We start from the raw sequence: 72,089 nt of genomic DNA on the forward strand, positions 1-72,089 counted from the left end.
AACATGATGCTTAACAGGACGTTTTACATGTTTACACCTATATGCACAGTTACTCGTCTTCTATATTGAGGAACAGAGGTGTCAGGATAGATTTTTTCGGACGTTTGACTGGCCCGATTCTTCTTCTTCTTCTTCTGTACGTGACCGGGTTATATCGGCACCTGTTGGTGTGGCATTCTCATGACAGCGTTTCTGTTGTGTTTTTTCGTTTGGACGGGATTTTTTATAACCGTGCTTGTGTGGACGGAATTTTTTTTGGAAACGAAGGAGGCAAAAACTCAGTTTTCAGTAATACCCGTGTAGACATGGCATGACTCCCTGATCTCTCTGCAGGAACTCTGTGTGCTTTCTGGTATTCTCTGTGCAACAAATCTTGCAAAAAGCACACAATTTTGAACAATTTGTTGCCAGAGGCATTCAAGGTGAGGGGGTGCACACATCACAAGTGATGAAGTGAAGGTAAAAAAACAATAGAAGAGATTGTCAGAGAAGTAAACCTGCAAACAAAAGCAATGATGATTGTCAGACTGTGTTAGGAAGGTTACAATTCAGCAGAGGTGGAAGTAACGAATTACAAGTCATCATGTTACTGTAATTGAGCTTGTGCTTTTTCGTGTACTTTTTTGAGTATTTTTCAAAGTCAGTCATTTTTACTTAAGTATGTTTCAAATGAAGTTAAGTCACTTGCTACATTTGTACGTCCTTTCCGTTACAGTGTAAAATATTTATCTACGGCCACAGCGAGCTAGAAAGAAAAACTGACTTAGATCAGATACCAATCAAATGCATCGCATCAAAAACAGGCCAATCACATCAAAGTCATATGATGCATCGCGTCAAAGCAGCGATGCCGGTTGATTTTCATTGAGTCTGAAGGGAAGAAGGAGAGCTGGGCTGCAACAAATGACACGATGCGTAACCTGAGTGAATCGTGATTGGGACAGCAGAGAGTTCAGAGGAGAGATCGCTCTCTTATTTTACCTCGCAGAACGCGGGATTTGCTGGCCTACCGCTGCCTCGCTACAAGTCGTAACACATGTTAGCTCGGAACTACAGCAACTCCCGACTGGATACATTTGTTTATTATAAAACTCAGCAGGGTGGGAAAGTAACTAAGTAAATTTTACTTTGAGTACTTTTTAAGTGAGCTTATTTTGACTTTTACTTAAGTAAAAGTAAAAAGTAGAGATTGGGAAAGAAAGCTTTAATGTTCTCTGCTCCCCTCACTTGGGATAGCCTTCAAAATGACTGGCAGCTAAGAGGATTGGTCCCGCTGCCTGATTTTAAAGCTCGTAAATGGTGAACAAGTCGATTGGCTCTTGAAATTATGCGTAGGCATTATAATGTTTTAATTTTGTGACACATGTATGTATGGCCTATCTTCTGTGTTCTCATTATTGCTGATGTGTTGTGTCTGTTACTTTTATGTTGCTGTCTTGGTCAGGTCTCCCTCATTGATCTCAGTGGGACTTAACTGGTAAAATAAGGGTTAAATTAAAACAAACAAACAATTTCAGTCAAGTAATAGTACTTCTATTTGAGTCAAATATTTCAATACTCTTACACCTCTACAATTCAGAGGTACAACAGGTGTGGAGGAACAGGAGGTTATAATATCAGTCTGTTAAAAAGATATGGTATGGGACGAGGACAATGTTCCCAACCTGAGGATTGTGACCTCCACAAGGAGCTGAGATGTAAATGTTAACACATTTATAAACAGCAGATGAAAGCATACATTACACAGCGTTACACAATACTTTAATTTGTTTAGGCCACCTGAAATTATTAACGTAAAGGACAGATGAAACACTTTATGGTCAGCCTTGCAACAGTTTGTTGACATTTTTAGTCTCTATTCTTCAAACCTCCTGCTGTACAATTTACTTGTCTTCTATAGATAAGGCTGTCTTGTACGCTGAGCTTGAAAGGTGTAGTGAAAAACACTATTCTGTTGTATAAAGGGAAGTAGGATCAGATGTCTCGGGCTTGACCCACACAGAAGTCAGGATATGATGCGCTCCGTCTAATGGATTCTTACCATTCATATTTAACCTGTCCATTGTGGGGGTCTTTAACCCTCGACGCTTCACTGCTAGAGTACTTCTTTATGAGAGATGATGCCACATTCAGTGTAGCCATTTAATTCACGGTGTGTTTCTGAAAATACGAGGATTACAAACATGCAGCCTCACCTGTAGTCCTGCTCAATCAGAGGATGAAAGAACGACACAAAGACAGGAACAAATTGCTGTGAGACCCTTCAGAGACACAGAGCAGCGTGTAAACAAACCGGATCAATGGCACCACAAATGATTCTTTACCCTCAAATCCCCTGTTTAGAAAATACATTAATAATTTGTGTGAACAATGACGGGGACATCTGCTCCTTATCCTGTCCCATAGACACCAGAGCATGTCTGGAAGACAGGATATGAGGTCAAGACACCTGTTGTAGTCTGGTTTGATGCTCAGTACCTGACTTACCTGAAAACAGAGCCGCTCTGTCTCACATGAAGAGCGAGAGAATTTGATCCCGGCCAAGCCCATCTGTTAGATCCATGAATTATGGAGCACACAAGTGGCCAAGGAGATGTGAGCAATGACTAATCAGCATGCTGATTGGATAAGGTTGCAAGTGTGTGTACAGTATGTGTGTGTGTCTGAGGTTGTAGGCACACACACGTCAGTCGCTGTACAAATGTCTGGAAACAAACCGTGCAAACACACACACACGTGCACAGACAGCACGCGCCGTATGAGCGGGCCCGCCTATGCAGCTGCCTCCTGTCGCCGCCGTGAGCCCGCTCGCCTGCCGACAGAAGGGAAAACAGAATTTGTCAAATCAGAGCCGCCGCTGATGAGGAAAAACACAGATCCGTATTCCACACATCGAGCCAGCCAATCAGAAAACAGGCCGGCCCTGGGAACAAAGACGGCAACAGAGCAGCTCTGAGTACGCGCCTGCACGCAAACAGCAGAGAACAGAGCAGTCCAGGGGTGAACGCACGCCCACGCACACTCGCCGGCTGGGTCGGAGGTGTAGGGTTGCGTCTGGCTGGCGTGTGTTCACCCTGCTCAGCCCGCTCGCCATGTGTGCATCTGTGTATGAGCCCCCAGCGGGTCGGGTTCCCTTCTCACCATAAGACACAAAATACAACGACAAATAAGAGTCTGATTAGTTCCTTCCTTCCTCAACAGCACAAAGCCCGCCCTGATGCCTGAGCAAACACCCCGTCTACGGGAAGACAGGAGGAGAGGATGGAGGGAGGAGAGAGTCCAACCTGTGGAGTGTTTGTCTTTAGGAGAAGAAGAAGAAGAAGAAGAGTGACGGCTAGCTGGATGGATTGATGGAGGAAGAGGAAGGGAGGGAGGGTGGTGGATTGAGAGGGATTGATCGATGAAATGAAGGTAAGAAGAGGAGGTGAAAAGGCAGGAAAAATTAGGTTTGGAGGCAGGTGAGAGGATATCATGAACAATGCAGGTAAGAGGGGAAAGATGGAGGTGTGCAGGACGAGACAGAGGGATGAAAACAGGGTATCAAACATGCAGGAGCTTGGGTGAAACGGTAACACTCCTCCTGACCTGTGCTGAGACTCAAACCTGACGGGGAAATGAAACAGGACGGCAGCTTGATGAACGAACACTCCTGTTTGCCAAGGCTAATACTCTCTGTGCAAACACCCGGTGGTATGTACGCTGTGTGTCTTGTCGTGTGTGTGCAAGTGTTTAAGGTGTCTGTGTGCGTCTGTCGGCAAACAGAGAAGAAACTGGCCTCGTGACGTCTGTTTCCAACGTTGGAATCAATGTTTGCTTTGCACAAGTCGATCCAATGATCTCCTGATTGTTGTATGAATAAATCTGCAGTCCATATGGTCGGTAGCTTTCGCAGTAGCGCGAGGAGTCACGGCACAGGCCCTTTAAGTGGATCAACTCCCAAGTTGTCAAATACAGCAGCTCGCCTGACACGTCTTATCTCTGGACACTATTCTCTTACTTATCATATTGATGTGTCAGGTGACCCAGTATGAAAAGCGCAAATATCTCCATGTATCAACCCTGTGATTGACTGGCGACCTGTCCAGTGTGTACCCCGCCTCTCGCTCAGTGACAGCTGGGCTCCAGCCTGCCCGGGATAAGCGGTATTGATAATGAGTGGATGGATGCACGTAATGTTCCCAAGTTAATTCTGAAAAATACGGTGCATTTATTACATTACTCGCGAATGTATGTTAGCACTTATTTAAAGATAAACCATGACAATTACCCTGACCTAACCAAGTAGTTTTGGTCCCTTAAAGGGCCAGTAGCCTTTCAAGCTATAATGGGGAGCTAATGCCATCATGGTAGAGTATATTCTTGTCATATTTCAGATTCTGTACCGCTCTGAGCCGTTGCCAGCTGCAAAACGGTATTTCACTCCAGCGTCTCTCGCTGGGCTGTTCTGTTCAGAGGGAGGGGCGCAATGCATGCTGGGTGTTGTAGGAATGTAGAATGGGCGAAACCACAAGCTGTTTGAACTTTGCTACAGCTATGGCGCCAATTTCACATATTATTGCTTCTGTCGATTACAGAGAACACCAGCTTTGACTGACGGTGGCTTTTTCCAGGGGCCAATTGCTCCTTTAAAGCTCCTGTGAGAATTTTTTAGCTTTTTAGTTATGACATGGATTGAAATTAATACTGATGTCTCCATATGACCTGCAAAAGCAAACAAACCATCAGTGACAAGACTGATTATATCTTTATAGTTATTTTAAATGCATGTAACCCCTGCTGGGGGTAGGTGTCAGACAAGGCGGTTAAATTCGCACCGCCAAATCAGCCTTTTTTCTAAATTTTCCACTGCAAAGGTTAACGGCTAGTGATACGTTTTAATATAAAGAAAGCAGGATGAGATATTTGGTTGAAAAACACATCTTACACATGTCCAGGACAGGATCAGCAAAGAGATAAGAGGTACCACTTTGTCCGCAGGGGGCGCCCAAAATCAACACAAACCGAAAGTTCCTCATAGGAGCTTTAACTAACCAAACTGTGCTTTGCAACATTATCGCAATCAGCTTTATTGGCCAAGCGTGTGGGCACATACCAGGAAACTTGGGTTTTCTGTGCTCTCAAAGTACAGACACGCATACTAAACAGACATACGGAACTTAAAAACAAGGAGAGGTTAGACAAGGTAACACAGACACTAAAAAAACTAGATCTAAAACTGTGAGGTGATAAGGTAGGGCTAGTTCGTTATGGGTTTAGACCATAAGCAGGATGGTGTATCGGTCAGGATACATTAATGAGGTGAGGAGACGTAGTTATCTGATTAGTTATCTTCCAGCAGTCTTTATTCCTAATTGTCGCCAGTGTTTATCTCATCAACTCAACAACTGGAATAACACTGCACAGAGTGAGGAAGGACAGGAAAGAAGGCACTTATGCAGGTAACAGCTCAACTAACTGCAGAGCACATGAACTCTGACGCTGTCTCTCACTCCCGCTGGACATGCACTCTCACGTAACCTGTTAACAAGGTGACGTCACGTCCTATGCCCGAGTGCGCGATCTGTTGGCGCATTTCACGGAAATGTCCGAGCCTTTTATACAAAAACGACTTAATACAGACCTGTGGGGACAGATATGTTTTGTTAAATTATTGATATATATACATATATACATTTAAAACACTTATAGACAGGAGACAAGAGACAGTAGTGCAATGGTGCAATAGAGAGTGCAAAGGAGCAGAGATAAATATGGTTGTGAATCAGGTTATGTAGCAGAGGTAGATGGTTGTAGTATTTACAGTATTTACAGAGAATGTGGATTGGCCTTCGATGTAGTGATAATATATACATGATTAGAAGCTGAATTAAGCAATGAAACTCTGAGTTAGCTGTTTGTCAGAGTGACGGCCTGGGGAAAGAAACTACTACTATGCATTATTGATAGTTGCAAATGCAAAAGTCATGAAATGTGAAATGTTTGTCAACAAACTTTATTTGAAACTCCAACAGGACGTTACCTGGTTATAATTGCTAACTTGCTAATTGCTAACTTTACCGCAGAGCCCTGTAAGTGGCAAACTGACACTACAGTGGTAGCTATAGTCATAATGTGAAGCTCAAGGCCATCGATGAGTTGGTAGTGAGATATCTTGTTTGCACATCAGTGCCCTCGTTCACAGCAGCTGACACGCTCCGATATCTCATGTGTCATTGGTACGTTGACTGTTAAAGTGAAGTGAACTTTTCTTGAGCAGCTCTAGATTGGGGCAATCCAATGAGAAAGCCGCGAGGCGTGAAAATCCCTGACTATGAACGTAAAAAAAATGAACAAAGAACCATTTTTATGCAATCGCATTATCTTTGGAATCGTCTTTGATGGCGTAGGTTTTTGTTTGTGGATAAATTAGTCAGTCCTGGGGAATGAATAGTGTTTTCAACTCATACATAGCACATTTTCTTTTACCATAGTTGGACATTTTCAAATCAAATCCGACACAAAAGGACTTAAATCATGAGTGTCTTTATCCCATGTAAAGACCAATAATGTGCGTGTGTAACCAAAGCCTGCTCGTTCTTATTCCTCTGTTCCATTGCTGGATTTTCATTGTTGTCCAAAAGCTATTAAAAACTCATCAATGAGCTGCATTGTTGAGCTGTGTGACAAGCTTCTTCATTACCATGAACACACACACTGTAGTTTATTTTGACTCAATCCTACAAACATGGTCCGGCTGCTGTAAAACTCAGTAGAGCGTCAAACGTGGGCTCAACTTGGACTATCTATGGGCTTGGTTCTGAGAGCCACAGACAGTTAAGGGAGGTTGTATTATCTTTAAAGACATTAATTGTAATTTTAAAATACATCATATTTCAGCCTTTTCCTTTAAAGCTGACTTCCTCTGACTCTGAAAATCAATGAACACATCGTGAGCTGTTCCACTCAAGTGTCTTCTGTTGCTTCTTTGGAGTAACCTTGAAGGCATCATCGTGTTGGCTTGGGCATGATTTTTCTCAGAATTCTTGCACTGCGAACTGGAATGCAGCAGCCCACAGGTCTAATGAAGAGATGCTATTGAGTTTAAGAATCATTTAGTGATTGGTGAATAAAGAAAAACTGTACAAAAAATCCATCCACCCATTACTTGATCTGAGAGTTCAAGGTAAAAACACAAAATGAGTTGTTTTGTCAGCCAACAGTTTGAAAACATGCCCAAATATATTGAGTTTACAGCAATGACTGCATATATAGAAGGACGACGAGTCTCCATCTGCTCCCATTGTATGAAAGTGATGCCATCTTGCGATGGTGACGTCATTTGGAGCCATAGTCTGCGCAGTAGAGATCGGGTGGCGCCGCCGTAGCTACTTCAGCTAACCAAAACACACACTTAACTTACCGAGAAACCAGCAAGGATCCCGCACGCCGGCGTGTTTTACAGCAGAACAGTTTCTTGTGTTGGTTTGAGGTTAACGTTCACAGATATGTAAACTTCAATGACTGTAGCGATTGTTTTAGGTACGTCTCCTCTCACCGTTCCTCCTCTACTCTGCTAATCCAGAACAGATCGGCTGCAGGAGTTGTATTTGTCAACAGAGCTGTCAATCATCCTTTTTACAGCATCAAATAACTAATTAAAAATAAACTTGTCAGAAAAATGAACACTTGGACGTAAATCAGCATGATAAGAACTAACTATAATGTCAGAAACCATGTTTGAGAAACATTTATTTGATGTGTATTTTGATTTTATAGATTGACTCATGTCCCATCTGTTAACATAGAGGAGGCAGGCTTTGTGACCTATACTGCAGCCAGTCAGCAGGGGGCGATCGAGAGGGTTTGGCTTCACTTTTAAGGAGCTTTCATGTCATCCATCTTTTTATACAGTCTTTGGTTTACAGTGACATAAAAGAGACTTAAACTATCTTGTATTAATTACTTTAAAACAACTTTACACATGCTGATTCATTTGATGTCCTTCAGCCTTTTCATTGAACACGCATTGTTTCAGCAGTAGGGCTAATTGGAAGTAGAAGATCAAGTGTTGTGGGGCATAGTTCAGAAAACATTGTCAGCAAAATAGTTATTTAATTTATAACTGCATAAATGTTGAGTACATGTGGGATCGACAACCTTCTTTTGTGGGATTTTGTACACATTCTTACATAGTTTCAAAGGCTTTTATTTTGAAAAGAAAGATTTAAGACTGTTTTCATTCTCTCTTTGTAAACCATGTCATTAATTTAAGATATAAAGTGTACTTTGAGGCATGGTGTGCCCCCAGACAGCTCTTACTTTCTTAATTAACCCCTCTCTCTGGCTCTTCCTGTCTGTGTCGTCCATTAAAAAACAAATTATCATCTTGAGAAGCGTCACAGTGTGTTTAAATGTGTCCTCTGTGTTTTAACGTGTTTGTATGTGTCTGTTAGCTCATGCTATATGTGTGTCTATATTTTTATGCTCACAAGTCGTGTGTGTTTGTGTGGCAGCAGTCGTTAGCAGAGAAATGAATAGTTGCCACCATCGTTCACAGTTCCCTAATGAGGCGGCTGGGGCCTCCCCTCTCCTCATGTCTCCTTGTTTTATATGTTCTGTGTGGCCAGGTCTCCCTCTCATCTCATGTCCTCAGAACACCCAGGGGCCTCATTACCCTACCGCCATTGTTTATTTGGAAGGAAGAAGAAAAGCCGAGAAGCGAGATGAAAGAAAGGTCTGTGATCGACTGTTTCCTGTCGCACAACCTTTCACAAGGCCAGGTTTGCTCTTGGGGTCCGGATTTAAAAACACGCCAGGTGTGTGCCGGTGTGTGCATGCGTGTATGTGTGTGTGTGTTGCAGTCATTGCAAACTTTTGATGGAATTCACTTGATCTGCACCAGATTGCTTCTTGGTGTCATCTAATCCTTTCTGAAGGTTATTGTTTTTGCTGTGTCGGGGAGACCCTGCTTCCCCCACTCTGCGAAGTCTTAACAACACACACTGAAGAAAGATGATGACATGGCTCGAACCAGACCCCTCGTAAGTCGTAATTAAAAAGTGAACTGCCTCTAATCATGTTATAGGAACATATTTTTATTGATTGTGGTTGATCAAGTCCTGACAGGGAGGATGAGTGTGAGAAAGAAGGATGGAGGCGGAACCAGTGTCCTGTAAAAGTGATATTTTCTGTCCATTTAAGTAATATAAGAAAAGTCTGCTACACAAGGGGGTGACCACTTCATTCACTTAGCGCATGCACTCCTACATTAGCATTTTAATTGTGTAACGCTGTGATGTAACTTTTTACAAGTTAAGCTGAAAATAATAATTTGAATTCTTCAGGGGCAGATCAGTTTCAGGTAGCTGACTGAATATTTCCATCAAACTTACAGTCATTTATTTATTTGTCCGACGCAACAGCGACAAGTTCACAGCCAAGGGTTGATGAAGATTTAACCGTCTTTGAGTTGTTGCAGTCGCTGTACGACAGAAGCGAACAGATGACGAAACCTACATGAGAGACTCAATTAACTTCTCACATGAAAAACTGTTAGCTAGCTAGCTCGCTCGCTCATGGACTCCGGGGGATTTTTTGGCACCTGAGCCTTTTACTCAAAATGCAATGTGATGAAAAGAAGCTTGGTTCAAGATCTCTTTCCAAGCTAGCTAGCTAGTAAATTTCCCCGTTGTGGGAAAGGATTATTTTAGCTCCTGACTATAGCGAGCTATATTTTTCATTTGCCATTGGTAACCTTTCAAAGCATTATTGTTTAATCGTTACGGTCGATTGGGGGGCGCCAAAGATCGCTGGGGGTGCGTGACGCTTTGTCTGCACTGAGATTGTCAAGATTAGATTTGCACATGTTAAATATAATCATTAAAAAAGCACTTACTTGATAATCAAAAGTCTGTTCAAATATTAAAAACATTTATTCTTCCACACACACGTATGCACACAGATATATTTTTTGACATTCATACATGCATGCAGAAATGCCTACATCCAAGTATTTCAATTTAAAGGTACAATAAGTAGCCCTCCTCCTGGGCTCTTCATCACCAGAAGCTTGCTCTCGCTCTCCCACCCCGCCGAGCTTACATGAACAGCATCACGGTTACGTTTGCGCTAGCATGCTAACCGTCGGTTACCGTTGCGATAGAATGCTAACCACCGGTTACTGTTGCACTAGCATACTAACCGCCGGTGACTGTTGTGCTCGCATGCTAACCACCGGTTACTGTTGCACTAGCATACTAACCGCCGGTGACTGTTGTGCTAGCATGCTAACCGCCAGTGACTGTTGTGCTAGCATGCTAACCGCCAGTGACTGTTGTGCTAGCATGCTAACCACCGGTTAGCTTAGTTTGAGGCACCAACCTGTCCGACAGAAAGAAGGCCAACTCTGCATCAGTCTTTCGCCATGTTCGCTGGTCTGAATGGGCCCAGTTGCTAATTTGAATGAATGCAGAGGGAAGGGTCTCACAAGGGTCTGCACACACACGCACCAACACACATGTATATTTATATTATATTTGTAAAAGTCTATATTTTATTTTTCTAGGAAAATCCTACTTATTATACCTTTAACTGAAAGGGGTGTTTACAGAGCTGCCAAGCGTCACGCTTTGAGTGTGACAGTCACGCAATTTGACCCATTCTCACACCACACGCCACACTTGACATTTCTCACGCTTATATTTCCCCATTCAATACTCTATATTTATTTTTTTCATGATAATAAACTTTGGTCCTCGCGGCATGCCGTAGTTCGAGTAACTCTGATTGACTGACCGAGATGACCAATCCACCAGTCCTTTGTGCCTAAATCTAACCAACCACGGAAGGCACCACGCAATATAAACCAATCAGAAGCAACGTAAGGCGGGTCTTGGCGTCTCTAACGATCTTTCACACACAACAGCGCCGACATTTAAAACCCACTCGACGTTCTCCTGCTTGCTAGAAGACGGACGGTAGGTAACTACCCAATTTTGATCACACAAAATTATTGAAAATGGGTTCACTTTTTAAATATTTTTACTAGTTTGATGTCGACGTAGGACAAATGTTGCTCTTAGTTTTTATCTGTATTATTATTAGACCCCCCTAAAGGAACCCACAGAGTCCCTGGAATCCACTTTGGCTGTGTCAGAAATCACCCCCTACTCAAACAAAACCAAAACCCGAAACAGTTTGGCTCTTGAGGGAACTCTATCGTCCATCATGACTGTGAAGATGGCGAGCCTTGAGCCCCAGTGTTTCAAGTGGGAGCCCCCTGCCTCTGTCATCAAGGCATCAAAATCTGCCACAAACGCCTACACCATGAGACATGTCCCCAGCTAAATGATGGACAGTTGGTTGAAATGAAATATTGCAAATAAATGTATTTTGTCAAAATTCTTGTTACAATTTTCATTTCTAATTTCTGGTTAATTAAGACTAGCATTAGGAGGCCACAGTGCAGGGAGAGCAGCTGGCATGGAGGTGAGGACATCAGTCTTAAGGTATAAATCGACGTTAAAACAGGCCAAATCGACGTTAAAACAGGCCAAATCGACGTTAAAACAGGCCAACATTTTTTCGCCGCGGCCAAACACATAACACTAAAGTCTCACTCTTGTGATTTTCTGAAACTTGGCAGCCCTGGTGTTTATCATAATAATTAAAGATAATTTAAAACAACTAAAACAACAAAGAACTACAGGCTGATTGCTGTTCATTTTTGCCAATAAAGATTTGGAATGAATCATGTATTGTTCTGGTGTACGTGTGTGCGGGCTAGGGGGGCTCAGCCTTTCTCAGATACAAGCGGAGGGGGCTCCAGGGAAAAAAGGCTGGGAACCACTGATTTAGATAACAGTACTTGCACGCTCTTTATACAGCAGATTGTCCAGCTGATGTTTGGTTCAGGGCAGGAAGCCTGGTGTAAAATGTTTTTTTTTGTTAGTTTTTAAACTGAATATAACTCCCCGCTGAATATAACACTTTAGAGGGTCGTGAAGTTGTGAATATATCTGTGGAGCTGAGATCAGCCGTGTGACCTTCCCTTGTGAGGAATCAGAAATGCTGCATGGTGTGGAGTGAGAGGGGATAACAGGTGTTTCTGCTGGTTCAAGTGAAATATGTGTTCAATGTGAGACCCTCAGAGTCTCAGACCATGCAGTCATTCATGATATTAATATCAAACAGCTACGATTCTGTGGCAGATGTTACAAACACTTTCTTTTTTTAGTTTGGGCATAGTTAAATTTTTTCAGGGTGCTCCATCTTTTTCGTGTGGCTGCTTCAAGCACTTTGAGTTTAAAATGGGTCAGGGCCTATCAGAGGGCTAGCCAGTACAGCAGTATGCTACTATTTTAGCAGCATTATAATTTTTTAGCCCTAATTTAACATGATTAAAATAATGATGATGCAGGCAATTGTTCAATTTAAAAACCTTATTAAGATTGTTCTACCATGACCTGGATGACTGAGAACCTTCACAGACTTATTAGGATTGCTGCTTTTAACACTTGTGTATGTTTCCTGCAGGTGATTGGATGTTGTTTATCCTAGTTGCCGGAGGGTTGAATGTGGCATGGTTGCTGCTTGGCTTAACACTTCCTCGTTCACTGTAAATTATCGTAAATAAATGCCCACATTTTTTTTTTTATTCATCTCCTGCCTCATTGCTCCTGATCTTGAACGCTCCCTTGGTCAGTGTTATGCTCTTCTCTATTTACAGATTCTACAGAGTAATGTAGAATCTGTAGGCGGGAGCATGGATTTTTAGAACGGGAAGGGTTCTGGTTTACGTTTGTACTATGCTTGTAGTCCGAGTAATATTGACCAATCACATATCAGCAGGCTGCGGCGTATGCAGGAAAAACAGTCTGTTAGGAGAGCAAAAGCAGCCGCCGTAATGCCATCCCGGCTCCCATCAGCGTGATCTGACGACGATTTAGCTTCTTTTTAATCTCTATAAACAGACATCTGCATGCTAACAGCTAACAATCTGTTCTAGATCTAAAATTTAACTTGAGATGAATTCCCTTGACGCTGTGTCACGAAAGCCGTTGAGCGTTCAGATTTCCCAACTTCCTCAAATGCATCTGATCGATCCGACCTCCGTTCAACAAACGAGCATTTTAAAAGTTTTCTTCTCCTCTTGAGGACAGACCTGACAAAGCATGAATTTTTACTTCTTACAAATCTGCATCATGATGTTGAAATTTGGGCAAAGGTAAGACCCGTTAATAACAAGTAAATCACAAGTTTCTCTTTCTGTAACAATGTAGCATGCAGAAAAGGAAGTCTTGACAGGAAGTCGTTTATCGCTAACCGCTGGCTACACGGCCGGAATGTTCACCATTGTGATCAGAGATTGGTCTTACACTGACTTTATTGTGTACCGTCAGCCAAGGTAGCCAACATGATGGCACAGATTATGGCTCTACAGGATGGTGACGTCCTGGCCTCCAAAGACTAAACTCTTTCATTTGTCATGTTCATGATTTAGCTGTCAGAGTAGAAATCATCCATATCCGCTTCCTTTCAGTTTGTCCAGTGGGAACGGTCGTGAATAACTAACTGAGGAAGAAATCAACACTAACTCCTATAATGCACAGAATAAAATATGTATGCTGTCTGACAGTATAAAGCTTCAAAGGCTGGATCATTGTGTTTTAGATTTATTGTTATTCATGCCTCTTCTGAGAAGTTGTGACAAAGGTTTAAACGTGGCTGTCAGATTAGACGTGTTGTCATGTAAATGAAGAACATTGTCAGATAGAAAAGGAGGCACAATATAGTCCACTGTTCAGAGGTAACCTTGGAAAAACAGTGGGACTGATTATAATGATCGCTTTGAGAGAGCCGGCTGACAGGAACGGCTCGTAATGTGCTGTTTTACTGTTGTGTTGCAGAGAGACAAGAACTCAGGTAAACTCACTCACTGAGTTCTGTTGTGGCGAGATCTATTGTGTGAAGTGTAATAAATGCAAAAACCCACAGGATGCTCATAACGGGGAATGTTGACAAAGTTGGAATTGACAACGCCGACAAAAGCGACATTATCCGAGTCAGATATCGATTTTCTAGAGGCCTTTTTTCTCGGATAAAAGCCTCACGCGTCTCTGGGAAAGCAGCAACGTACTGAAGGAGTCAAATGGATTTAATAGGATGATTAGCATTTCAATAGCGAGTCGGCACACACACACACTTACACACATTTAAAACATTTCAATGGATAATGAACCATTTCCATAATCAGAGCGAGGGCGATTGAAAATATCGCACTGCCACAATCACTTCAGGAAGTAATTTGCCTGATTTAAAGAGACGGAACACTTTTTAAAACTCTAAAGTTTACAAAACGCCACGCTGGGAATACTGACGATGTTTTTAGGACAATAAAGCAAAAACCATTTCAAAATGTGTTCACACTGAGTTTTACATCCAGTGGGAGTATAGACGGCATCGCGCTGTAATACATTATGGTTTGTGTCATCATGATGAGCTTAGTCTCAGTTAATCAGAGGGCTTTAATGAGCATTATGAAATATGGAACAGAGTTTGTGCTGCGCACAGGTGCTGAGCTTTAACTGCGAGGTGATTGAATGATCCTCTAATGCAATATATAACTCATAAAGTGCACTCGTCATCAAAAACACCTTATGTACAGTTTCTTAATCAGTGTGCAGTAGTGAACTTTTAATTTCAGGGGAGTTTGTGCTGTAAAAAGACAGACAAACAGACAGAGTAGGCCTATGTGTCCTCCATTTAGCGCTGGCCCAAGCAGCTGGATTCGCTGCTTATCTGCTAAGATCACAAGAGGGCGGGAGAGCAATGTTAAAACAGAGCAACACATGAACAACAGTTCAGTTTGCACCTCCGAGGTTGATTATCTGCTCATTTGGAGATCATTCTACCATGGGTGAGTACACTACTTAATTAAGTGTTCTTTTTTCTGTACATGGTGTTTTATTTTGAAATGACCGGACTTCCTGTTTGGAACGATCTGCTCTGTTGAGCTTGACGCGTGCTTAAAGCGGCCTCCGTCAAAAACAGACTCGTCGCGTATGTTCAGCAGAGCAGAGCGGAGAGACGCTTCTGGGACGCGCCAGAGACGGACCGATCGTGTGCTGCGGAATCACGAGCATTGACTTGAATGGCTGCCATCGACTCCGGAGGTCACGGCGCACACGGAACACGCCGGAGACAGATCCTGTGGAATTTCGGCTCTAGACCCCAGTAGGGGGCTCTGGGGGATTCTTCCACAGGAGTTTTTTGAATAAAAAGCTCTATTTTGATGCAATTTTGTGCTTAATTTACATTCAAAGTAAGTAATCACTGAAAAAAATCTCAACTTCTATCATTAAACATTTATTGACTAGACCTGGAAATGTGAAATTCACGACTTAGCATTAGTTCACTGTGATTTTGTCAGGGTCTGTCTTCATTCACAACTCACAATGAACTTTTTAAGATACAGTTTCTTTGTCTCTTTCCTCACTCTCTCTCTCCATCACATGCTGCTGTCTCTCTTCCCCTCCCTTGCTATTATATTCTGTCTGTCTGTATCATGTGGGATTAGTCGAGTAGGACGAGCTAATTAAACAACAGAACGTACATTATATGTACGACAAAACCTCTTACCCTCCCCTCTATTAAAAGATCGAGTTTGAGTTTTTTCCAACTGGACATGAACGCATCTCTCCTCTCCTCTCTTGTAACTTGTGTCCGGAAGTGCGCAGTGAGTGACTGGTCGAAGAAGTTAGAGAGAGAGAGAGCGCGGCAGAGAGACGGTTAATGTGAGCGGAGCAAAGAGAAAGGTTGGGAGTGAAGGTGACAGTCTTGCAGTTGGCTTGAATTGAACATCGAGGCTTCATTAAAAATGTTTCAGGGTCGAGCCAGCGCCCCCTAGAACGTGGCGCCCTAGGCGACCGCCTATATCACCTATGTCATAAGAAGTCATAAGTGGTAAATACCATAATGTTGTAATGAGTGTTGATAGGGACTGTTTTTATTAATTTATTCGGAATAAAAGCTCATTAAAAGTAAAGTAATCACCGACATCTGCAAAGGATTACATACAATTAGACACATATGGTGGAGGCATCAACACTTGCAGCGAGACACAGAATGAAAAAAGGTTTTAAGAGCTCAATCTGCATAAAAACACATAAAATGATGCACTTCTCTGAAAAAGGGGCGGCTTACAAAGACAAAGTTACAAACGGCCTCAAAAAGACACCAGAGAACAATAACTATGCGAGACAATATGCGTGTGATTGCTGCCGCACGGCAATCACCTTAATTGGCTCAGCCTGCCTCCTGGGGTCAAAGGTCGCCTGGCAGGGAAGAGTTTCACTGGGCAAAACTTTTACACATGGAAGCACTCTGACAAACTCAGGGCTTCTGCGCATGTGTTTGTTTATTATTTAAAAACAGAGGCATGAAGTCGGATACGGCGATGCCTTCATGCCCTCCTCTCCTTTCCTCCTCCGTCTGATATTCTGTGCATGCTGCCTTTGTTGCTCTTTGCTATGTTTGACAGGAACCCGTGTGGACTCCCTGGACTGTGTTTTCATACGTGTGTGTGTGTAGACATTGTGCACATGTATCTGCTCCCATGCCTGCATAATGACAACGAGCGCCGGGCCGTTAAACAGTCATGTGTAAATCAAGCGGAGTGCCAGGTGAGTGTTGGTGCCACGCTCCTGATTTAAAGCTGCTACGTGATTCAAACGACGTGCCGTTTGTCACGCGGTGTTGGAAAGCTTCTTCCCAGTGGTCTGGCTGGAGGTGGTGCAGCTGACCCGTTGTTTAAATCTCCAAAACCAACAATCTGAAAGTCGACACCGGCTCTGTAAATTGGTTGTGCATGTGTACTTGGGTGTGAAAAAGGGGTGAGCGGTTTCAACTGGTCTGGAAAGTTAAAACATCATGCACTGTGTTCACAGGAAAGACTGTGGTAGCTCCTCTAAAACTAAGGATTCTCTGTCATTTGCAGCTTGCTTCCTCTCCTCCGTCACTCTTCTTCTTACTGTTCATCAAACTGTTTAGAAAACTCCCTGTTTCCCAGTACAGCTCCTCCTTTCTCGATGTGCGGCAGCCACAAACACGTCCGCAGCATTTCAAGCAGCTGCTGCACAGTGAAAGCTTTCCAACTATTTAAATGTCACAATCAAATCTCTGGCTGAAATCCAGTTTCAGGGAGGCATCACATGAATACACATATGGTCCATCAGCACTCTGATCAAATACTTAGTAAGGTAGAAAAACTACACTGTTCTCTGAGAACTGTATGTTTTAGATTGTTGTAAATATCTTGTTGAATTCTGTTATTCATGATTAAGTGTAAATAACAATTAAATATTGTAGCAGAGCAAGGTGGACCTTAATGTAACCTGCGTCATACTGTAAGGTGGTTTAAAGCTCCTGTGAGGAGTTTTTCACTGGTTATGAAACAGACTGAAATTAATTCTGATGCCTCTATATGAGCTACAAAAGCAAACCAGACCATCAGCGACAAGATTGATTATTTCTATATAGTTATTTTTAATGCCTGAAACTGCTGGTGGGGGGTAGGTGTCAGACGGAGTGATAAACTGCACGCTGCCTTTGTTTACATTTTCCAGCGTAGAAATTTAGAGTGAGTGATACATATGACTGTTAAAGAAAGCAGGATGAGATCATTTTTTAAAAACCACCACTTAAGCATGTACAGGACAAAATCAGCAAAGAGATAAGAGGTACGGCTTTGTCCACAGGGGGCGCCAAAATCAACACAAGCCAAAAGTTCCTCACAAGAGCTTTAATATACAGCAGTACATGCAATATGTATGTCTGACGACGATATAGCCTCTGGGGACACCAGTGAACATGCCGGGCATGTAGCCAGCGGTTAGCGATAACCACGTGCTGCATTGTTACAGAAAAAGAACCCGGTTTTTCTTGTGATTTACTTTAATAACCTTTTGCCGAAATTTCAGCATCATGATGCAGAAACTACTTTTAAAATGCTCGTTTGTTGAACGGAGGAAGTCGGGAAATCTGAACGCTCAATGGCTTTCGTGACACAGCGTCAAGGGAATTCATCTGAAGTTAAATTTTAGTTCTAGAACAGATTGTTAGCTGTTAGCATGCAGATGTCTGTTTATGGAGATTAATAAGAAGCTAAATCGTCGTCAGATCACGCTGATGGGAGCTGGGATGGCATTACGGCGGATTACATTCTGCCTGCATACGCCGCAGCCTGCTGATACGTGATTGGTCAATTTTACTCGGACTACAAGTAGTTCAAATGGAAACCAGAACACTTGCCATACGTAAAATCCACGTGCCTGCCTACAGATTCCACATTTCTCTGTAGAATCTGTAAATAGAGATTAATCCAAATGTAATTAAGTCTTAATCTGAAAGTTAACAGGTACAGCTGCAATATAAATTAAGTAGAGTAATGTGTCCAAAATAATCCCCTGGAAGTATTTCAGATGAGACCTCTATCTCTACCATTTTAAATATTGTTCTCTGTTCTACTTGCATGCACACAAGGACACACGCTGATTCACACTTGGTAACAATAATTTGCAAATAAGTGTGAGGATGCACAATTTATAATTCAATCAAAAACTCAGATTTGGAATGTTTTTGTGTGGTTGGAAATGCAATCAGCGTGTTCCTTAGAGCTAACAATAAAACTCTTGTAATTTTTTTTCACCACTACTGAAAATTACATTTCACTTTGTTTTAGTGAAATAGTTTGTCTGAGCTTTGATTCGGTGCGTGTGTTTTTTAATCATTTAAAGTAGGAGTGGAATTTATTATAGATCTGACAAAACAGAACAGACGGATCAGAAACACATTAAGTCTCCCATCTGTTAGACGAACACAAAACTGCTTTATTACACAGGTGCTACACCTTTTTATGCGCCGCTCAAGTTTATAACCCTGCCTAAGTATGTAATAGAAAACCATCATCCCTCACTTTGTTTTGGGACGGCATTAAAGGATTGGCTCTCTGATACATTTGGACAAAGTGACGTGTGAACATGTTTTTCTAAGGCCTTTATTCCCGTCCCTCTCAGGCTCAATGTGATCAATGAGGGGCATGAAAACACATATTTCCTCATTAAGTGCTTCATTCAGACAGATTAAAGCCCGGCATTGGCCTGAAATTCTTTTTGTTTCCTCTGTGAAAGCACAAAAATCTGCCCAAATCTTCCCCACACCTGAGGCTATAGCTGGCCCAGCAGGTCCTGCACCAAACCCAAGCAGGAAAAGTGGGGAATTTAGCCCAGCCTGACTCCTGCTCATCAGTTCCTGTCAGGTGCTGTCAGATTTAGGAGTGAACGTCAAACTCCAGCGTGGATGGCTGCTGAATATTTTTGTGAATGTTCCTGGAGGGACTCTGGGAATGCGCTGCCCTGCTGGAAGGGGCCGGGTGCGGAAACATGTTCTCTTTCTCTCACTGTGCTGCTTCGTATTGGGAGGAGGATGGAGGCAATTACCAGCGCCAGCAGCTGAGCGAGGGCCAAGCCTCTGCACATCAATCAGCATTACTCCGCCGCCACTGTGCACGAGGGAGAGAGTGTGAAAGAGCACCCCCTAGTGGCTGCACGCTTAACAACACACAGCTGGTTTGAATACCTTCACAACCATCAGCTCAAGGCTCTTAAATCTAAACGGATGCCCTTTTTTCCCCCTAAATTAATTTCCCCCACCTAATTGCCGCGTTCATTACCAGAGTACAATAGTGTCAAAAAACTAGTGTCCTGATTTAATTTCCGTGGCTGAATGTGAAATGAGTCGGAAAAAGAGGCAAAGCCCTGCGAGTGCTGCTTGTCATTTGGTTCATGTTGAACTGCAAAGCAGAGGCAATTTAGGTTAATGTGGAAAGAGGAGGAGGGGTGGGGGTGGGGGGGGTTAGGAAAAAAAGCAGGGGTAATTTGGTGTGGCAAATTGATGAGTCATCTTTTGTTCTGCGTCTTTGATTGACAAAAGAGCCGGGCAGCGGCAGCGTTTGAGGAGCCCCAAACAAGTCTCGCCATAAATTTGTCATTCTGTCACTCTTTTTTTCTTTTTCCACATCGCGACACACTCCGTCTCTCCGAGGCTATACGTCTCTCCTCTGTTGTGCAGCGCTCCTGTGTTTATGCTAATCATGGCTCGACTGAGCCCGAGTGTGTCAGCTGTGACATTTCCACCGTTGGCGTAGCAACATTAGTGTTGCTGACCAATTATGCCCACATTATGGACATCGCACATTAGCCAAACTCTCCTCTGGCTGCTCCGAAGAGAAAAAAGGGGATTTGTGTGCAAAAAAAAACCTGCCAAATACTTTCAAAAAATTCATTTGATCTCCTCTGAATTCTGCATTGGCACTTCATTTAATTTCCCTAAAATTGCACTGCCGAAAGGTGAGTGGGAACAATCATCCTCCCCTGATTCGTTCCCTGCTCTCGGAGCGCTGTTACCCTGAGCTCCATCACTTCATGCATACTGAGAAGCACGACAGCCAAATGTTTATGCTTTGTGTCTCTAAGGTAGGATGAGTTCAAATAAAAGCCTGTTTGTTGCGAGTTTTTTGTCTGCGGAGGATTGGAGCGAGGCGAGGGTGTGTGTGTGTGTGTGTGCGTGTGTGCATCATATTCAGGTCGTACTTCAAGGCCAAGCTGGAGCGAGATGAAAGCGGGAGACAGGGCACTCTGTCCTGTGACGAATGATTGTTAGATATAACTCAGCCCTGGAGGTAAACAAACGAGGCTGATTTTCCATGGGGTAAGAGGATTTGAGGGACTGGATGTGTTATCCATGATGAGAGACGGCAGAGTGTCGCAACATCAAGGCCAGTGCTCAAAGAGATGTGTGTGGAAGCGTGGATATTTATGTAATGCTTGATGCAGACATTGATTGAGCTTTATTATATTATTAACTCAAACTGAGAGCTGATGTAACTCTGCAAAATAGCACCTTTCAGCTCTGCACCTCCAGGATACAGGGACATCCATTTCTTCGTACTGTGGCACAGCGAGGATCCCCATCCATAACGCGACTGTCAGAGCCCTGCAGAGAGGAGCACAATGCTTTTAAAGGGAGCGAAACGACCTCTTGTTATTGGCCATAATATTCATGTTCATCCATATTCATCGGCCTCCACAGCTGCCTGTGCTCCACATTATGAATTGTGAAACACATTCAATAGCTTAGGTAAAGGATAATAATGTAGAAGTCTGCTTGTCATAATGTGTACCAAGAATTACATCATCATCTGACAGAGCAAACAGCATTAGTTCAGAATACGTTTCCTCTTAAATACATCTCACACTGTGCTGCATAACATCTGCAGAGGTTTATACACTTACAGTATGCTGCTATATAAGTCACTAGTAAACACTTACTGTTTGCACTTGTGTAATAGGAGAAGGGCCTAATGTTGGTCTTAAATGTACACAAGAAGGAGAGCCTGATATGTTGCAGTTAAAGTGATAATCTTGAAGATTTTCATGTAAATAAATGTGGTAATGAGAAACATTTATTTGTTGTGTATTTAGATTTTATAGTTTGACTCATGTCCCATCTGTTAACATGGAGGAGGCGGGCTTTATGACCTATACTTCAGCCAGTCAGCAGGGGGCGATAGAGAGGGTTTGGCTTCACTTTTAGTGAGCTGTCATGTCGTCCATCTTTTTATACAGTCTATGCTTTGGACAGTTGTTACATTTCCTGTGAATCTTAAATGGAAGAAAGTGTTACTCGATATCATTCTAGTAAAGTACATGCATGCTGTGTCTTTATAGGAAACATAGATGGGATGCACAAGGCAGAAACTGTGCAGACATATTTAGAGCCAAGTGTTTCAATTACTCGGCAGACTGTGCTTTAAGTGGGAAATATACAATGCAACATAAAACTGTAGGCGAGGGTGACTAATTCATTTGTGAGCAGCACCTTGGAAATAATGTAATTCTCTGACATGCGAGTGACTGCGTTCACTGAGGACTCGTGTACCATAAAGGCAACACCTTTTCACTGACACGCAGCTGCTTCCAAACGCTGTCCGTTTCATTTCACACCTCCTATCCACTGCTGTTACTCACTATGGCGTTCAAAAGACTTTTTTAGCGTGTTAAGTCAGTCAACATGTCGTAACTTATTTAACAATGTATGCCAGAAATCACACAGTAATTTATACGAGGAGCTTGTCGACTTTACTTTCTATTTTTAATGGCTGCCTCCCGCTGCAAACAATCAGACTGTCATTTTGTACCTTTGTGTTTATATTTTATGTTTCACATGTACATTATTTATGTCTAAATCAGTTTTACTTTGATCTTGGGATACATTTAATATTTCAAAAGGCAGAATACTGTCAGTAATATCTTTTATTCAGAGTCTAAGAACAACTTGAAAGCTAAAAGAAAGTATCGTGGATGAGGCTCTTATCTTGCCTGATCCGTCACCTTCTTTCTAAAGCTCATTTCTCAACAACTTCTAAACTATGGTCTCACCGCCTGTTTTGAATAATGCCTTTTAAGTGCTTTCTGGCCGTCCTGTCGAAGTCTGATCACAGATCTGTCCTGCTGTTTCCTTTTGGGCAGATTTCAAAGTGAGGAGAACGTGGGAGACAAGGGAACAGATCGCTGACTCAGAGGCTGGGATATGACCCGCGTCATCTTGGCAAGTTGTTCCCACTTAGCATACACGCACCTGACATCAGACGGCCATCTGGGAAATGTTCCTGGTCAGTCTCATTCTCTCAGACACCCAGAGGACGGCACTATAAATGTGCATCAGGGTGTACGAGGATTCATTCCCCAGTGAAAACAGGAGCTTTTAGAGTATCACCACAGGCAGAGGCTGTTTGAGCATCCTTTGAAGAGTGACTAGTGGCTGTACGTGATAATGAAGCTAAAAGACCACCACTGAGACCACGCAGAAGGAAAGTTTACTCCCATGGTGTTAAGCCGCAGCCTTTTTGTACTTTTAGCTAGTGTTGACAGCATCCAAAACTTCTAAAAAAGATGAAATAGCAGCGCACTTTAGCATCGTCGCACTCACAACGGGCAGTTTAAAAAAAACATTAAGGCAGCAGGAGAAGAAACATCATCCTTTTTTATTCCTCCTGGACAAAACCTGGCAACTAGATCACCCACAATGCCTCTCAACTACCAACAGTTCTTGCTGTGCTAGTAGTGGCTAATGATGCTGGTCTCAGACAGAGATGAGGGCTGCGCTAACAATATCAGTCAGGTAAACCCACATCTTTCGAATTGCTCTAACCTTTCATTTCTTTAGTCCTCAGGCCCGGCTAAGATTCACGCTCAAGTAACGTCAAATGAGGCAGACTTCACCAAGCTCCCAGTGGAGACATTTGGGTTTACACAAGCTAGCTTATTTTGCTATTAATTAAATTCCAAATTAGCTACTGCTGTTAGCTAATGGCTACACATGGATTTAAATGTAAATGCAGTGGTAAGCTTCTCAAGCAGAAGGGTTGGCTTTTAAAATTTACGAACGATAATTTAGAGATGAACTCTTTGTAGTGTCTCAAACAGCAGAGCTAAGTTGAAGTGGTTTGTCAAAGAGATTTGTAGGTGTGTATTTATGCTAAGGAAGGCCTTTGCGTTAGAAACTGTCAAGAAAGGAAGAACAGCACAGATGCTGTGGTTAGTTAGTTCTCTTCAAAAGCCCCCCCTTATTCAAATAGTTCAATATAGTTGTAATCCACGGTTAGGGTCAGGAAACAGGGGGTCAAAAATCAACACAGGTTAGGATTACCCTCAAATTCCACAGGATCCGTCTCTGGCGCGTTCCCTGTGCGCCACCTCACACGCCCCCGGGTTCCAGGCAACTGCAGTTTAACACACAGGCCTCCTTCTCTCGCCTTTCTTCTCTGAGTGCACTCCACTCACTATTTAACTTTTAACCTTTAACTTCTGTGTGTGCACATTACCTCGGGCACACAAGACACACAAACACAGAACACTTAATCTGAATCCACAATTCATTCTATTATTTTAATTCACAATTAACTTTTTTTTGTACAATTGTACAGACTATTCAGACAAAGAAACAGACAAAAACGATGACACGTAGATTCGGAGAAGTTTAATGCAGAATACCTGTACAAACAGAGACGTGCCTGCTTTTATACCTTCCTAGTGACAAAGCATCAAGATGTAGGCAGGTGCTAACCCATTTAAAGATTTAGGAACAAACAATAAAATCTTAAAATGAATCCTAAAGTGAACGGGGAGCCAGTGGAGGGAGGCCAGGATGGGGGTAATGTGTTCCCGCTTGCGAGTACCTGTTAAAAGATGAGCAGCAGCATTTTGGACTAACTGTAAAGATACAAGTGAGGCCTGGCCCGCCAACATGAAGAGCATAACAGTAGTCCATTTGCTCGAAATCATTAAAAGATAAAACGACTTAGATAAAAGCCTCAAATGGTAAAAACTACCTTTAACAACAGAGTTTATCCAATTTAAAATCACTGTCCATATTGACGCCGAGGTGTATAACTGTAGGTTTGATGTGGTTGCAGGGAGCCAGAATGTCTGGTATCCACCAGTTCTCTGAGTATCACTGTCGATACCCGGAAAGAAAACTTCAGCCGTGCATCTCTAATGGAACCTAAATGATTAAACATGTTAATTAAAATGTTATTTCTTTGACATCTGCATAGGAATACAATGCTGGTGAGATCAAGAGCATTAACATTTTGCATGTGTTCTTTTTGATGCGGACTCCCGCTGACTTTACACTACTGCACGACCTTCATAATAAGCGGCGATGCCTTTGTAATCTCCACAAACTGAGGCAATGCGGTCAGCAGGGAGCAGCTTATGATGCTTGTTCGCCTGAAAGAACCCAACAAACATCTGGGAAAAGGCGTGGACAAGTTCATATGCCAAATTTATCAGTGTGCAAATGAAGCAGGCTTCTCTGCGAGATAAGATGTGAACACATATTGCATTTTTTGACACTCTAAGCACATTTTGAATGCAGATGAATGTTCAAGTTAGAGAACGACAAAGAGGTGAATGTGTTGTATGGATTAGGTTGAATGAGGACGGGAGATAAGGGCCATTCAAAAGAGCATGTTCTCGTGTGGGTTAGCCTGCGCACACACACACACACACACGCACACAGCCATCACTTCCAACCTGATTAGCTGTACAAGCAGCAATATCCTGAGGAGAGACAGAGTGTTTTGTTCCACCCATTTGCAGCTTCACAGACAAGAAGGAAAGCAGATTAAGAGCAACGTCTCTCTGACTAAGAGAATCTTTGATGAGGACCCTTTTTATATACTTGCTATTTTCAAGCTATAGTGGATATAATGCATATCAAAGGGAGTCATTTTTCCGATTCAAACGATCAAACAAGAATTTGCCCGAGTTTATCACCAATCAGCAGCTCAGACAAGATGAGATAACTTAAAACACGTTTGACTTGAGATAGCGTCTCTGCAGAAAGGAAAGTGAAAGCGCAATGTGAAATGTCAGAACATGCATATGCATTCGTAATAAAGTCAATACTTCCTCCTCTGCCCCTCAAACATTGACTTCAGGGAATGTAGAGGAGGAACCGGACACTGAGGAGATCCATGGGGTCAAAGCAGGAATATAAATAAGTGAACTCTGTAGCTGTACATGTCACGGAATATGAGTTCATCTAATTCATTAGTTCTAACAAAAGGCCAATGGCAGGCAGGAGATAATCAAGTTCTCTCTTTATCATATCTTCAATCACATGTACAATATTTGCACCAAAGTTGATAAAGGCAGCAGGAGTTTATCTCACACGTGCAAGTTGACAGTCTCGTTATCCTCATACCACCCGTGTGCAAAGACTGGCACCTTTTTTTGGCAGAATTATTCTCAATAATTTAAAGGCCAAATCAATAATTTCTCTCCAAACTGTGTGCTTGTCACCACAAATTTGCATAACAACTCACTTTGCTGCCATAAATTTGCAAGACAAATTCTAGGTCACAGCAAATCTGCATAAAAAAAACCCCAATGTCACCATCGAAATTCCCCGTTATTCATTTGCATAATACCTTCACGTCAACCGTAAGCGTCCATAAAACTGCTCCTAATTCCCCTCCTTCACCAACATTTGCATAAAAAATTAATTTGCCCCAAGTTTGGTGCATCACCAAAACTTTTGCCTAATGTGATTATGATTGTCTCGTACTGGGTGATTTGGGCCATCTATTCTGTGTCATCTTGCATCAGCGTCATATAGATAAAAAAGGGGGCTGTCCCTTGAGGATAAACTTTCCCTTCACTGAGGGCAAAACCAGATCTTTACCGTACAGCAACCAGACGTGTTGAACCAGATGATCAGCTTCTGGTTTGCATGTTAAACTTTCTGGGTTTTTTTCAACCCCATATAATGCAAAATAACTACGACAGATCAAAGTGTTACAGTTCATATTCCCATTTTACATGCCATCATGACGGCGCACCTAGAAATTACATATAAAAAATACATATGGATGGTCTTTATTCTAGGGCCCACTCTCTAGTGTGTCATTTCTGTACATAGACTGTATAAAAAGATGGACTACATGACAGCTCTGTAAAAGTGAAGCCAAAACATCTCTATCGCCCCCTGCTGACTGGCTGCAGTATAGGTCATAAAGCCCGCCTCCTCCATGTTAACAGATGGGACATGAGTCAAACTATAAAATCTAAATACACATTGAAAAAATGTTTCTTAAACATGGTTGCTGTCATTATAGTTAGTTCTTATCATGCTGATTAACGTCCAAGTGTTCATTTTTCTGACAAGTTTATTTTTAATTAGTTATTTGATGCTGTCAAAAGGATGATTGACAGCTCTGTTGACTAACCCGGCTCCTGCAGCCGATCTGTTCAGGATTAGCAGAGTAGAGGAGGAACGGCGAGAGGAGACGTAACTAAAACAGTCACTACAGTCATTGAAGTTTACATACCTGTGGACGTTAACCTCATACCAACACAAAGAAGCTGTTCTGCTGTTAAACACGCCGGCGTGTGGGATCCTTGCTGTTTTGTCGGTAAGTTAAGTGTGTGTTTTGGTTAGCGGAAGTGGCTGCGCCACCCGCCAATCTCTACTGCGCAGACTCTGGCTCCAAATGACGTCACCATCGCAAGATGGCAGCGCCTATCATGGGGGCTATTTTGGCATCACTTTAGTACAATGGGAGCAGATGGAGACGTGTCGTCCATCTACAGTCACTGTTTCTGTAGCAAGGCTGAAGTAAGTTTGAGTAGATTGGGTGGTGCATTAGTGTTTAACATGTTTGAATGTCATATAGAGACCAGTGAACACCTCCCATCACAGACCTGCAATTTGCAGTTAGCATGTCTATCAAACACAAACTATAATATTTCCCCACCCAGTGTATTTGTTGCTTAATCTATAAGAAAACGTCATCATATTTTATTCATCATTGCTACATCCACTTACTTTGGCTAACTCTAACTGTACTCTAGCAGCCATGCGCACACTATGCTAATGCTAGCTGTGAAGCTGTACCGTTCTAACCTGATCACACGGACGGTGCTAACATGCTAATTTTTAGCAGATTTAATGTTTAGTTTTTTCACCTTCTTAGTTTATTAGCATGCTAACAATTGCTAATTAGCCAATATTCAGATACCTAGATCCATGCTGCAAGCAAATTCTCATTGAATGAGTATTTGCAGAATCATGGAGTGTGGGTTTGTTTCTTGGTACACTTACAGATTTTTATACCTGCATTTTTTAATGAATGTAAAAGTATTCCAAAATGAGATCAGTCACTTTGTAAAGCCTGCTGTGTCATTTTAAAGTCTGCTGATAAAAGAGGCAGTAATAAAGTGGGTTTATTTCTAGATTTGATCAAAACATGAGAGAATCTCAGAAATGGGACCACAGGCAGATGCTTTGAAAAGGGCAGAACAATCACGAGTCTCTGTGGAGAATCTGCAGGGTTGGAGAGTACGAAGCCAAACCCAGCCTTGTTTTTTCCCTCCTCTTGTTATTCTCTCAGATCTGTGTGGCCTCAATCCCTCTAACTCTCACTCCTCACTTTTCCCATAATTAATAGGTTGTTAATATTTCAGCAGAGCACAGAAGGACACACGCTTGCTAAAAAAAGAGGAGTCACGTTAGATTTGATTTTAGTTATTGTTTGTCGGTTCAGTGGCGGCAGAGTTTTGGAAATTGCTCTTGAGTATCTCTACTGAACTTTAAAGACACTAACTGGTTATTGAAGGTGACAGAAATAGCGGACGGATGCAGCATTGATTATTAAAGATAGAAGAGGAAATAAGAGGATGGAAATACTTCGTGGCGGGGTTCAACTCTATTACCAGCTGCATAATATGCAATAGAGCGCCCATCGATTCTAATCTACGGATCTGTATAAAAGCTCTTGATCAAGGGCAAGTATTCTGTATTCCTCGTGCGTGTGCACCGCAGAGCACTGGACGGACAAACTCATCTCAATCGGGAGTTGAGCCTCTCTCTGGGAACGTAATTAGAGGGAACATTTTTGATGATGAGAAACACTTCTAGGCGGATTTTCAGTGCAGTGTATATGGGATTAACTGTACATTACATGGGGCCTCTAATCCATAGGCACGCTAAACCAGGAATTAGCATGCATGATTAGCGTTCTAAGCCAGCTATTAGATGAGAATAATACTGTAATTCACCTAAAATGGCTCGCAGTGTTTTGACTGCTCTGTAGTCTGCATGAACTATCCTAATAACCTGAAACGGGAGACATAAACAGACTCTCAGAGAAATCCTCGTGGAGCTGTACAAGAAGAAAAAAAAAAGTACAATCTTTTCAATTGTTTATTTACTCTGGGAAGATTTTCCAGCATGACTTGCCCTTTCTCAGCAGTAACCTGATTCTCACTCTCACTTCTGGAGCCACTCGATACAACCAGGCTTCTACTTTTGGCCTCTGAACAGCTCCTGGGGTGCAAATGGGGCTTATTAATGTCAGCTGTAGAGAGAGAGGATAGAGTGCTCCTCATTTGGTTTCTCTTCACCAGCTACCAGATGGTCTTGATTTGAACTGGCTTCTTTCCGGGCGCAAATCTTCCCGTGCTATCCTTTAGGCTAATGCTACCTCCATATAGGCTTTGAGCGGGCCTGGGCCAGTTGAAGGAAAGTTCATATTAAACACTCATATTGCAGGGATAGGAAATGGCCATTCTTTAAACTGCTTTACATTGTGCGGAAATTAAAATTACATTTTTAAATCAGCCAATGTTTATGTATTTAAGAACATCTTGTCTTATGGTCAGTATTTTTTCATTTCAATAAACAAAAATGTTGTGAAGCTATATCAAGGCACAGCTGTTCTTTTAGCTAAATGCTAACATCAGCATGCTAACCTCCAATGACAACGCTAAAATGCAAATTTACCAGCACTGTTTTGCATCGAAAGGAGCCAGTTAGGGTGGTTCAGTCATCTGATTAGGATGCCTCCTGGGCGCCTCCCTGTGGAGGTTTTCCGGATACATCCAACTGGGAGGAGACCCCAGGGTCGACCCAGAGCCCGCTGGAGGGATTATATATTCCAGAGACCAGGGAATGACTCGGGATCCCCCAGAAGGAGCTTGAAAATGTTGCTCGGGAGAGGGACCACTAACTTGCTTAGGACCCGATCAGACAGAACGCGTTTTAGCAGCTGGGGGCGGCTTTTTTGTTTTTCCACTCTGTGCAAGCACCTTGAGCTTTTCCGCTCTGTGAGCCTCGTGTTTTTGAGGAAACTCTCTGCGCACCTCAAGTTGAAAAATCTTCAACTCAAAGCAGAGAAGCGCCCGACATCATTGCCATTTTTTCTCATTGTCCAGTCGGATGAAAGGAGAGGCGGGCCTTCTGTCAGTTTACAATGTAACGGTTAGGTTAATGACAGCTATGATTCGGTGGTTGCCATAGCAACAATAGAAAAAAAAGGCGCAGCGAGCTGCTCTTTTTTAAACCCTAGGCTTCAACAAAAAAGGAAGTGCGGTGCGCCTCGTGTTTTCAAACTGCAAAACACGCTCTGTCTGATCAGGCCCTTAGCCTGTTGCCACCGCGACCTCGCCATGGATAAGCGAAGGAAAATGGATGGATGGATGTTTATGCTGTTCCCATCTTAGTTTTCTGTGTGAGCTTGCTAACAGTTGTGTTAGCACAACCCACAAAGTAGCATGGCCTGGTTGGAATCTAATTTGGCCATAAACTAAAGATTTTGACTCAGGAGATCAGCAAAGTTATTACAATTCACTAGAGCCACGTTGCTGTCATTGAAGTGTCGATCTTCAGAAATGCATTTCAATGGCTTCAAAATCCACCAAGTCAAACTTGTCTTGGAGTAACAACTGTATTTCTCTTTTGGAAAATGAGTTTTTGGAAAAAGTTTTTCCAACAATAGCAACCTCAAGGTCATTCTCAATTTATTTCCCGGTTTACCTCTTCTTGTTCAGCCGCCCATGAGCTCCTCCATTTTTCTTGACGCTCACATGATTCCTCAAAGAACATTGTTAAGTCCTGCAGACTGTATCTTTAAGAATTCAATCCCTTGCCTCCACGTTTCTCCAGCCTCTCTGAGCTTGTCTTGAAGACGCCAGCATCAGTATTCCACGGATGGAGCTCGCTCTCCCTCTCGCTGTATGATTGTGTTCCTGTGCGGGGAATAAGATCTGAGTGGCTGTCCACAGGTAGACCAGCAGGTCCCTGGAGTGCAGCCACCGGAGCAAAGCTTAGCCCCTGATTCCTTTACATTGTTCAGACAGGAAAAGGAGAAGAGAGAGGTGTGTGTGTGTGTTTGGCTTTGTTGTGTGTGAGTCTGAACTGTAGTTCTGAGAGAGTCAAACTCACAGGTGGAAAGACAAACAAAGACTCAGAGATAAATATAATGCACAAAGGTCAAACAATGAGTCATCTCTGATCACACGCTCTGAAAGATGCTGCCATCACATCCTCACATTACACACAACGTCATCAGTGCCTCTTTTCATAAAGACACAAGACAAAGTAAATATGTGCACACTTCACTGATAGCAGTTTGGAAGTACAGGGAAGGCAGCCTGGTTCCCTGGTATCAGACCTATTACTGGCCACATCTTATTGTGTGTTCAGACCGAGCTTTTTTTTGCACAAGTAACTTTAAATATTATTTAGAGAGAGACCCAACATGAATCACCATGAGTAGCACTTAGCAACATTGAGCACATTGGACAGGAACAGCTTCCTTTAAACAGGCAGAAACCTCGAGCAGAACCAGACTCATGTTGAACAGCCGTCTGCCTCGACTGGATGGGCCGAAAAAATGGGATCGAGGGAGAGGCAGGATAGAGACAGTCAGACAGAGCAACAACAACAACAACAACAACAACAACAACAAAAATCAGTTAATCTTTGGTTGAAGCACACTTTAAGATTGTGTATGTGATTTGCAGAGGTGCAACAGGTCTGTCCATGTCATCTAACTCAACACATAGAAGTGTTTTCTCAACCAAAGTTTTTATCACAGGTACTAGTATCGGACGGTATCGGAGCTTAAGTACTCATACTCGTAAAACTACGACGAGTACCGCACCTGATGCCACTTTACGGCTTTATGTTAGCCTCCCGTTAGTTAAGCAGGTAGGCAGAGAAGGAGCAATGTTTTCTAAAAAAGGCTTAGTCCTCACAGACAGCACTAACATGTCCACTCACGGCCAAACTGAAGCTAACAGAGTGTAACATGAACGTTAACTTACATATTCATGGACGCACACATGATAAAAAAGAGTCAGTCTGCGATCACTGATGTCTCTGTAGTAGGTGCAGTAAACAAGTCCGGGCATGTCTCCCTCACTGCCGTGTTTCAGGGGGATGCGCTGTGTAGTGCTGCATTCAGGTGCACTCAGAAATGGGAGGGCTCATCACGTGACCTTTTAACACTATACGTGGTATGTTGTGTTATACTGAAAGTAAAGTAAAATGTGTGGCAGTGTCGGTAAAGTAAAAATAGAGTGTTAAAATGTCAGCAACATTTTCGTCATTCTGTCGATTTACTTTGTTACAGTCAGAAAGTGAGGAACATCTGATGAAAATGAAACATGCTTTTAAGTCTAATTATATTATTAAGTACTCATATCGGTACTCGGTATCGGCAAGTACCTAGTCTGAAAAAAAGTGATATCGTTGTTGAATTAATGTGACTAAAAACAGAAACTAAGTTGGGCAGGCAGTCGTCGTACAAACTAAATGTAAAACAACAGAAAATAAAGGAATAGAGAAAAGAATTAGTGACTTATTTTATGCTCACTAATGATTCCGTCACACTTAAGCAAGCAGCTAATAATATATTACCCCCAAATAACAATGTCACGGGTGCAGAGGCCATCTACAGTGCACTAGCAGGCACAGTGTTTATAACACAGCAAAATGCTGTGAAATTAACTCTCTTTCCACCTTTAGTTCCAACTGAACCAAGGCGCTGCTGGTGAAGGAAAAAAAATGCCAGTGTGAGGACGTGTTCTCTGCACGTTTGTTGTGTGTGAGCCAGCAGGACGAGAGAGACGAATGTGCTCTATGGCAGACTGTGTTTAATTACATCCGTACGAATGGAATATGAAGGCATCAATTATATCCGCTCACCTAGCCAGCGTTGTGCATTAGGTAAACAGGAGGATACTGTTTACTCTTGACAAATGTGCTCCGGAGAGCGTGAATAATTGTGAAGGGCACAACCTCTGCCTTCCACAGATTAATATTTATGAAGGCAATTTTGTCTTTTAATTTTCTCCGAGAGCGCGGCGTTAGCCCGGGTGTATAGGTGTTGATTGGATGGAATCAAACATCTGTGGATGGATAAGATGGTTTAATCAAAATGCTCAGGTTTTCACTCTTTATTTTTCTACTTTAAGCAGGCCTGTCCCTGGCCTTCGCTCGGCTGAACCCGTGGATCGATCTCAGCTTACATCACATTTTATTATCTGAGATGAGAAACTCTCGCTGCGTCTCTCTCTCTCTCACACACACATATACACTCTGCTTTGTATATTTAACCTTTATTCATCCTCATCTCATCAGCGCATCCATCCCTTTATCTAAACTTTCTGGTATAGAAATGAAGAATTTCTACCCATAGTTCTTAGGGAGCTCATGCACTATGTATGGCATCGATCAGAGAACAAACACAGCCCTTCCCTGCCTCCTCTGCTCCCCTCGCTTACCCCCGGAGACTTGGTTTATCTTGTTTATATGTTGGCCGAGTTGCCTGGTGTTGGTGAATCTGTTTGTTGTTTGCTGCCTCCCCTGGCAGAATCTGTGGACAGTGAACCATCGAATGTGTGCGTGGTCAGATCACAAGCCTTCTCACTGTTGCATTTCCCTCCATCAAAATGCCAATCAACAGTCAACCTGTCACGCGGAAACACCAAGAGGAAGAGAGGGTGAGGGACAGGAGGGCGATGCCCTTCAGTGTTCGGACAGTAAGGTGAGGTCAGGAATGAAAGAGGGAATCGACTTTTCAGGTGGAACAGGTTGTTATTGCAAGATTATCTGCAGATCACATCATCCCTCATGTCAACAGTGAAATTAAACCTTACAGGAATACCTACTCCAGCAATATGCAGTAGTAACAGCTCTCTCAGTTTCTCTCCGGTCAATAGTTTCAGAGGAATAAAACTCCCAATGGAGCCAAATGAAACCACATCTTTGCAGCTACTGTTGGTAATTGCTACAGTCGTGGCTTCATAAATAATTTCATAGACTTATGAGCGACACGCTTCTCAGTGCAGCACATTATTGCCTATAAACAAATTAAACCGGGTATTCTTAATAGACTGCGGCTTTACTGGCATCACTTCCCTCAATGCCGTGCAGCGTTCTGGTCAGTTCATTTCACACGGGGAAATAAATATGCAGCTCAACACAAACATAAATTTGACTGATCTCCTCGACTCTCCACTTTTATGGTGGTACTGAAAACCTCTATTTCACACATCATCTAAAAATCTCCCATAAACGCTCAACTGAGCACATAACCAGTTATTTAGAGTACCCGCACTGAATGTACAAACAGAGGCAGGACTACACAGGGGCCTGGTGCCAGGCCTGAGCGATGATTGGCTACCCCAAGTTAATACTGTCTGGTAAAGTAGCATAGAAACAACACTGACAAAATTGATGAGCATTCAGCCTTGTTATATATACATACATACATAGACTGCATATAGGAAGTGGATGGTGGATGGAGCTTCCTCAAGTGAGGCCGATGCAGACGTGCCTTAAACCTGCATTCTCTCTAATAACCAGCAGGGGGAGACTCTACTTGTTGCATAAACAAGTCAGACACCAGAGAGAAAAATGACCCGACTTTTCAGTTGATTTGTTAGCAATAGCAATAGTGATAGTTTCATTCCAGGTAAACTCAATGTGCTTCGAATGTGGGATTAAAACATAGGAATAGAGAAATTAACGCAACAATCATGAATGAGATGTAGTAATTAAATCAATAAAGCATGCACCCTAAATAAATCAGACACATCACACAGCAACGCATAAAAGCATAAAGAATATGCTTTATTACCTCAGTAAACATGTTCCTAATAAGTTTATGGTCTTGACTGCTAGTTTCATGTTTTCTTCAATAGCACTTGATGACATTTCTGTGAAGTCATCCAGCTCGTGGTAATTTGAAAGCTTAATCCAAAAGGCAACTGGACGACGGAAGACGTTTCACCTCTCGTCCAGAAAGGCTTCTTCCACCAGTCAGTTTAGAACTGAAGAAGCCTTTTGGATGAGAGATGAAACGTCTTCAAGAGCTTTGAATCACATCATAATGAGTTTGTCAATTATGTACCCTTCTAGGGACCTTATTATGGAGTCTTTATTTTAGCCATTAAAAGGATATCAGATGTGCAAACTGAAATTTCATCAGGGCCTACAAAAGAGGTCAGACAAAAGTGGAACATATACAGGGGTGTGGCCAAACCAAATCAAACACAAGGGGTAAACAAAATGGACACTAAGGGCGCTTTCACAAGCAAAGCATTTAGTCTGTTTTAACCAAACAATGGTGCGGTTTGGTTGGGCAGTTGTGAAAGCTGTAATCGTGTTCGGACCAAAACAACCAGTCCGAGGCCGCTTGGAGAGGTGGTCTCGGACCTTTTCCAAGCGAACCCGAGTGCGGTTCGATTGCAGTAAGAACATAAATTGACCTAATATAGGAAGCAAAACAAAACACATTGTGCATTGTGGGTTGTTAACGTTTGCTTACACTTGCAGAGACGGGCAGCAAGATGAGTAGAGGCCAGACGTGGGGGAGCGACGAGGAAATAGAAATCTGGGCTGACCAAACAATTTCACGAATGCTTGTGGGAACGCTCGAGAACACGAAGGCGTTCAAACTGTTCAGCGAGAAACTAAAGGAGAGTGGAGCTGATCGAGCTGTGGAACAATGTAAGTTAAACGTAAAGAAAGAAAAACTCAGACAACAAAACAAAGTCTGCGGTCGTGTTGAGTGTGATTGAGGAGTGTGCTCTCTCGCTCTCTGTGTACGCTGACCAATCAGAAAGCAGTTTCCTGGTCATGTGAACACAAACCAAACTCGAGGCAAATGCAACATTGTAACAATTCAGTCTTTGATTCAGATCAAACAAACAGACTTTAGGTGTGAAAGCACCCGAAGTGAAACATAACACAAAGAGCACCTCCAACAAGCTGGCTCCAGCATCAAGGTTTGCACAGCCCGTGGCCATGCATCTTGCTCCAACCAGGAAGTGCCATCCCCCCAACAGCCAGGTAACAAAGACAAACAAAGACACAATAATTAGTCAATAATGCTAATCTTACACTGTAAAAATGTGCATGCTAAATTTAAACAATGTAAGATTAAATGCAAAAACAAACTAATACTAAATCAAACTAAGTGTAGAAATTATTTGTGACTGCAAATAAACAAGATTATGTCAAAACCTAATATGTGGCTGACTGCTTCAGGTCAATGTGCGCTTTTGTGGGCAACACTGGAAGCGTGGCGTGTGCGTGACGGCTGTGGGACGTGTTGAAAACAGATGAGAGTCTTCACACTGCTGGCGTGACATGTGCGTATCTCATGCGACTCCCGTGCCGAAAATGTAGAGAATAGGAGGCTCACCTATTTTTACCGCGGGCCGCTTCTCTGACAGCAATATTAACATCTCTTCCTGTAGTAAAAGTCACAGGCATGGAGAGTAAAGTAGGTCAACACTTCCGGTATGCTTTTTCAAAGTAAAAGCCTCATCTGGAATTCTGACTCCCCTCGTTTGTACACAATGCTTTTATTTTGAAGTGTTCCCCGTTGTTTTTTTTTGTTATTTTGTGTGGCTGTGGCCGTCACATACCCATTTTTAAATCAACAGTAGAGGACAGTGTGCTTTAGGGTGTGGCCAGCTTTGATTGACAACTCACAACCACGGCAGCCTGTTGACCAAGATAGAGACATAGCAGCACAAAAAGTAGAACAAGATGGCGACGGACAAGATGCCAAATACAAGGCTTAAAACGGGAAGGTATCCTGTATGTATTAATTATGTTCAAATAATGTATTGATTAGTTTGGGTTACATATTCTATGCTATTGAATTGTATCATTCATTATTATATTTTTAGGATTCTCTCCCCCTGCTTCTTTCCGTCCCTCTGTCCTCCTCTGTGATTGGCACGAGTTTAATAAAGCAAATCAGTGAAGGAGAATGGATTTTACCTTGAATCACCTCATCAGCGTACTTTAAGCAAAGAGCATATTTATGCACGTTAAGTGGGCTTTACGCACTGTCTTTGGCACACTGCTCATACCGCCACTGTGTTTGCCGGCTACTTATTCCTCGTCAATGGACGGCTGTCTTTCTCAAACGATGAGAGGAATCTGTGAGGAAAGTGATCATCTGGAAAAGTTATGCAGCCAGTGATTAGAATTCACTTTGCCTCTTTCTGGATCATTACGCTGATTATATGTCAATAAGTTTCCCTTCATTAATTCCAGAAGTCACACACGTCAGACTGACTTTGATTGTGCCTCTGAGGCAGCATTACCACAATGAACTGCTGAAACTGTTTTCAGAAACTTAAGAGGAGTCACTGCTAAGACTAATTTATAGTTTATTGCAGAAGATGTGCACATTAGACTTTCATTTGACTCGCAGCCAACTTTGTGTTGATCTGATCTGAACAGCTCCAGTCAACTTTTTTTTACCTTGTTCTGCAGACATCCAGCATATTACATTTCTTCGTCTTTATTGTAGCCGAGTCTCGCCTTCTAGTGGGTAATTGTTAAACGCTCCTTTGAAAGTCTAAACTGAACTTTAGCCAATACAGATGAGAAATCCGCTGAGTGTTCAGAATAATTATCATTTCTGTCAGTGTTGAAGGTATAAGCTAAAGAACCGAATTCTAAGAAGACCTCGAGTACTCAGGGTCTTCTCAATCATAGCACATTTTTGAAATGGGTTCGAGATATTGGAAATGAAATAATCAAATTGGGTTGCCTTTTATTTCCGTTTGCTCAGAATCATTGGATTAGATGATTCAAAACTCTCAGCTACACTGTAAGGTACTAAAATCTAACCAATACAACGGGCTGAAAATGTTTAATATTTGGGACTTTGTTTGACTGTTCTTGCTTGTGGAAGCATCGTCATTGCTGCACTGGTGACGCCCTGCCGTCTCAGTGTTGACATTTGCCTTGCTGCTGATGTACTTGATCGCTTTTCTACAATGCAAACAAAAGGTCAGACTTTTGTGTTTTCCAGAGGGGCACTGTTGTGGTTCCCTGGGCCAATCACAGCGTATAGGTGAGTGTGAGAGTGGTTCAAATTAGCAACTAGGCCCCATTCAGACCAGCGAACATGGCGAAAGAGCAATGCAGAGTTGGCCTTCTTTCTGTTGGACAGGTAGGTGCCTCAAACCAGGTAGGACAACCTTACCCTCTGTTAGCATGGTAGCGCAAAGGTAACCGTCGGTTAGCATGCTAGCGCAACGGTAGCTGGCAGTTAGCATGCTATTGCAAAGGTAACCGGCGGTTAGCATGTTAGCGCAACGGTAACTGTCATGCTGTCGGTGTTAGCTCGGCGGGGTGGGCGTTTTCTCGCACGAGAGAGTGAGAGTGAGCTTCTGGTGACGAAGAGCCCAGGAGGAAGAGCCCAGTTTCTTCTTTTAGTAAAAACTGTCACCTTACAACTTTGGTTTTAAGGTTTTGAGGTTTTGAAGTCTCATTGAGATTCAAAACCTATTTTTCTAGTGTTCTGGTCCCGATGGACACAATCTAAAGATATCGGAAAACATGCATCAAAATAACTCCAGCCAGATGCACCCAGGTCTTCTGGAATCACATTAAATGCATCCAGTAAACCAGGGCCTAAATAATATCCAAAGGTTTAATCCAAAAGATTCATTTCTCATACGAAATGCTTCTTCAGATAACATCCCTGATGATTTCATGTAAAGAATAGCCTAAAAGGATAGGAACTAAACACTAACATAAAAATGAATATACCAGAATATATACATATACATATAATAATATATACCAACAGTTAAAGCTGTAATAGGTAACATTATTAAAACTAACAAACTGTCACTTTAAACATGCAGTAGTACATGAGAGAGATAATCTGTAAATCATGTTCCTCTGGCTCCTCCTACTGCTCCTAACGGCATTTGTAAGACTCCAACACTCCCGAAACACAACAACCAATCAGAGCCGAGCAGTCTCTCAGGCTGCTGTCAATCACACGCTGCGCAGCACCACTCCTCCGCGCATGCTCACACGTCGAGCTTAATTTCTTCAGTGTGCGCAGTGTCAGTCGGTTTGTGTCCACAAAGGCTTAAAAACCAGGAATTAAAAAACTGCCCATCCCTCCACTGCCAACTGGGCTTACACTACAAAGACTGTTAAACCGAAGAAGAGAAATGAGGAAAAGCAAGCTAAAAAGAAAGAGCTGGACCGAGACTGAAACGAAACGAGAGTTTGGAGCGGCATTTCCGAGGTAGGAGAGAGCTGCGGGACCTGAAAGGATTAAAAAGCGATGCTGAGTTAGAGAAAGAGTTCTGCTTGACAGGTAACTTCATTTCTGCTGTATTTGTTTCACATTGCTAAGATGTCTGCGGCTACTGTGATGTTACGTTGGTGTTGCAGTCGGACTAACGTTAGCTTGTTCCATCTGCTGCTGCTGCTGTTCAGCGTTGTTTCCTGGCGGAGTGGCTGAATATATCTGTGTGAAGTGCCCAGGCAGTGTTACTGTTTCAGACTTTCTCCTGATAGTTCTGTGTGCCTGTGTTCTCACAGCTAAATGTTCACAACATCAATGTGTTACTGCTTAGTTGGCGCTGATTTTTCCACAGTCTCTGTTAGCAAACTAAGTGCTGTGGTTTTGCTAAATAGAATTAGCTGTAGATTACCGTTTATGGCACGAACACTGGTTTCCGCTGGTTTGATGTGTATCTGCTTTGGTAGTGTTGGTTGTGTAATACAATGGCTGCGGTCGTTTTCATTTCACATTTTTACCGGTGTGTCCACCATTGTTTATCTGGCTTCTTCAGTTGCCGTGGTTACTAGCCTGCACGCTCATGACAGCCTCCTCTACGTGGAGGGCTTTGGAGGCAGGACTGAGCGCCGCGGAGAGAGAGCAGGGGGGGACCTGGAGGTTGTAATCTTTCAAATGTTGAAGCAAGGTCCGCTCTGTACTCCATCTTACCTACTGCAGCTTTAAGTTCATGGGTGGGCAAGGCAGACCACCCATGCTGAGTATACAAGGAGCAGCAAGTAAGGGCTCTAAAAGGTGTAACAAATCTCAGTGCTCCACTGTCGACATAATCAAGCATTGGTTGACGTCCCGTTCAGACATAACGGGTGGAAGACACAAGCCTGGGTTTGGCCTATTAGGATAAGCAGCTCTTATTTCTAAAACAATAAGAGTTGCTAGATGTGAGGATTTTCTCAGAGCCCTGAAAGTGTTAAGAGAAGGAAGTTTCAGGTGTTTAGATTTGCATTTAAAAACACAAGCTCCGTTTTATCATCATTTAACACAAGATTCAGATCACACGAAGTATGTTCTGCTATTCACAGAGATTTGTAGCTGATAGAGAGTCTGGTTTGGTGTGAAAGCACGACAAGATTTCAGAGTATCATCTGCATAAAAGTGGAAATTTGCATTGGAAACATTTTGATCGAGACTGCATCAAAAGACTTGAGCTGTGTTTCTCCTGAAGCTTGACTGAAAATCGAACTCTTCAGTCGCACTCACAAGGGATTTCAGATTCTAACCGAGACAGACACTTTGGAGATGGGCCTGTTATTGTTCGGTGGAGTCCACCGCTGTAAACAGGAGAAGAACAAAAGCAGATTTCCGAATGAGGGGAATTGTACTTTGCGTCCAGAGAGAGATTCAAAACATGTGTCGAAGGTGGTGCAATAAAATAAACCCCACCGCTTATAGAATCGGCTCCATTTGAGACTTTGTTTCTTCTATGGATCCTGTCGTCATCCAAAAAAAAAAGGGGGACAGAAGCACTTTATGTCAGCAGGGATCAGTGTTACGGTTCAGACTTTTTAACAGGTATCGCTAAAGACTGTGTGGGTAGTATTAAATGCTTACTCATACAGAGCGAGCGCCTTCCTGTCCTCAACTTCTTAAATCACAGGAGCAGCTGGAAGTCGCCTCTATTCAAATGCCACAGTTCCCCTGAGCACACATGGCAGATTGTTAATTACGACAAGTCTGGGGGAAAATTACTTTATCGATTTGCATCAGGCCGGCGTCTCTGACAGCGACTACAGAGAGGCGGAGGCCGATCTTTATATAAAACAACCTCTTCTGTACGAGCGGCTGTAGCAAGTGTTTCATGTCACTTGCGACAAATTTACCTTTGCCCTGTAACGTCTTTATCAGCCGTGCATCAACGCTACTTTGCTTCAGAGGTGAAGTCAGCCAGCTTTGGCGCTCAGCATTCCTCCTTGTGTCTGACAGCGTCTGATACGGCACGGCCGGTTGTTCGACTGAAACACCTCTGGGAGCGCTGCAAAAGTTCAGAGAGGGAAAGGGAGGTTGTGTGAGAGGGGTCGGGGGGTAGAATAGAGTGAGATGAAAGGGGAAAAGATTGAATTGTGGGAGCGAGAGGGAAATAAAGAGAGGTCAGAGACCCTGGAGGGAAGAAGAGGGGACAGCAAGAGAAAGAGATAAAAATATAACGCGCCAGAGCCAGAGAGACAGGGCCACTCTGGGCGATGGAGACATCAGGACTGACAGAACTGGCCAGAATCCAGGTAAGAAAAGAAAAAAAAAAAGACAGGCTGTACGGGGAATTAAGTGAACGGCCAGGGGCACGGCTTCAACAGCCACGTCTGGAGAACTGACAACTGTAGATGAGCCAAGAGACACTGAGGAAATATGTCAGGCAATCAGCTGGAGCTGACAAGCATAGCCTTGGTTGCTCAAATCTATTGACTGGATGGGAGCTGACTGCTTGATGTGTTTCTCCAGGAGTTCTCAGTGAGGCGGGGGGGAGTGCGGTCAGTCCACTGTTATTTTTGCTCGTGTTGAGCGATGAATCTATATTTCAGTCGTCGACGAGCAAAGCAGGATGAAAGGTAAACTAACCAACCTGGAGTCTAATTGATCAGGTTTTCAAACACAGTATATATACACCTGCCAACATGCTGCTGCTTGGTCTCGCAGCATAACACAAGCACAAACACATACTTTATTAATCTGAATCAATGCTATCGTAACTCAACACACGAGAACACGCGTGCAAACAAACCAAAAGTCTTTCATCTGTAATTGGTCTCATGCAGGCGTAGATGTTTTAGCCCTTGGCTCATAACAACCGCCGTCCCTGACATCAGCCGATCCATTTGTCAAGACCAAAAGGATCTTCATGGATTCCCTTTGATGAACATACACCACAGCTGGCCTGGTTAACATCACATGTACAGACATTAAGCAGAATGTACGAGAAAGGCATCTGAGAAATTAGCTTCCTGGTTGGGCCATCTGTTAAATTACTTACATGATTTTATTTTTCTCCCGGAAACATTGATTTGATGTCCTGTAATGTTTCTCAGAATACAAAGTCGAACGTTGAGGACCGTGAGCCATCCATATACCCTTGTTTAAATACCAAAGGACAAACCCTTTGCATCGTGCATGTTGATGAGCGCTGATTAAACACGCTCCGCGCAAAAGCACCTGTGACAGCCCAGGAATATTTACTGGATGTTTATCTTCTTCAAAGCAATCTTATTATCTCATTATCTCATTATCTTTGCATTCTGGTGAGCCTCGGTTAGCTGCATTGTGCTAAATGAGTCTTATTAACACCTGCCTCTGCCCTTGAGGAAAGAGAGAAAGAAAGGACAGGATGATGGGAGGGATAATCTCCGCCACAGCTTGTCTTTAAGTGGTGATTTGTTCAAATTTAACAGGGATGTTATTCAGAGGGAGTTGGGAGGCTTTTTCATATCGAGTGTATTGTGTGCAGTGGTCAGTTTATGAAACCAGACTGCACAGATCCTCAAGTCTGATAACAAATTATATTTTTGTAGGGGCCACAGCGAATGAATAAGAGTCTTCTGCCAGCAGCTCTGTGAGGCTGTACCAATGAATGCATATATAGGTGCCATATTGCACTGGTGACCTCATTTGGAGCCAGCGCTGCGCAGTAGTGACTGGCATAGCCGCTTCCGCTAACCCAAACACACACTTAGCTTACCGAAAAGAAACCGGCAAAGATCCCGCACGTCGGCGTGTTTAACAGCAGAACAGCTTCTTGTGTTGGTCTGAAGCAGACGTTCACAGGTATGGAAACTTCAATGATTGTAGTCAGGGCTCAACTAAGCACTGGCCCGGTGGCCCGACAGTATGTTTGTAACCCCCCCAGGCCAGTAGATTAACTATTTAACTGGCCCGGTGTGCTAGGTGGATCTACAAGCCCACAATGTAAACAATATAGTAGCCCTCCTGAGATTCACAGTTCTGATGAACGGGGCGAATTACTTTCTACGCAGAACCCCGCGGAAATCTCAGTCCGATGTCAGCATCACTGCAGGCACTTTGGCTACTGCTGTCAGCAACACGTTACACGCTACTCGCTGCATTCGCGACAGATCAGCTGTCATTCAAGAACACGCTAAGTGACGTTAGCAAGCTACGGCAGACTAGTATAAACACACACGTTTTAGTTTTCATTCGCATGCGAGGGAGATTTACTTCCCCCAACGCTAATGAGCAACTAAACACCCATGGCAGTGTTTCCCACACGTAGAACAACAGGAAAAGTCCGTCTGATATCCCGCAGCTTTTAATGAGAGTACAGAGTAAACTGACCACTGTGCATGCAGAGTCTGTGTGTCAGTCACCTGCCTGTAAACTGGAAACATGCACGCGACGCTCTGGCCATCACAGATGCGCCTGCACGATGATCGAGGCAGACGGGCAGTTACGTGAGGCTGCAATAAGTGTGTGTATTCTAGGTGCACGTTAGCGCTGTGGCTACATAAACACCGTTCACAGAGCGGACGTGCCACAGACTGTTTACCTTTAACGGCCACAGGAAGTAGGAGACGGTAAGATTTTGTTTCAAAAAGTTACTCTCACGGGCTGATCACGCTAATTAAACATACATTTAAACAGCGTCAGTAATGGTAGGTAACATACTTAATCAAACCAAGAGTGGTAAAAGAAGCCTCTTTATACCCATATGATTATTTTGGTCTATTTTTATGAGTTTATAATAGTTCCACAATTGAACACATTCATTAATAAGGACCCTTACAGAGAAACAAAATTTGACATTAAAATAATACCGAAATTAGAAATTATTTCAGGGCCAGTGAATTTGTTACTGGCCCGGAGTGCCAGCGGAAAATTGTGTCATTCAGGCTTGAATGACAGTCATTTCTAATGGAGCTCTGGTTTTCCATCAATAAGGTTACACATCAATTCTCTTCATCAATGGACTTCCTAAAAGCAGCTTTCAAACCATAAACAAATACATATGTTTTGAACCAGGACCATTAATGGTCTTGTCCTCTTCTTGCCAGGCGCATTACAGCACTATGGAGCCGAGGCTAACCCAGTTACATCACTAGCGGCCTGGCTAACAAACTAAGCATCTGCTGTCTCTCCCTATTCTCTGCCTCTAATGTCGTTAGGCCCGATCCAGGACACTGTGTTACCATTGACTGCAGAGTAATGATGCATAGTTACTGATCACTGCACTGTTCTTGTGTGTGTACGACTGCTGGGTGGCTCTCACCTCTCAAACAAGCCCTTAAACCAATAATCCACCAAACACCAAAACGCTGGTAGTAATTAAGTATTGATCAGAGTGAGCAGCTCAAGTACTCAATAAGTAAGTGTCGCTAAGACATTTTTCACAAGGTAAACTAATGAACAGCCGTCATTTTCCCGATAATTCAGGGATGAAATGTAATAATTGCTGGTTCAGGTTAAGTTCATAGATACTTGTGTTGGTCTAATGATTAATACGCTTGAAGAATGATACATTCAGACGAACCAAGGAAAACATCTTTGGCCCTGGTGCTCTAAATAAAACTCTCAATATTTTGATGATTGACGACGGGAGTGAGATGGAGCTGAATACACTCTTAAGTGTGTGTGTGTGTGTGTGTGTTCTCCTGTTTCTTATAAAGACAGAGTGTGGTCTTTGCAACATTTCCATGGTTTGGAGTGTTTTACTGCTGATTGGATCACATTGTGAGTGTGGTCTGGTTTACACACACTGATACAAGCTGTGTGTATCCGCACAACAAACTGAATCAGACCTCGTATAAATGTTTTCACGGGACACAAGCTTTGTTGACCGCTAAGCAGACAAAATTATAAGACAGATTGTTTGAAGCATAAACAGAGTTACGGCGGAGGTCTGTGACGGATGAAGAGGAGCTGTTGCAATAAAACTGCTCAAAGATTCACAACGAAGTTTTACGTCTCAACAGGCAAGTTCCTCTCTGACTCATGTTGTTATTCTGCACGAGCAAAGGCTGGCCAACAACTCCAAATATATACACAGAAAAATACTGGACTGCAAGTATAAGTTTCTGCAAAGCAAAGAAAGAGAAAGGATATAATCCGGCATTGTCACTGGCTTCTTTGAGGTACGCAAAATGAGCAGTTTGTTTGTTATATTTTGAACAAGACTAAGTCAAAACCTCGTATGTGGCTGACCGCTTCAGGTCAACGCGTGCTTTTGTGGGCAACACTGGAAGCGTGGCTTGTGCGTGACGGCTGCAGGACGTGTTCATTTTTATTTGAAATGCATGAAAACAGATGAGAGTCTTCACACTGCTGGCGTGACATGAGCTGAAAACGTAGAGAATAGGAGGCTCGAGGTTCTCGGCCAAAATACACGGTGAAAATGAATTGTGATAAGTCCTGTTGAAATCTGCCAGCGATGTTAACATCTCTTCCTGTAGTAAAAGTCACAGGCATGGAGGGTAAAGTAGGTCAACTCTTCCAGTATGCGTTTTCAAAGTAAAAGCCCGATCCGGAGTTCTGTCTCCCCTCGTTTGCACAAAATGCTTTTATTTTGAAGTGTTTCCAGGGCCGTATTTTTTTTCCTTTATTTGTAACTTTTACAGAAAGTTATTTGATCGATAAAGGCTCCTTATTGCGGTTCCTGCTTAATTTTCTTTGAAATTAAAACGTAGTCAAAAGTCTCCCGCAGGTCGTAAGTATATATGTCAGTAAAAATAAATAAATAACATCATGTTACAGACGTAACTTGGGTGTGATCTCTGAACAAAGACCAGAATCTGGATATGCTGTGGAGGACAGCGGAGGAGCAGCGCCACCTACTCCCCAATCAAAGTATCCAGAGCCACGTAGAGAGAGTCGTGTCAGTGGAGCTCGATTATGCTCCATGATCCGCCATTGTGATGTCACAACTCTCTCTCTCTATGGCTCTGAAAGTACCGTCACTCAGTCAGTCAGTCAGTCACATACAGACCCACGTGTAGGGCTGACCCCGGCGGTCAGCCAAAAACTGTGTGAGAGAACAAATTCAGAATCAAACTGTTGACTTATAAGAAATTAAAGGTGGTCTTGTAATCTTCCATAATTGTCCCCCTTATAATGTTCACCTGACTGGCAAATATACCGAATGTATTTAACCTCTGCCCATTGATGCCCAAGCTACCTTTAGGAACAGTGTAGGAACCACTGCTGTATATTCTTTCACTGAAGGCTTTGCTTGTAGCCTGAGGGCCCAGCAGTCTGTCCTGTGATCTAGGCTTGTGACTTTCTGATTCACTCAGAACGCTCACTTCCAGGAAAAACTCAACATCCCTTTTAATATTCAACAAGACCACCATGAAACACCAAGAAATTCCTTCATATACATAGGCGGCAATCCCGTGGGTGCTTTGGGCCCAAGCACCCGCCGGTGCCAAACTCTACCAGGGTTTCCCACACATGCTCGGACCCCAAAGCACCCACAGGATCCTATAGTATAAGCTATTTGGCGACACTTTTATGCCCTCTGGGATCGATTAAATAGTGGCACTGGGCAGTCTCCCCCCTCTTGCCCCTCCCCACATCTACTGAAAGTCACACATGCTCTGCAAACTTGAAACAGAGAGAGACGCACACGCATGTATTTAGGCCTGACCTGATTTGCGCTAAAGCTTCAAGTTGAGTTACAGTTACTATAAAGTACGTCTTGCTGTGAAGGACACGAGCAGGAGCTGTAACCTGCGATCACTTCATCATAGTTTATTATAACACAGCGCTGGGCGTATCTTTCTGTCTGTCCGTCGCTGCTAACAGAGACTCCAGTCTGCTGTGTATCTCGTGTACTGTTATTCACAAAGAGCTGTAGAGGATCATCAGGCTGATTGAAAGTTGTACTATATCCCGTCATCACTTCAGTCCGTGATCACCCGCTCCCTCCCTCCCTCTGTGCCAGTGCTCTCCCCCCCCAGTGCTGCGGCACAGTTTGTGTTATATGTCTAATGAGGTGAATGAGGCTCTTTGTATATTCACAGGGCATAAAGCTGTAATATATTTAATCTGTGTAATAAGATGAGAGTAACAAAAAAAAGAAATTAAATAAAATGGTAAATGGACTGTACTTATATAGCACCTTTCTAGTCTTCTGACCACTCAAGGAGTTTTAGGCTACATGTCAGCATTCACCCTTTCACACACTCATTTATACACTAATGCAGTGACTTCCAGACTGGAGCGGGCAGAGGGGGCACGGAGTAATGACGCGGCAAGGCTCAATAAAAGCAATGCACACTGTTCTGCACTGTGAGAAATTTTGCCAATTTTGTAAAAAGGACTGCCAGGTAAACATAAGGCTGACAATGAATCTATACCAAGCGTCACACACAGACTCTGCTGCACAGCGGTCAGTTCACTAATGTGATATCAGACAGATTTTTCCTGTAGTTAAGTCATGGAAAACCAGCCACAATAAAGCAGCAAGCAACAATAAAGTAGCAGCTTTAATGTGATGTGAGTAGTGCACATGCATTGCTGGGCTAATTGTTAAACGATATATGTTTTAGCCCTATTCTCAACTGTCATGCCATACAGAGTGGCTTGACGGAAGTTGCATCTGTGCCAATAAAATGCTCAACTCACCTCTTATAAAGTAGCTTACAGAGTTACTTCATGTAAAAAGTGACAGTCAGCAAACTTAAAGTAATAATCTCAAAGATTTTCATGTAAATAAATGTCTGTTAATCACCGAATGAGGTAACACAATGGTGATTGAGCCTAAGGCCTGATTCTGATGAAAGCCTTTACATTTGCAGTATTACAGACTGGGTGTCTTAGGCGACATTAACGGAAAAAAATCACAAGCGGCGCCCAGTTAGTGACGTGTTTTCCATCAGCCAGCAGTGGTTGGTCTGCCAGAGAGGGTAGGCGGAGCAAAGCGGCTGCTTTTCCGGTCTCCGATCAAGTGTTGCGAGTAAACAGTAATCTACTATGGCTGAACAAACAAAGAAAAGATGGATGACTACAGATACAACTTCAAAAATAAGTGAAAATCCAAAGAAAAACAAACAAATTTGACGCTCAGATGAAGGCAAACAGTCTAAAAAGGAAAGCGACCGTCAGCCAGGAAAATCAAGAGTTACAACCGGAGCCAACCGTGGACGTCTGGATATGTAAATGTATCGCCAGTAGGGTGCGCCAAAGAGAACGAAACTGAAATCTTTAAGATTGTATCTTTAAGGCTATCCTTGTCAACAATACCACTGCGAGGTGCATTAATGCCATGTTGAAAGATATCGAGGAGCAGCACGAGAGGGGTGGGTGGTGAAAATATTTTCATCTATCCAAGAGGGGCCCTGCAGAAAAAGTTTGGCAAACACTGCACTAATGTAGTGCCATACAAGGCTACAGTTCACACGCAGGCTATGCCACCAGGGCAATTCAGGGTTCAGTATCTCGCCCAAGGACACGTTATGTGTAAACTGGAAGAGCTAGGGATTGAACCACCAACCTGCTGATTGGATGGCGACCCATTCTACCTCTGAGCCACAGCCGTGATATATAGTGTAATATAAAATATATAGAGTGTATACCGGTTAAATGCAAAGATAACATAGGATATTAGTCATAATTGTACATTATACACATTATAGCCCCTGCTATTAAAAAGTAATGTTGTACATGATATGTGATTATATGACATTAACACATGCTTACGACTGTGTTGCATCACTGCAAAGGCGATGAGCCCATAAACCTTAATGTGTTTGTATCCACTAACTAAGACTGTCGCTTTTAGAGCAGCAGCAAAAAGAAAGTGACTCAGCAGGAAGGGCAATAACAGGCATGTTCCTGCACTACATCCTGTACTTCCTGACATGTTTATGTGTGCACCCGTGGAGGGCCTGTCTGCCTCCTGTTTGCTGTGCGCTTGCATCACTGTAAGGAGTGAATACGCGCGTCTGTGTTTGTGTATGCAGATTGAGTATTAGGAGACAGACTGCTCCCTGCTGTTCCCCACAGAGACTGTGATTAGCTCGTCTCCCCAGGACAGAGACCTCAGCCAGCATCTGCGCTGCTGCTCCGCGACCTTATTGATGAGCCGCCACGAGCTATAGTATGCCCGCCTGGTGTCGCAGCACGGCGCCTGTAGGAGAATCATTCGCAAGTAAAGAAAACTGCAAGGGATTCTGGGCCCTTCCTGCGACCAACCAGACAGTGAAACAAACTGCAACAGCAAGTACATTAAACGTGAATTACAGCTGCAATTGTTTAAGTTTGTTTCAGACTCTTTGCCCCTGAATGCTAAAACTTATTACCAGAAAGTTGTATCCAAACTGAGGACTTTAATAAGAAAAAAAAGGGAGCCTATAATGGCTGTCTTTATTCTCAGTTGTCAAGTTATATAGACTCCTACAAGGACAGCCACTTCTCCTGAACTACTCCACCTGACATTACAGAGTCTCCCTCCGGAGCTGAGTAAGTGGCCAAGAAACACATTTCTGTGTGTGTCAGTAAAATCATTTATAGTGTCTTGGTTTCCCATGGTGAGAGGATTTAAATTGTTTTCTAAACTGTCTCGGTTCTGATGAAAGCACTATTCCCTCCATACTGTTTTCTATGTCGTCTCCTGAGTCTGAGTCTGTACAGCAGACGTGATTTAAGTGTCTGTATGGGGAGTCAGTTTGTTCGAGATCTAAGTTTTTCTTTGCCAAATATGGAAGTTGAACTCCTGTGAGAGCGCGGGCCGAAAGATCCAAGAATCAAGCACTCGTTTGATATGAAACCATAATACTAGAAGACTTAACTCTTCAGCTACACAACAAGAAACAAAACTGTTGCTCTCTCCAACAGAGCCTTCTAGCAAATTGCAGATGGACTGTACTTATAGAGCGCTTTTCTAGTCTTTTACACTACATGTCACATTCACCCTTTCACACACATTTATACAGCTGCAGGGCTGCCAAGTTTCAGAAAATCACAAGAGTGAGACTTTAGTGGTATGATGTGTTTGAAAAAATTTTGGCCTGTTTTAACGTCGATTTATACCTTAAGACTGATGTCCTCACCTCCATGCCAGCTGCTCTCCCTGCACTGTGGCCTCCTAATGCTAGTCTTAATTAACCAGAAATTAGAAATGAAAATTGTAACAAGAATTTTGACAAAATACATTTATTTGCAATATTTCATTTCAACCAACTGTCCATCATTTAGCTGGGGACATGTCTCATGTTGTAGGCGTTTGTGGCAGATTTTGATGCCTTGATGACAGAGGCAGGGGGCTGCCACTTGAAACACTGTGGCTCAAGGCTCACCATCTTCACAGTCATGATGGACGATAGAGTTCCCTCAAGAGCCAAACTGTTTCGGGTTTTGGTTTTGTTTGAGTAGGGGGTGATTTCGGACACAGCCAGTCAATCAGAGTTAATCGAACTACGGCATGCCGCGAGGACCAAAGTTTATTATCATGAAAAAAATAAATATAGAGTATTGAATGGGGAAATATAAGCGTGAGAAATGTCAAGTGTGGCGTGTGGTGTGAGAATGGGTCAAATTGCGTGACTGTCACACTCAAAGCGTGACGCTTGGCAGCTCTGCAGCTGCTATGCAACGTGCCAATCTCCCACCATTCACGCAGTCAGAGCAATTTGGGGTTCAGTGTCTTGCCCAAGGACACTTCGACATGTAGGCTGCAACAACTTCTCAGTTTTTTCTATCCTAAGTAGAACAAGGACACTTTGAACTGTGGAGTTTTTTATACTGCCCCCTCCTGGTCATTTATAAGCACTAGCTTTGAGGAGTGGATTTCACTCGGTACCAGTTCAGTGCAGCAGACGACAGGCTGCTTCTGCTCCCCCTGCACATTTCTACAATGTTGCCGTGGACACTATTTGTCCGTAAGTACTATGTTTTTTATTTCTTTGATATAAATATGATTCTTTGAGTTGGTTATTGTGAAAGTAGTCATTTAGTAGCAGGAAAATGCTGAGTCACACTGCTAGCTTACAGCGCTGTAAGCTAGCAGTGTGACTCAGCATTTTTAGTTCTGAAGATTTGTGGCCTTACATGTGCCTCATTGTTTGTAATTTTTACTTTTATTAATTATGTATGCAATTTGTGTTTTGTTGCAGTTTTACAAAGTGTGAATTCTTCATTAAAGTATCAATAAAAGTTACGCCTTGTGCTTTTTGGAGGACTCACAGCTGTTCGCTAACTGTCTCGCTTTGAATATAAGCAGGTCATTGCAAGGACAGTATACAGTTGAAAGCCAACATATTGTACCACCTAGCCACAGCCGCAAATGAGTAAAAGATAGGGGTTGAGATACATACAACAATAACTTTTACTCTTAAATAGACCAGGAAGCGTACAGGACATGCTGTCACATTTTAACATTTACACCTCCACCTATGAGATGATGTTACAGTATGGAAGAGAATGAACAAAGCAGCCATATTAAGAAGAAAAGCTTCTAAAAATGCTTTGACACTATGTATATGGGATGACATACTGTCTCCAACTTCTATTATTTCTGTGGGTAGGCTGACAGTTTTTCATTATTGTTATGTAATCATGCAGAATGATGCAGAGATACGCTGATGATGGTCTATTGACCAAACTTTTTGTTTTTTGTTTTGGGTTTTGCTGTTTTTTTTGGTCAACTATCGTCACAGATTTTGTTGTGTACAGGCCATCTTTACAGTGGCCGACAAGTGCAAACACGCAGCAACTTACCAAAGAATTTGCATTAGGAGAAAATGGGGCTGAGAATTCAGACTTTATAAAGCTGGTCCACTGAGCGCCCCCTATGGGCCTGGCACACTTCGGTTGTGTCGACTGGATTTGCAGCGTTTTTCTTTTGAATGTGCTTTCTAGCTTTGTATGTATTTGACATCACTTATGTATTTGCAGCGGGTTTCCAGCCTTGCATTTGCATGAGTTTTTGAATTAGCATCGTTACTGAATTCGCAGCCTGTTTCTTCTGATGGAAAGCGTTCGGGCGTTGCAGCGCCACCGTACATTTTTTTATGGGATAGTAGTGTTGGCTACACATGTCAAACTGATCAGTGTTCTTTTGATGAGTTGATCTAAATTCCTCAAAGATGATGGAGGTGCCCATCACTGCCTTACGTTTTTCATGTATTCATAATGATGTTTATATGTAGCGTGGCATGCTGCAGGCAGTCAGTGCATACATGCTATCGCCTCTTTTCCAGATAGATAAAGACTACGTGATAGGAATTGATGTCACAGAGATTAAAGCATGTGTATATGCACCCTCACACAAAACCATGTTTCAAGCCGTTCAATGCCACAGCTGGTGGTATAGGTGCGTGTATTGCATCACATATCCATATAGCTGCTGTATGTGTGACTGACAGGTAGAAATAAGATCGTGGGACAGAGGACTTTAGGTCTGTCCATACTGTTTATAATGCATATAGGCTTGTTGGGTCTGTGCTTATAGCTGTTGGGGTCATTTTAAGTTAGTGCCCATACGATTTTCTACCGCAGCCACTTTACCTCGCACTATTCTCCTTATCAGCCTGTGCTGCACATCCTCCCCCACAGTACAGCCCTCCTCTGTACACTTGTGAGCATCTTATCAGGGCAGCGCTGTCGTCACACAGGCACAGATGCTCATATCAGGCTATTGCATCACTCCTTTCTACTCGAGACAGGTAGGAGAAAAGAAAGCAGTACAAAAGGAGCGGGGATACATCACCTGGCTTTTGTTATTATAATTCCGTAGGGTACAGACGGAGGGGTTGGCTGCTAAAAATATAAAGAACATTAGCAAAAGCATGATTATAAATGATGTCATGTCGACTCAAGTTTAAGTATTCAATTCAGAAGTTAGGAAAACAAGTGCCAAAAGGTGGAGAATAGATGACAATGGTTGGAGAAGTGTAATTTACACCTATAAAGAAACTTAAGTAAGTGAACTTTAGCTTTGGATTTGCCAACTTTCAGTTATATTAAGAGCTAGAAACAACCCACACATGTTCCACTTGTTCTGACAGACCAAAATAATTTTAACATGTAAAGCTCATCTCGTATTTGGGCTGATGTTAATGGCCCTTTCCATTACAGAAACAGCCTCTGTGAGCCTGGCTCAGTGGTACTTTAAGCTTTGAAAAGTTAAGGGTTTAAATGTCTACCAAGTTCATGCCAATCTATTCTATAGTTGTTCAGATATGTCACTCAAAACTGCGAATGTCAACCCAAAATGCGATGATCACCAAAGTCAGTAAGATGAACACATTAACACCAGCATTGATGCGTTTCATCACAGTACAGCAATATCATTTAGTTGTTTAAGGGTGCAGTTACACTTGAAAGTGTTTGAAAGGTTAGCAAAAAATACTTTTTTTTCACTTGCAGATTCTTTCAGTTTAAAATTTTGTATTTTTCGGATCCTTATTTCAGTTTAAGATCTTTGGGTTTTTTTTTTTAGTTGAGATGTTTAGCCCGAATCTGGTGTGGGGGGCGTGGCCTCAGCTGAGAGGGGCGCGGAATGATGAGTGACTGCTGACAAAGAATGCTCTCTCACCCTCCCCAGCATGTTGCCTTCAGGGAACATAGATACTGCTAGGATTGTGACTGTGCAATTTCGATAAATGTTATTCATGTGATATGCTGAGAAAAAAGTTACGGCGGAGACGGGGGAGGAGCTCACAGCAGCACCTGCTGCTTGTTAAGGACAGTAACTGCAGAATGTTACGTGCTTTCACATCAGAGCCTCCAAAACAGGTCTCCAATAACACCAGAAAAAGTCGCTAGATTTGTCGCTAGTCGCTTTTGACAAAAAAAGTCACCAAGAAGATTTGGAAAGTCGCCAGATTTAGCGAGAGAAAAGTTGCCAAGTTAGCAACACTAGACAAAGCTTGAATTTTTACTTCTTACAAATCTGCATCATGATGTTGACTTTGGGCAAAGGTAAGACTCTTTAGTAACAAGTAAGTCACAAGAAAACGGTTTCTCTTTCTGTAACAATGCAGCACGCGGAAAAGGAAGTCTTGACGGGAAGTTGTTTATCGCTTACCGCCCTGCGCGTTCGCCGGTGTCCCCAGAGGCTATATCGTCTCAGACTACAGCCGATGAGATTGCCCAATCAGTTGATACATGGAGTGTGAATAAACTACACTACTACTGCACACAAGTCATAGGAGACCCATGTCCTTCAAAATAAAAGCGTAGCATAGACGTTTTGCCAAATCTTTTTTTTTTCCAAGCACACATCTGTGACAAACCGAAAACTGCTCTGCGACCCACTTTTGGGTCGCAACCCACCAGTTGAGAACCATAGACCCCAATTTTTTCATATGCATTTTTATTATTAAAAAAAACAGCAGTACTGTAGGTTTATAGTTAAGATATTTCAGTATGGACTGAAGTGGTAGTCTAGCTGTGGTTTAACTCTGCCATCCCTAAAGCCAAGCTTCTCAAACTTATAGGACTTATCCTCTGGTGACCCTGGCTGTCTGTAAAATTTACACGGCAATACATTTATAGTTACTGAGATATTTAAGTATCGACCAAAGTCTAACTGTAATTTGCCTCTGCCATCCCTAGAGCCAAGCTGCTAGCATGGCTAAAAATATTGCTGTGTTTTAGATGCTATTCCTCCACCACTTCTTGTTTACCTACTGCAGCATATCCTCCAGAGCACACTTAGAAAATAGTGTAAGTGGGCGGCGAGTACGACCCTTCTACAGTGAATACAAATGACTCCTGCCCTGCAGTCTCGACCAGCCAGGAAACAGAAAATAAACGGTTAGAGCGAATGTCACAGGGTCAGAAGACGAGATTACAAAGGAGTGGGCCTTTAGTGCAAAACAAGGATGAAAGGAAATACGAACCCTCTTGTTAACAGAAATAAGGAGAAAGGGACACACCCTGTCATTTTAAAGGAAAATGTACCTTCCCACCCTCCCCTGTGTTCTAGCGCCACAAACCAACCACCGCCTGCTCGGGGTGGTTTCGTGCACACATTCATCAAACTCCCAATAAAAATCATGTCACTGGAGCTGTGTGGGTTTTATGCAGTTACTCGGCTAGTTAAATTTTAGGCTATTGAACGTCTTACAAAACAGCACGGCTGTTTGTCAAACGATGCTTGCCAATAACTTTTCCCGCTGTATACAAATTCCCCAATTCATTAAAAGTGCAGACATTTCTCAGCTGAACGCCTTGTACCACTGCTGGCAAACAGAATGGATGTCGAGACGAAAATAAATAAGCACCCCATTAAATGCACCTCTCACAATATTTGCCACATTCATCATCCGCATGTGTTTTACCTTGAAGCCAGTATTTTGTGCGAGATACAGTATGTGCAGACACAAGCCCGCTGTGTATAAACAAAGCCACCATGTTGATGTTTGTTTTCCCTGCAGAGAACGCAGCGGACCACAGTGACACTAAACCCGCTCGACTTTAAGAACAAATGGCAGGAGGAGAGCACACACGCGCGCGAGCCAAGGTCCTTTCTGCCCCCGTGGCTGCTCGCTGATCGAGGATGATAAATGGCTGAACACGGCCCAACCCTCATTTGGCTCTCGCAGCATCAGGTGATAAAAGCGGAGCCCTTGTCAGCGATGGAGTGTGCTCTGCTCTGCAAGGACAAGGCCTCACACCCACGGAGACACGAGAGGAGAATGGACTTAATATTCACAGCAGGCAGGCAGGCGGTGTGTACGGGAGTGTGTAACTGCGGAGATGCAAGAGATGTGACAACACAGAGCTCTGAAAGGAAGCACTTACTGTATCACACAGAAAGGTGTAACTGCGGCAGCTATTTGTGGTAAAGCTCATCATGATGCAGCTACCTGCTAGTAATTGTGCTTCCTGTTTTATGCAGCTACTGTAAATATCCGGAGGTGCAATGTAGGCCACCTGGCTAAGTGTTCCCACTCGTATTATTACTAATATACTGTATATATATTAATTAAGGTATAATTGTATTCATTGTTTATAGTTTTTTCTATTTCTTTTTATTATTGTTTACTTTTAACCGAGACCCGAGAAACAAATTGTGTTTGCCCAACATGTTTAGGGCGGCTGGGGCTCAGAGGCAGTATGAATAAATATATTTGTATGTATGAATGTGTGATCAGTTAATCACGGGACAAAATTAGTGTATGAAAGTGTGTCTGAAAGTGTCATGAGTTCTTATTGTTTAATTTTGTATTTAATATATTGTGTCCTTGTCTTGATTTAGTCTTGTTTAGTTATGTAATTCATTTGTGTTTCATTGTCTAGAGATTTTCTGCTATCACAGTCCTGAGTTTGGTTTTTAGTGTTTCCTGTTTTATTTTGTAGTTCTTGCCCTATGTATGTTTTGTCTTGTTTTACTTCCTGCCTTTGTGTGTTTTCCCGCCTGTTGGATTATGTGCCCTGCCCTTATTGTTTTCACCTGCTCCCTTGATTGTCTCACCTGTGCCCGATTAGTTTCACCTCCCCAGTGTATTTAGTCTTTGTCTTCCCTTGTCCCTGTGCTAGTTCGTTGTCGTCTGTCCATGTCCACGCATCCTGTTATTCTTGGATTTTTCACCTTCCGATTTATTTTGGATTACTTATCGCCTGTTTTGTTGGACTTTATTTACCATTGGATTTTGTTTGCCTGCCCCCCTTGGATTCCTCAAACCAGTAAGCCTTTTGTTTTTCCTTGTGTCTGCATCTGGGTTCTCAACCTTTTGTTTAAATTTGAAACCGTGACAGAATTAGGGTGATTATGTCATGTATGGTAAAGCGCTGCTAGAAAGTTCCATTTACCATCAATGAATGACAATAATACTTCTGTGAATCGTTGAATCCTTGTCAGAGACACACTGACCTGGATTCACATTAGCCTGAAATAATGATGATGATGATGATGATGATGATGATGATGATGATGATGATGATGAACCCAGTAGTGAAAATTCACAGGAGTGAATTTTTCAGACTTACACATTATTCTAGACTAGGTATTAAAGTTAAACACCATAGACTGTATAAATAATGGACGTAGCCACAGTGATGTCACCCATTGGTGTCTCGACTGCGTAAATGAAGCCGCCTCGAGTTCGGGATTATGGCCGCCGCCATGTTGGTTTTTTTGTTTTCCAAGTGACCATATTATTCGCACTCAATTCAAAGCCCTGTCGCTCGCTTACAAAACAGCAACAAAAACAGCTCCTGCCTACCTGAACGCCCTCATCCAGGTCTACACTCCGTCCCGCCCACTACGCTCTGCCAATGAAAGGCGCCTGGTACTCCCATCACAACAGGGCCCGCTAAGTTGCTAACTAGACTCTTCTCTGTAGTCTCCAGGTGGTGGAACGAGCTACCAAACTCCATTCGGTCCGCAGATTCACTTTCACCTTTAAGAAGAAGCTAAAGACCCAGCTCTTTCTGAACACGTCTGACCTTAATGATATTGATGATGACATTGAGGATGTAGTTTATGTTGATTTTCATGGTGATGATGATGACTACACTGATCTTGTTGATGTTGCTGATGATTATTATTATTTAAAAAAAAAAAACACCCTATACACTGCCTGTTGGCACCAGTGTCCGATCGCACTTGCAGCTGTTTGTTGGCACTCACTGACTTTGTTCCCTCCTGTCTTGATCGTTGCTTGTGTTGTATTAACTCTCAGATGTACGTCGCTTTGGACAAAAGCGTCTGCTAAATGAAATTGTAACTGTAAACTGTAACATATTACTATGAGAGGGTCGTGCTGGAGAGGAGCGAGGGCAAGTTATCAAAGCTAAACAGTCTGTGGCTGATCCATTAGCTCGCGAATGAGCTAGTTCAACTTTGTGTTTCCCACAGAGGAGATTCTGTTTGTGGTGGTGACTGACTGCAGGTGTTTATTTATCAGAATAAAACGGACTCACTCACTCGCTCGCCCAGCTGAGAGAGCGGCATGTGAATGACACGTAATTGGTAAATGGACTATACTTATAAAGCGCTTTTTTAGTCTTGCGACCACTCGGAGCACTTTTACACTACATGTTACATTCACTCTTTCACACACTGATGGCAGAAGCTGCTACATAAAGTGCACCATTCACACACACGGCTATGCCACTGGGAGCAATTTGGGGTTCAGTGTCTTTCCCAAGGACAATTCGACATGTTGATTGCAAGAGATGGAGGATCGAACCACCAACTTTCCTATTGAAAGACGACCGACTCTACCACTGAGCCAAAGCCGCCCCATGAACTGGGAAACTAAACCGGTCTTCTCCTCACTTTTGGTCCACCGCCAACAACAATCCTGATTCCTATTTACTGGCTGACGAATAAAAAATGTTTGATAAACACTGAACAGGCGAACAAGCCAGGTGTAGAGAGAACACTATACCTGCTACTTAGTGCTAAAAATATATCAATGCATGAACTCACTGCAAAGCTGGAGCTCAGACTTCTTGCACGGCCAGAAAGTTCCATAAATCCCAGAGAGAGAGAGAGACAGATTATTTGTCCAAACTTTAAATGAAAAAAATCCCCAAAGGCTCCAACAACACAAACAGGTTAAGTTCAGTGTCCGTGTGTCTGTGTTGACATCTAGCTGACAGCCAGCAGGATCCACCTGTCAATCAAGTGAGCCGGCCCCTATAATTTAAGACTTAATATCATTAGAATGGTTGTGTTTTAAGAAAATTCACTATTAGCTATTGTTAGCTATTAGCGTATTAGCTAATTAGCTAGTAGCATATTAGCTAATAGCTATTAAAACGTTTTTTTGTACCAGGCTGTAAACATGTTTATTTCTGCTTTAAAATTTGTCAGACCTGTCAAGTTAATTTATTTCGCCATTTCCTGTTTTATTTTGTTAACCCTTGTCTCATCTTTTTCAGTTCCTGTCAAGCTGTCTCCCTCACTATTGATCACCAGGTCCCTCCCTAATGTGTTGCACCTGTGTCTTGTTTCATTCACTCCCTTTTCCTTCTTAAGCCCTGGTGTTCCCTCACTTTCCTGCCAGATTATCACTAGCCTTTGCAGTAGATACATCCAGCTCTCTTTATTAGTTATCCAAGACCCTCGCGTCGGATCTCTGTACCTTTGCCTTCGCTTCTTGACTTTTGTGTATCAGACCTAGCTTGAAAAAGACCACGATTTTGGAACTATCCCCTTTCTCCGCGGTTGAATCCGTACTCTGTGCCTGACAAAATTGGGCATTTTCCCATCTGCCGATATGTTATTTCTTGGTTTCTTGGTTTTTCTAGATTCAAGATTCAAGATGTTTATTGTCACTCCGGTTATACAAGTACAATCGTATGAAATACTTCTGACGCTCTGATTAGAAAGGGTAAATAAAATAATAATACAGTAAGGAAACAGTAACATAAAATAAAAGCAATAATAATAAGGATATTTGAGAAATATTTACATTTGCATTGGCTTCTTTTTTCAGAGGTTGCCGCTTATTAAAAACAGACACTGCAGTGAGTTATTTACAGCATCATCACTGAGGCAATATAACAGAAAGGTCACTTGGCACCCGCAGCACTCCATAAGACGATTGGATGGTTAATTATCTTAGTGGGCTTTATCAGGCTTATCACTTATCAAACATTACTGCATAATGTGTTGGAGAAAGTGAAAAAGAAAAGCATTTTAATTAAAGGAAGCATGCAAACAAAGCAGAAGCCGTGGCTTATTATATTCAATCAGTTTGCAATCATAAAGTTGCATGTCTCAATTACAGGATTTCAATGCCCTCATCACTGTAATCTCGCACGCCATGTTTGGATTTTAGCAGCCAGCTTACTCTGTTTAAAAAGGCCCACCCAGCTTCCTATTATAGCTCGCTGCCTTTGAGATAATTGATTCGGTTTAATATAATAGAAGACAGCGAACGGCAAAGTCTCAAAGGAAATAGGACTGTCGTCGGCCGTCCATCCTATTAGAACACGTTGTACCCTCACCTCACTCTCCTGATCTCCTAACTAATGAAGTAGTGTTTGCAGACACACACTGACACCTCATGCAGACGCTCTTTCTACGCAGCTGGGGATGTTGGAAATGATTATTTTCTATCCGGAACATTTCTATTTTTGTAAGTGCCAAGTTTATAAACAACAAAAAGTCTTTCTTTTTGGAAGTGTGAAGAAAAAACTGTTATAAGAAATAATTTTCACCTTTCAGATGATGAAAAAGAGTTGGTTGTCTAAAGGTATAAACATGAGTGTTGTTACCATCTAAAATATCATACAAATAATAGGATGCACTGTGATGTTCGTTCCTCTAGGGGTGTAACGGAAGCTGCGATATGTACCTGTATTTGTAGCTATTTAAACTCCATCTATTAATGTATAAGAGAAGACGCTCAAAAACTGCATATAAATGATAAAACTTTCACCATTTAAAAAATGTTAGTTTATATTTGAAAGCCGCCTACAAAAGAGAAAAACCATCAGTGAATAAAAAGTGCATGTAATCTGATTGTAGATGAACGCTGCGTAGGTGTGTATGATTTGTATGTGATTTACCTGGGTGGAAATGAGGTTGACAAAGCACAAACTGCAAGTCATATTAAAATCAAACCGCATGATTTGTCTGAACAAACAGGAGGTTGTGTCGATAGCGTGAGGATGCTGACAGGAAGTTAGCGATAAGTGTTTGTGATCTCTTGTAAGACTCTACAGCATAACTGCTGCTTCTATGGGGCTGTGATAGATTGTGTCAGTACCCTAACATCATCTCAGTGACAATGCTAACATGCTAATTTACAGCTAAATAGCATAGAATAGAAGTTTATTAAAATATGGTATTCTTCCCCATCTTAGCTTAGCCTGTTAGCTAAACATGGCTGCTGGGAATATGTAAGGATATATCAGGAAGTATTTTGTTAAATCTTTACTGGGCATTTTGTGCTAGAAAGTCAAGGGATCATCAACAGATTTCCACAGGGTAACATTAATTTCTGTTCAAAATCTAACAGTTATCTGGCTATCTCAGTCTGTGACACTTGGGACTCTGCGATCCAGAAAGCCACGACACTCCATCGCTTTATAAAAAAGATAATAAACTTTATAAAACCTTTCACTACGTAGTTACAATGTTTTCTAAAAAGACAGGTTGCAATTGCTCTACTACCCATAATGAATCTTTCCTTTTAGGGCATCCAGGTTAAAAGTATGGTTGGTTTAAAGTGACTATGTTTCCTCGCCACTTTGCGTGCACTTTTGAGACAGTCCCTTACTTTAGTTCATGTGTTTCCTGTCTTATAAGGTGCAGGGATTCAATATTAAATCATGTTGTAAAAAGGTATGACTGCCAGAGCTTCTCTCTGCTGAGTGCTCAACTGTTTATATTTGTATAGTGTACCTGTTTTTATTTACATCCATACGCTCCTCTAGAGATTTAACACATTTCAACCTGAAGTGCACTACCAGTACTACACTGATAGTCTTGTTCAGCAGGTTGCAGTAAAGTATTGCCACTAGAATATCAGTGGGGAAAATAGAACAGATATTTTACTAAATGTTAAAAGGTCAGAATCTAAAATTCAGTGTGTGCTTTCTATCGCCACATTTCAGAATGTTAATGTCATGCATGACTAGGAGGCTGAGAAACAGTGATTGCCTGCTGGCTCAGTATCCATTTGACATGTATGTGAAATATACATTATCCACAGACTTGAAAACTCAATTGCATGTGCGCTGCAAAGACGCCGAATAGCCGTCCTCGTGAATGACGGTGTAATACAAACGTTATATTCTTTGTCTTTTGAAGCCATTTAGCGAATGCTTTTCAGCCTCTGTCCACGGCATGGTCAGGAATGAGTGGCACTTCATAAATATAATCCAATAATGGGATTTTCTTCTGCAGCGGGTGTGGATCATATCATATCAGCTTCGGACCTGTTTAACATATGACATGTGAGATGTGATTATTCTTATTATCTTTCAAGCCATAGGTTCTCTTGCAATTCTCCATGCCAATATTAATGTCAGTATGTCAGTGCTCTAATTTACCTCCTGTCAGTGCAGCGCCGCACGCCAAATATTAGCCATCTGTTACAGCAGTGTGTGGGGGTACAAATCTATCCGATCAGTACACTAAGGAGCTGATTATGAATGATGTTTAATAGTCAGTCTGCTGAAGCTTTCATGAGCTGGAATTTCCATAACTCATTATCCTGCAGGTTTAATAACTGTAATCATATTAATCCATGGAGCACAGACGCATTAATCAAAGGTGTTCATATTTAAAGGATGTAGGATTTCTGTGTTTCAATTGTTTGCTATTTTCTGATGGATGGATTCGGATCTGGCGGTTATTTGTTTTCTGTCAGGTACAACAGGGAGGGAGGGAACCAGGTTAGACGAGAAAATCCAAAGTAGAGCTCCGAGTAAAATGTGTCTCAGGGCTGAGCTCTGTATTCATAGGATGGAGTTTCAGGTTAAAGGACGACACCATTAACTCCTTACAAGTCACACACACTGCATGCTGGGTTTTAGATCTTTTATGTGTTTTGCCCTCCAGTTCAAGGCAAGCATAGACGTGAGGTTTGAAAATCAACCATCAGACTCTTCAATCCTTTTCCACATTTGTCTGTATTAAATTATCATTGTGTTTGTCTGCAGATTTTAAGGCTGGATCTATTTAAAAAGTCTATTTGGTATTGCCTCATAGCAAAAACGTAACTGAGAAAATGTTCAGAATTGTTGTTCACAGTGATAGACACAACTTAAAGGCACAGTATGTAATTTCTCTCAATGAAATCAACAGATGTAGTTTGATGTTGTCAAGAATTAGCGTGGGATTTTGGGAGGTGACTTTATTTTTACAAAACCAGGACAGCCAAAAAGAATTGACACGCAAAGGCATAACAGATGTATTCACCTATTTTCATGTAAAGTCATTTAAATAGCTGCAAGTAGCATTAGGCTAATATTTCACTGACTTCCTTCACAGCCTCTCCGGCATATCATCTGATGATTTCCCAGAAGACACGCAACAAAACGACAACTGTTCCAGGAATCAACACAGTTAGAAGGTTGTCAGTAAACCAAAAAAGTTATGGGCTATAAAATAAAGTATAATTTTAACCAACATTAACGTTGTCACATTTCAAAACAAGCAATGCTGCCTTGCTCACATTCTGTTGTTTAGCTCCTGAAGCTAACATGCTGTTAGTTAACTGATGATACTCATTAGCGGACATTGATGGTTGTGCTGCCTCCTTTAGAGAAGGTATAAATTAGACACCCATTAACTACAAGGCTGACCGACTTTGGGACACCTCATTAAGCATGCGTTACTATTTAGGACATTAATTAGCATCTGCTTGATGTCACTTACGCTAGCAAGCTAACAGTATCTTTAGTGGCTAGCTAGAAAAGAGAGTGGCTTACCAATTATTAGCATTAGCAATAGTTACATTTGAAACAATACATGATAAATCCAACAATTACACTTTATTTTTTTGTCTGCTTAAAATGTCAGTATATACATCAAAGACAAACCCATAAAACGTATCTTATCTTAGTTTCATTCCTCACCTTGCTTACAAATGAACCCCAGCCCAGGAGGATGAAGCTGCTGGTTTTTATATCACTTCACCTGAGTGAGTAATAATGATATTTTCATATCTTCATCTGATGCAGACCGAGCTTTAATTACAGATCCCTGTGGCCCTAGAGTGTATCTGCAGAGCAATATATAGGTATTAACCTCTGCTATGCTGCCTCTCAGGCCTCATTCACACTGAGAGAGTGAAGGTGATGAGAACGAAAGCAAGAAAGTATCATGATGACAAGTGGTAGAGTCTGTGATGGCAATGCAGCTTTTTATATACCTATAATTTGATTATGCTTATAGTGTTTATGCTGTGGGAGAAGTGTGCATCAATGTGTCCTTTAAAATTTTTATTACACTTCATAATTACAGTAAGGTCATTATATTGTATCACAGTCACTTTGTGAGTCTCCTCGAAGAAGTTAAAAATGTGTCTCTTTTCCCATTGCCAGTGGAGTATCCTGCTCTCGGTCCCTTTTTCTGCTTCCGTTACCGTCGGACGTCACAAACATGGCAGAAACAGTCGCCTTATTTCTTCTTCCCCTCGGATCAGAAGAAGCTCTCTCACCTCGCTGTCTTGTCAGTGTTGCTGCATCTTGCACGAAGCAAAGAAAAAATTCGACAGCGGCTGGAACTTGCTGAAAGGGTGCAGAGATTAGCTTGTTGACAAGGGTTTTGTGTTCCCATCACTGCCGATCGGAACCGAGGCGCTAATCACCCGGGTCTACTGCAGAGTCATTTGAGCAAAAAAGGCGAGTGTTTGCTGGTTTTTTGACCAGTGGGAAAGGGGCTATATACATATAGGCATAAAATAAGTGAGTAATTTTCAAAAGAAATGGCTCTATGTATACTGCATTTCCAATTTAAATGCCTAGAGATACAAAAGCATATAGAGCAGAGGAGAGGAGGAGGCTGAAAGAGAAACAGAAAATTTGTATTTCCATCATGTTTTCTAGATGTTTTTTTAACCATGTAATGTCATGTTTTTCAACTGAGTCATCTGGATGCGACCTCTTCTCTTTTCCTTATCCAAACTGAGGGTGTGAAAATTGTTTTAGAAATTGCTCCATTTGGATGGAAACCTGTCTATCGAATGAAGCTCTAGCGTACGTTAAGTCAGGTAGACTATGCTGGTTATATTGTTCACATCTCATACCTTTCTGCTCACACTCGCGCATGCTCACTCTTATTTTCCTGCACTCATCAGCTGTTCTCATCACCTGGTCACATCTGTCCAATAGCTCTGCAGCACACCCTCATCTTTAGCCTATCATATAGCTGCTGCCTTTTTTTCTGTGTCCGAAACCGCATACTAAACAAATACTCAAACAGTATGTATTGCATACTGCCTACTAACCTGGCTATGAGGATGCCGTTGGCATCATACTCAGAGCCGTCTTCTCCGTATCACGTGACTTAATCGTTTACGTATGTCTGGTCTGATCTCCGGTCCATCTCTGCCATAGTAGAAGCGTAATAGCCGCACTGCATTTTGGGGCGGTTGAGTACAACCAGTGAGCTCCCGTCTCATACTCAAACATCCGGGCCGATCTAGAATACATCCGGGCATTTCTCGCATGCACAAAATTGCACACTATGAGATAGGAACGCATGACATACTCAATTTTACGTCACGGTTAGTATGATTAGTATGATAGATTATGTGCGACCCTCCACCTCCCCCTCACCGCCCAGTCTTCATCATCAGCTCATCTTCTAATTTAGCCTCAGATGCCAACACCTCCACCACCAGTGTCCGGACTCCATGGGGGATATATCTTGCGGCCGCAGGGCCAACACCCTTCATCACCATATCCCCCCATAGAGTCCGAGCGCCAAAGACTTCTGACCATGATTCATTATCACATCATCATAGTAAAATAAATGTTCTTCCTTACATCATTTACTGGTCTCTCCTGAGCATGTTGGTTTGCAGCATAGGATATTTCCACCTTTGCTTCTAAAAGAGGAGGACAGTTGTATAATATATATGACATGTATAATGTATAACAGTTCATTGTAAAGTATTTGAATATATTCTTGGTGCATGTCTAATGACAGTATAACATGTTATGGTGAAAGGTCAGTATGTTCCTCTGTGCTCGTTTGCCTTCTCATGATAATATTGCGTTTTAACGCATTAAATTACCGTGTTGAAATCTCCATGTTCTGAAATGGTATTTTATTGCTTGCCTTAACATCAACTCTCTATATGTAAGTGTGTCATCACATAGCAGCTCTTCCCTTTACACCACAGAGCTCACACAGCGTAGCTGCTTTCTCAGTGCTTAATTAAGAACGGTCCTGTAGGGCCAGTTTAACATCACGGCAGCCTGCAGACAATAAATGGCCTTAATTGATCTGCCAAGGACGCAGAAAGTGGGATTTCTTCAGCACTACACAGTTGTAGCTTAATGGGCTGAAAATTAATTAGTGAGAAGCTAAATTTAACCTCAAATGTTGGTCAGTGATTTATTGACTGCTGCGTTAAATCAGTGTGGGCATCGCTGTGTACTGAATGACAGCTCGTTTATTAAGAACAGACAGCGGCAGAGAAGTGAAAGGAACACATTAGTACATCCACGATAACAACTTATTATTTTAATGCTTTTTAAAAACTAATTTGTATTACAATAGTTTGTTCATCGCTTTAAGGCAGAGTGATAACATCGAGTTAATGAGCACATTTGTGATTCATTTGTGAATTTAATTTTGACCTTTTTTTCATTGTTTTTTTTTTCCGAATGAATCTATCAAGTAATCAGCACATGGAGCCATCCTTCAAGCATTATTCTGAAAGTGGGAAATACACAGACCTTTGATAACAATACTTAATTGTGTAGAGTTAAATTAAACATTAGCCTTCCATTGTGTTTAAAATAAAGCAGTTCATGTAAGGGAAGGACCGCTCCGACATCTGCTGTGAACACTACCAAAATAAAGGCTTTCCTATAAAATGTGTCACCTCAAACAAATTTGTAATTATTGAAATATTCCGTTCCCATTCCACCTTCCTAATTTGTTACATCATAATTTGCATAAACTACTTGGCTGGCAAACCAGCTATTGTTTATAGCAGTGACAATGCGTCACAGAAGGTGCTGGAACATAAATAATGCATTGTGTTTGTGCTGTTCGCCACAGAGCATCGCTGAGCGAGGTCCTACAGTGACAACACTCTACAGCAGCATGTAACACACATGACCGACCACTGTCTCCTCCTCCGCCAGTAAGTAAAACATTGTAATCATCGCGGGGGGTTACTGAGGACGGAGGAATCGTCCCAATTGTTTCAGCCCATCTTCACTCCCCGCTGCGATCTGCTCGAGCTGCTGCCTCTGCTGTGACAGGAAGTGTGTTTTAAACCTGTCTGTTAGGATGGATTGGCAGGTGTGATGGTTTCTGAGTGTGTGTGTGTGTGTGTGTGTGTGAGAGCACAGATACATTACCTGTGTGAGCTGGTTGATTGGCAGCCTGGAGTCTCCAAGGACTTCCGCGAAATTGTCACTCCGCTTGACGCTCTGGATCATGTTGGTTGACGTAGATTTGATTGGACGTGAACTTGCTACCAACTTGCTCAATTAGTAATCATTCTGCCGGGTAGTGTAACAACTAGATGTTGAGATTGTATAAATATGTGTTATTGTGCTGTGTATTTCACTGCTCACAATGCAAAATAGGCCAATAAGCAATTACTTCGAGGCATCTCTCCCCGGGGTGGAACGCTACCAAGTACACTCACTCCAGTTCTATACTTAGGTAAGAGTTGGGAGTTTTTGCACTTTCTCTGAGTTCTTCCATTTTATAATCGCTTTATATTTCAATGACACTTTTCTACACAGAAATATTGCAGTTTGTATGACTTTAATTAGATGAAGATTTTACCCAAATAAATATACACCTTTAAGGATTAAACTTCCAAGCTGTATCGAAATTAGCATCATGAAAAATTATGTTTGAAAGTGTATTGTATTTGGTTGGGGGCTGCACGGTGGCGCAGTGGTTAGCGCTGTTGCCTCACAGAAAGAAGGTTCCTAGTTCGAACCCCAGTGACGAAGACGAAGTGGGCCCTTCTGTGTGGGGTTTGCATTTTCTCCCCGTGCATGCGTGGGTACTCCGGCTTCCTCCCAATGTCCAAAGACATGCTTGTTAGGTTCATTGGTGACTCTAAATTGCTCATTGTGAAAGATTGTCTGTCTCTATGTGTCAGCCCTGTGATTGGCTGGCGGTACCCATACCGCAGACATCTTGCACCACTCGCAATGAGTTAATGTCGTAGCGTTATGTCAAGCTCTTTTAGGTAATCATCGAGCATTTAGACATAACTAAAGTGTTGTTTTATTGGTGGAAAATATCGGCAGAAATATTACATCGGCATCGGCGGATATGTCATTTTTCGGATATGCTGATTTTCCAAGCCATAATCTGCAGATACTAATAACGTGCCGATAATATCTTGCATATGTAATTTTTCATTTAAAAGTGTATTCCTCTGCCACATAAGAGTCCGCCATCTCGTTTGAATTAGCGCGGAATTAATCTCGGCATACGTTTGGCTCCATCAGGTGCATCCTTCGCGGCCCGGGAAAAGGAGGACGCATTTGTGAGCCGCATCTGAAGGAGCCTTCAAATTGGGACAGCCTTTGACGCGCCGCTGTGGCGCAATTGGCCCTTGAATACGGCCTTCGAAGGCTGCAGCCCCTGGATTAGGACACAGCAATGTCTCCTGAGGGACGTCAGTAAGCTGTCGGTGATATGAACATTCTTTTCTTCTTCTAACCCTGTTTTCTCCATGGCTGTGGAAGAAGACATGCAATGCTTCTGGGCAAAAGAATACTCCTCCTACCCTCTGTGGCCGACCAACCGTTGCTAAGAGATGGAAAATGTGTAACTAAGTGAAAACTAATGAAAAATTTGACGCTTCTATTCTAGTTTTAATTTCAGGCTGCTTCATAACCAGCTGTTTTTTGCTTGTGACGGAGTATCTCTGCATTGTGGTTAAACATCCATCTACTTGTTTTCCTTTTGGATCTCAAATTATCTTAAAAATAACGCAACACGCATCCTTTTGATTGGCATTATGGCTTACACACATGGTCGTTCAAAGTATATCCAACATCTTTTTATTGTCAAGATGTACAAGCAGGTAATTGTTCGATTGTCAGTCATGTGTCGGCTCTATAAATAGGAATCCACTTACAACTAAACAAGGATGCAGAACAATCAGGACAGTGAAATGTGCTCTGGCAGCTTCTTCTAAACAAGGTATGTAAAGAGATTCAGAAAAGAGCTGCTGGGGCTGCTCGAGGTAGAAACATAGCCACAATATAAAGACCTGTGCTCCAAACAAAAAGCTTTTTTCTTCCCCCCCTTCTAAGTTTGTCCTCAGAGCTGAAGCCTCCGAGTGTAGGCTAGTGGTCTGAAAGCGAGCCATAAAAGTGTCGTTCCAGTGGGTGCTGAGGCTTGTGTCAGTTAGTCACTCAGAACAGCAGGACGAGCCTACACACTGATAGATACGTGCAGGCAAAGTGTTTAAAAGTCCGCCCCCACCAACCTCCTCAACCTATTGAAGTTCCCGAGCTCGGCAGCGAGTGACGAGAGTCAAAGAGATGAAGTGGGTCAGGGAACAATGTGTCCACCACAGTCAGAGCTCCTCTATAAGAAGTCACAGGCTGTAAGATAGAATGCATCGATTCTATCCATCAGGTCATTTCTTATAGGATCCTCTAAGTTAAAAAAGTGCAGAACTTTCAAAATAAGACACTATATGTGTCCACAACGACAACAAAACATTTGGTTAGCTTAAAGTTACAATCCTTCAATTTCAGTCCTCCATCTGTGGATACTCTGCAACAAAAACAAGTGTGTATCAGCAGCATCAGGAAATGTCAGGTTTGCATAGCAGTAACTTAAATCCCTTTTCTGAATGAACCTTAACAGCTTTTTTACAGATCGCTGTAATGTGATTTTTATTCATCCTCTCCCCTGTTGGAAGTGGGCGGGGCCTGTTTGTGTTGTTGGAGCCTTTAGAGGGACAAATAATCTGTCTTTGTTGGATTTATGGAACTTAAGTAGCAGGTATACTGTGCTCGCTTTAGCTGCTTGTTAGCCTGTTCAGTGTTTATCAAACATTTATTTAATCGTCGCCCAGTAAATAGGAGTCAGAAGTTGTAGGCTTTTCCCCGGAGATATTACAGCGGGCTGTAGCGATGAGAAGATTGGTTATGTCAAGTTCCCCCGTCACATACAGAATCTCCTCTGTGGGAAGTAAACTAATTCATTGTTTACAGTCTATGGCTAATAACCGCTAGGAGCAAAAAGGATCGTGCTCTTTAAAAAAAGGACGATCGTTTGCGTAATGTTGTCGGACACCTGGAGTAACAATGTGAGTCTGTCAGTGGCGGAAACAAGCACTTTTAGTGGACCCACTTTGATCGGGCGCAGTTGCCTTGGATTATCTTGCAGCCATTGCAGCCGTATCGCGGCTACGTCGGAGGACATCTACTGGACCGTTTTTGTTCCTGTGAGTCAGTTCGACCCACAGATTTGTACAAATAGGGCCCAGGTTTAAAAATACAGAACTTAATCTATTCGCTACTTTCTCTCCATCACATATAATACTGATTAATCCTCTTTACTTATCTTTCGTAGACATTCAGCTTTCCGTAAAAAATTTTAGGCCAAGAAGTTGTCAGATTGTAGCTGGAAACGTAAGTCACTGACTTGAGAACTAACTATTTTTGTATGACACCAGTTCATCATCCATCTATCCATCCATTATCTATACTGCCTATCTTGTTCAGGATCGCGGGGGGCTGGAGCCTTTCCCAGCTGTCATCGAGCAAGAGGCGGGGTACACCCTGGACTGATCACCAGTCAGTCACAGGGCTGACACATAGAGAGAGACAACCCTCACACTCACAGGCAATTTTAGAGTCACTGATGAAGCTAACGAGAATGTCCGTGGGAGGAAGCCCACGCATGCAATGTCCACACCAAAATACCGCCTGCGTCCAAACCGGGATTCGAACCATGAACCTTCTTGCTGTGCGGCGACCTTGCAGCCCAGCCAATTCATCATATTGTTATTCTTTCTCTGGAAAAAGATGCTGACTCAGGATTTCACAAGCGCTAACCTGCTACAGAAGTGATTTCATAATGCAGATACACTTACTTTACATTGCTGGAAACAAAAAGCAGACTTTTAACGGTTAAAAACACAGACGTTGATTTGGTAAATAAATGTTGGACCAGCTGAAAGACATCAGCTCATGACTCTGATTATGCACTGTAGTAATGCAGTGCTGTAATTGCCGGTTTAAGCAGCTAATCTGTAAATGATTACAGTCTCATTTAAAAGCGCAGCTATCAGTGTGACAGTGTGGAGTACCTGCTCTCTGCTATCTGTCACTCTCTGCTGATTGGCAGGTTGCATTCTGGAGCCGAGCCACGAAACTGTCACCTCAGCAGGCGCCCGGGGGCCTGGCTGTGCTGATATGATTTATGTAGGCGCTGATTGTGTCAGTCGCTCTGCAAATTGATTGTGTCACTCCTTCCTGTAAACCGGTGCCCTGCAGAGGCTCTGCGAGGCACGGACAGGACCGTTTCACGCGGGGAGCCGAAGCCAAAGGTTTTATCAGAACTTGTAAATTGTTAAAGATGTGTCAAATACCCTGATAGCACTTCAAAGTGTAAATTCGACTTCGAGGATGTAGGTCAGCAAATCCTTGAACATGTGAAAGTGTCCGTGTGCCTTCAAAGGAAGGGAAATATTTAGCTCCGACACACGGCTCAGTCTGCCGGTGCATCAGGCCGCTGCTATCAAGAGGAGACAATTTACATGAGTGCTCATCTGGTCCTCATTTGGTTTCATAATTCACCCAGAGGACAACTGCAATCTGAAAAAGAAACACTGTTTTAAAAGCACAAGTACGGGCTGATGAGGATGGAACTGTGACCACAGACTGGGTTAAATGAAGAGAGATACTTTATGATAGACAAAGTGATGATTTACCTCGGCTTTACAGAACCACTTCAGGCACTTTTACACTACAGATAACATTCACCCTTTCATACACTAATCAAGTGCCATGCTAGGCTCCTTATCAGCTAATTATTCACTCATTGTAGGCGATGCCTCCGGGAGCAATTCAGGGTCCAGTATCTTGCCCAAACACACATTGACATGTAGACGGGCGGAGCCGGGGATTAAACCACCAAACTTCTGAGCCGCGGTCTTCCCTTCACCAATGCTTTCTTCAACATCCATATGTAGTAATGTGCTGGAGAGGTTGGATAGAGATCATGGGGCGGCTGTAGCTCAGTGGTAGAGTCGGTCGTCCTTGGGCAAGACACTGAACCCCAAATTGCTCCCGGTGGCGTAGCGTGATATCTGATTGACAGTTGGACAGCCTCTGCCATCAGTGTGTGAATGGGTGATTGTGACATGTAGTGTAAAAGCAGCTTTGAGTGGTCGCAAAGACTAGAAAAGGGCTATTTAAGCACAGTCCATTTACCATGGTAATAGTTGATAAATTCCACCTCAGCGGCGTAACGAAGCTCCGCCGTCATGCAGCCTTTGTCATTCTACGTTGGACCGCACAACGCCAGCGTAAAACC

This window comes from Semicossyphus pulcher, unplaced genomic scaffold (assembly GCF_022749685.1).
Source record: "Semicossyphus pulcher isolate SPU_LCO1_2020_fin unplaced genomic scaffold, fSemPul1.0.p SCAF_11, whole genome shotgun sequence".
Taxonomy (NCBI): Eukaryota; Metazoa; Chordata; class Actinopteri; order Labriformes; family Labridae; genus Semicossyphus; species Semicossyphus pulcher.